This window comes from Akebia trifoliata, chromosome 3 (assembly GCF_017979445.1).
Source record: "Akebia trifoliata isolate Shusen 1 chromosome 3, ASM1797944v1, whole genome shotgun sequence".
Taxonomy (NCBI): Eukaryota; Viridiplantae; Streptophyta; class Magnoliopsida; order Ranunculales; family Lardizabalaceae; genus Akebia; species Akebia trifoliata.
The window spans coordinates 2,756,475-2,827,685 of record NC_141377.1 but is presented as its reverse complement, the minus strand read 5'-3'; the positions used below and the strand labels follow the sequence as shown (position 1 = coordinate 2,827,685).

Sequence of the window (71,211 nt, the reverse complement as noted above, 5' to 3'; positions counted from 1 at the left end):
GTTAGGTGCTCTCCCACAACCTCAAAGTTGTAATGTTGAATTATGTTGGTGATGATAGTGAAGATAGCAAACATTATGAAAATATAACAATAAATTTTTGTCTGAGATTTGATTTCACTGTTGTTGCCGATAAAATAGGTAGAGAGAAGTGCACCCATGCAGAAAGAATGAAACAGTTGAATGGCTCCGAAGCAAAGAGCCACACCGCAGCCCATTAGTAATAACTTGTCACTTAATTTCTACTTCTGAATCCAAATGTTTACGGTGGCTTTCCTTATAAATGGATTACCTTCCTTTTTTGATGTTTTGTTTCCTTTCTAGTTTTTCTTTAGATTGATCATATTTCTCTTGCAAATTATTGGTGTAGCTTGGATTCTGGTCATTGGTTTACTTGAAACTGTGTTTGAAAATATTTAATGAAAAATAATCAAAAGAATTTAGTTCTGGAAAGAGGAGCATCACAATGAAAAATATAATTCTTCTTTTTCTATTTGGTTTACTTATTCTTAGTTGTTAGCCACTTTCAACTATGGTTCAACTAATATATAACCCAAAATTGCCTCTTTTTTAGTCATACAATAAATGGTGCCCAATTAGACATCATTTGAGATAGGCCTGAATTTATCCTTGAACTCAACTCAATTGTTCTATAGGTTTTCATGAGCGTACACTTTCAAGTCATCAAAAGGTTAGTTGCCTTTCTTTGTATTTTTACCATTTTATAATTTTGTTTATTTATTTTTGATACTTGGCTAATGATGATTTCAAAATCTCTATGGACATTAACTTTGGCATTATAGACTTCTTTACTCATGTGAAATGATTTGGCATTTTCAAGAAGTTGTCAGCTTTAAGAAATTCATCCTTTATTCAAATCTGGGATAACTAATACAAGGCTAAACTTCTTATTAACAATGTTAAAAACAAATCATAGGTAGGAATGAAGAAATCTACATGTAAATTGAGAAAATCCTCCAAAATATTAAAAGACGAATGTTAAAACCAACCTAATCAATAAAACATAGAAATGAACCACTTCCTTACAATCATAACCTACATCCCATATATTTGACCAACTAAGAATGTGCAACTTTTAGTTTTCCGAAACTTTCATACTTTTAATCTTAAACTATATCATTGTAGAAAAGATTAAATTAGAACCAAGAAAATGTAAGAGTAGCTCCAATAGACGATAAACTACGAGAGTCAATTGAGATGGTTTGGGCACAATAAAAAAAGATCAATTACAGCCCCTTCCCTAATTAGATGGAACATACAAGTTGAAGATTCTATATCATGTGTGGAAGATCCAAAAGAAAATTGGATTGAGGTAGTGAAATTATATAAAAACTCATTTTAAAATAATTGAAGAGCATGGCTTTGGACAAAATAGAAAAAAAGAACAAGATTCGTTTAGTGACACAAAATCTTCAAGATAGGTTTTCGATGATGATGAACCTCGTCATTCATCATTCATCACATTGTCGTCATTCATCGTCATCATCGTTGTCGTCGTCATCATCATTGTTGTTGTCTTCATCATCATAAAATCCTTACCTTGGAACTTTAGGATCGACTCGATGAATATTGTTTCTCAATTTTCTTTTGTCTCGAGCCATGCCTAAAAGCTTTAGATGAGCTGATGGCATAAATTTTATATTGGTGGGCAACATTTCTTTCCCATTCCATTTATTGGGGATTGTGATCAATGGAATAGGTTCAGCTTTGTAGTATTAAAAAAATACAACTGATGCTGAGTTACTACTTATTTTTTGTCCAATCAAAATTAAATAAGTAAAAACTTTATAAAACTTCTAGAAAAATATGCTTAAATCAACTAAAATGACTTTCCCAAGGTGTAGTAGTTGCTTCTAAAAGTAAACTCGTCACTGAGGCATCATATTTTAGAAGTTTTAATCTCAAGTCGAAGGTTCTAAAATAATGATAGGAAGACTCAAAAGAATGTTGATGGAGATATTAAATAAAATTGTACAAGGACTCATTTTAAATAACAAAAAAGTTTAATTTTGGATATTTTTGATGTTTCATTTTCTTTACAGCTTTTCTTTAATTTATCATGTTTTTCCTTCAAAAGCTGAATTTTCCATAGCTTGGATCCTGGTTATTACTTTACTTGAAACAATGTTTGAAAATATTCATTGAAAAGTAATCAGAAGAATTTAGTTGTACAACCTTTATAGAAAAATAAAATTAATTAAAAGGAGGTGAGCATCGCAAGAATGCGATTATTTGTAGTTTCAGGATGCCTACAATTTTGGATGCACTATAAGAAGCAGGAGCTCTCTGTAAGCCAAGAAGTTCTAATCAGGGCTCTGGGTGCACAAAGATTTTTTTGTAAGATTGCTTTACAATGCATTGATTTAGTTTCATTTTTCGAAGGTACTTGTAATAAGCATGCCAACATATTGATTTGTTTGTAAGATTGCTTTACAATGCATTGAACTTTCTTTGTCAAACTTAAAATACTTTTATGGGGTTTGGGGACTCTTTACTTCAGAGATTTCATTCTGTTGGAGTCTAACAAGGGAGTAATATAAGCCCTTCTCTCCTTTGGAAAGTAGTTCACAATGGGACCCCTCCTCTGCTATCCTTCCATTGTCGATCACTGCTATGGAGTCTGATTTTTGAATTGTTGATAAACGATGAGCTACAACTACGCATGTCCTACCAAGCATCATCTTCTCCATAGCATCTTGAATAAGGCTTTCAGATCTACTGTCCAACGCGCTTGTCGCCTCATCCATTAACAATATTGCAGGGTTTTTCAAGATAGCTCGGGCGAGAGCTATTCTTTGTTTTTGTCCTCCCGACAGCTGCATGCCTCTTTCTCCGCAGTAAGTTGCGTATCCTTTTTTCAGGCAACTGTTTTTTTTTTTCAAAGTCACAAACCAACCCACAGAAAAGCATAAAAATGTTAACTTTGTACAAGTTTTGAAGAAAACAATTTGTAAAATCGACCCATGATCTTTTATATTTTGGTTTTTGCGGTGGTGTTTTTTTGGTCTGGATTCCATAAGTCGTTTAAGGGTATCTTTTTTACGGACTTTCTTGTCAGGGGGGATAGAGTCTGTAATCTTAGTGAGACTTAGCTATTGTTTGTGGTGTATTTGTCTTTTGTAAGGTTGGTCATCTCGACCACCATTTCTTTCCTTAATAAAATTATCTTTACTTATATTAAAAAAAAGATTTTATAGGAGATAATGGCTCTTAAATGGTAAAACCAATTGATGGAACAGATTGAGTGGTACCTTATGAATTCATGAGCATTGGCAAGAGTTGCAGCTTTAATTATCTCAACTTCTGTTGCATTCTCTTTCCCATAGGTGATGTTTTCGTGGATCGTACCAGCAAAGAGAGCAGGTTCTTGGCTGACCAATGCAATATGTGACCTCAAAGCTCTCAGATTATACATTTTGATGTCTACTCCATCTATCTCTACCAAACCTTTCAATGGGTCATAGAATCTCTCGATTAATCCGATAATGGTGGATTTTCCAGACCCACTTTGACCAACCAATGCAACAACTCTTCCGGGTTCAACCTTGAGGCTCATACCCATGAAGATTATTTGCTTAGGCCTTGATGGGTAAGCAAAATCCACCTCTTTCAGCTCTATTTCCCCGTTTATCTTCTCTGGCTTTATCCCTTTTGGATCATTAGGATCCGTTTTGCTCTTCCTTTCCAAAATTGTAAAAACTGATTTTATTGCATCGGTGCCCTTCGATAGGTCAGATGTCATGCTTCCTCCTTCTGCTATAACTCTTCCCGTCGTTACTAAAATGAAAAATGTTTGAAACAGGTGTTCATATGTGATCTCTCCATGGAATAAGAGTCTCCCTCCATACCACAAAATTAGTCCCGTATTAGCCGCGGTGAAGAATTGTGAAACAAAGAGTCCAAGACCTGCATACCAAGACTGCTTTCGGCTTTCCTTCTTTGGGTCTTCTAATGTTACCTCAAACAGACCCATCATCTTCTCCTCAAAAGAGAAAGCAGTGACGGTTCTATGGTTACCGACGGCCTCACTAGCTAATTTGCTACTGTTACTCTGTGCTTTCAAGACTTTCTTTGACATGCTTTTCATCAGAACTCCTCTCGCATAGAATGATCCGATGATGAGTGGTTGCAGAGCAATAATTAGAATCGCGAGCCTCCAAGCCAATGCGAAGCCCAATGTAACTGCTATAATGGATGCGGAGAATACCTGAGCCAACAACGACAATCTATCACAAACGAGAGATCTCACCATGTTGGCTTCTGTGGCGAGTCTCGAACACAAGGCCCCACTAGTGTTGTCTTCTTGATCGAACCACTCGACTTCAAATGTCAAGATCTTTGCTACCATTGCTTCTCTGACCCTTTTTGTTAAGTGCTCTCCCACAACCCCAAAGTTGTAATGTTGAATTATGTTGGTGATGAGAGTGAAGATGGCAAACATTATGAAAATATAACAATATATTTTTGTCTGAGATTTGATTTCACTGTTGTTGCCGATAAAATAGGTAGAGAGAAGTGCACCCATGCAGAAAGAATGAAACGGTTGAATGGCTCCGAAGCAAAGAGCCGCACTGCAACCCATTAATGTTGTCTTCCATTCAGGGCTTGTCATTTGCACCAAATGCCATAGAGATGGAGGACTTGAATGATCTTCTTCGTGTTGGTTTTCCTTGGCATCACCATCGGAAAATTGATGTGGGCTTGATTTATTTAATGGCTCAGTAGTGCTTTGGGGTTTTGAATCAGAGGTAAGAGAAATATCATTGTTGTTTTTTTTAGATGTCAAAGAAGGATCTTCATCTCTCATAACTGTTTGTTGCAGTTGTAACATTGCGGAGTATTGGCCGAGCTTATTTTGTATAAGTTGGTCATGAGAACCACATTCGACTACTTGTCCTGACTGAATAACAGCAATTAAGTTGGCGTTACGGAGCGTAGAGAGACGATGTGCCACAATTATGGTTGTTCGTCCTATAGAAGCTTGATCCAATGCATCTTGCACGGCTTTCTCCGACTTTGAATCCAATGCACTTGTAGCTTCATCAAGCAGAAGGATTCTCGGGTTTTTCAGCAATGCCCTCGCAATGGCAATCCTTTGTTTTTGTCCTCCAGACATCTGAATTCCAAATTGCCCGACCTGAGAAACATAGAAAAGTAAGCCTAAAAGTCCTCTTGTTGAAGATCTTTTTTTCAATTTTATTTTTTAATCTTTCATTTCATAAAATCCTATAATCACTACTTAAATTGTAAATTCGAATCAAATCTTGATCCAAATAATTCGGATCTTATGTGTACATCTCTCTAGATAAAATTCCCAAATTCATGTGTAAGTCTTACAATCAAGTACAATTTACAATTCAAATTCTAGGATTCTTTCGAGTCTTACTATTTGAATAAAACCATGGGACACATTTTCTTGTTAAAACAATGACTTCTTTGCACTTTTTTTTTTCTTTTATTCTTTTTAGTTTTCATAAACCTTAAAAATAGTACCCACAAAAACAAAATTGGTGGGTGTTATTAGTTTTTACTGATTACCTAACATTGCTTAACATAAATGACAAGAGATACATGTCCTTGCATGCAATTTGTAAGATTAAGAATTAAGACTGTTGGTGAGAAATGGAAACTTTCATGCATCTCTCTAAAATTAGAAACATGTTTTTGTGTTTTTTCCAGTCTATATAGTATGCAATGAACCATAAACATTGCGAATCTAAAAGGAAAAAAAAATCTATATCAAAATAACATATTTTCTTATTCCTCATAGTCTGAAGATAGTTTTTCTTTGTCAATTCTACAATTTCTTTCCTTCCCGTACTGCTTTTTGTGCATGTAGGAAGTTTTATACTATTCTGAATTCTCTCTAACAAGAACAAGAAGGGATTTTAGGGTTCTTTTTTTTCTTTTTCTTGGAATCTTCTTGGGTTCCATATTCCTTCTAGTACAAGTTTGTGTGTGTGTGTGTGTTTGTGTGTGTGTGTGTGTGTGTGTTTGTGTGGAATAGATAGAACAAAAACTAGTTGTTTTATAAGCTGAAGTTTGGGTTACATTAATGCATTGCATCACCTCTAAAAAGTTAAACATATTTGGGTCCAATGATTTATATTTTATATCCAATGATTTACAGTTTTATACAATTAGTTACTTACTTGTGTATCATAACCGTCAGATAATTGAACAATGAAATTGTGCGCATTTGCAGCCTTAGATGCACTAACAATCTCTTCCATTGAAGCCCCCTCTTTCCCAAACAATATATTCTCTTTAATTGAAGTCGCGAAGAGTATGGGCTCTTGGCTTACTAGACCCATTTGACTCCGCAACCATTTGAGTTGAAGTGTTTTTATATCAATCTCATCCAAGAGAACTTTTCCTCCAAGAGGATCGTAGAATCTTTCGATCAACGAGATAACTGTAGATTTACCCGATCCGCTGCCACCCACCAATCCTACGGTCTGACTTGGCATCACTTTAAAATTTAATTTCTTTAATACCATAGTTGTTGGTCTCGATGGATAAGCGAATTCAACATCCTTGAATTCTAATTCACCTCTAACATTTGTCATGGTTTTGCCTTGTTGATCATCAGAGTCTATGGTTGGGATCCGATTAATCATCTCAAATATCAGAGAGGCAGCACTGGTCGCTTCAGTGAAGTACTTCACATTGATCAAGGAACTCCCAAGAGCACTGTAGAAGTAGCAAATATTACAAGTTACTCATCATTCACAGAATTTCCTTGTTCTATTGTAAGTAATCGCTCAATTTCTTGAATACCCAAAAATTGCATTTAGTTACCAATTTCTCTTTAGGACTTAAAATGGGTTGGCTTTGGGCCAGATCTGAGTACATCCATATTCAGATCCTAATTTTTTATTCTGATCCGGATATGTATCCTTATCCGAATCTACTCTAATCCTATTAGCTAAAACATATCCGAATAATTTTGCTTTCACTAAATCCTGATCCGACCCGACAGAATTACTTTATTCGGATTGGTTGGGTTGGATAATTCTGGACTGTTTTCAACATCTTTTTTTGCTATATTTCTTTTTCTAATTTCTATACTAATTTTATTTTACCATTATAATTCTTTTATTTATAACATTCATGTTATATTAATTAGTAGAAAAAAGATATTTTAAAAAACATAAATATATATATATATATATATTTTTTCAAACAGAATATTTCATTAGGATCTAGTGCGGATATCGGGACGGATCCAACTCAGATCAAGAACATCAACCCATACTTGATCCATATTTTAATTTAGATCTACTCCAAGGGTCCAAATCTGCTAAATTTGGATCACTCAGATTTCGGATAAAATCAAACCCATTTTATGCCCTAATTTTTCTTCATTGTATCCTTCATTTTCATTTTCATTTTCATGAGGAAAGCTTTATATGATAAACCTTGCACACAAGCAAGGCAATGGGTCTCTCCTTGGAGATACAACCACCCATCAACCCAATTGAATGATCCAAGCCGTCTACTCTTTTGACTTTTTCTCCAAATGAGATTAGATGTGATGGTTAGGATCATTTAATTACCTGATGGATGCCACACCCCTACATGTGTGCAAAATTTAATTCTAATATCTATGTAGTAAAATTATTCTCCTTAATTTGTTATATAGTAATTTTTATTTCAAAAACTTACAGTCCGCCAACGATGATGCAGACCCCCGCAGTGAAAACATTGCCACCTCGGATCCCCTTCTCTGTAACTAAGATGCTCCCATACCAAGCCTGAAACGCCCAAACTGCAAAGCCAATACCTACACTTCCCATAGCCAATCCCTTCATCGACCCTAGTTTAATCCCAAGTTCCAGACTTTGTTCCAATGCAGCCGAGAAGCTTTCCTTTGTTCGATGCTCACCAACATAAGAAAGTACAGTCCTGATGGATGAAAATGCCTGCTCGGCTATCCCACCAGCAACACCATAAGCATCTTGTATCTCTCTTCCTATCCCAGCTGACAGCTTCCCATATATCAGCCCCGGAACGATCAACAACAAGAGTGTTGGGATTGTAACGACAGCCAGTCTCCAACAGAGATATAACGCAACCATTTGAGAAGATATGAATGTTGCTATGTTCATAAGGAAATTTGGAATCTGCATCGGCAAAAGTTTTAGTTAAATGTTGTAATATAGAAAGAGTGGAAGCATAACAAGTTGTAGAAGAATGGGTTCAAGAGGCACATATGGTCAGATAGATATCGCTCTTATTCAAAGCTTCCTTGTGTTGAGTGTATATTTTCCTCCATTCTCGGGTGTGTCATACCCGAACTTAAGCCCTGTGACCCTCTTTATTCATAGTTCTGCCACCCTCCAATAGATCAGTCTTTTGAAGTAGTGGGTTGGTTAACATGGTATCAAAGTGTTAGGTTCTCATAGGTCACAAGTTTGATTCTTATCACTCTTATGGGTTAGGGCGAGTGTTGAATGTATATTTTCCTCTCCTCTCGGGTGTTGCATACTACCCTAGTTCAAGTTAAACCCCGTGACCTTCTTATATTTCATACCTCTCCCCCTCTCCAACAGATTGGTCTTTTGGAGTAGCTGGTTGGTTAACACCTTGGTATGTCATGTAGCATGTTATGCCATCTCAAGGAGAAGAAGAAGAACCTTTTCGCTGAGAACCCCCTGAATGGTTAGAGCATCAGTCGAAATACTTGAAACCACTTGATATGTCATCGAGGTACCCTCCCGAGTATCAAGGGACGCAGCATCTTGCCTTAACACAGCTCTTAAATATTTCCTGCGCATACAAGAAGTTTGCCTCTCTGCGGTGCGAGCCCAACACAATCCTTCTGTTAAAGATCAAAAAAGAAATATTGAATTAGCTATGAGTGAGATGATAAGCCAGGTTAGTCTCTAAATTATCATCCATTGATGCATGTCTGTGCATTGGTTATGATATTTTGTTCACTAATAAGGAAAATGAGGCCCAACAATGCCTTTGTCAGCCACACAAAAATTGATGATGGTTTAGTTATATTCCATTTTTTGTGAATATTTGAGATACCCCTACGTTTTTAACTTGATGACATGCCCGAGTTGACCTCGGTCTTCTCTAATGGAGTAAAGAAAAATGTCCTAAATTATTTCATCTTCATCATGTATCGAAAAACAATTGATTTTTTTTCTTTCCCCAAACCAGTCATCTTCAACTCTTTGATTAAATATATTTTTTCCGTTCCATCTTCAACCTTCAAACCTTAATGAAAAATTGGGAGTTTTTTCTAGCGGTAAGGTGAATTGGAAACGATTGATTGAAAATGAAGTTGAATGGGTTAAAAATAATTACTGTAGAGATTGAAGAGCTTGAAGTTGGCAGATTTTGTGGAAAAATCAAGGGTTTTTGGGTATAGATTCAAGAAGAGTGCATTTAAGTCATTTTGTTAGTCTATTAAAGAAGAATGAGATCAAAAGGTGTTGATAGTGTTGGCTAAAAAGGGTATCTCAAATATTCACCAAAAAAAATAGTGGGGTGGTGTGGACTGGGTTTTGGTAATGTTATTAAGCCGATGTAATTGTTGGTCTGGACTGGGCTAGGTCCAATTCATATATAGGGCTATTCTAGGTGGCTAAGCCCGTCAGGTGGCCTGTCTGAATAGTTTTATTAAAATTATAATTATTCACTTATTCACTCTCTCTCTATTTTCCATATATATATATATATATATATGAAATTAATTTTACAAAAGAGTTGTGCCGGAGTGACCTCAAGCTGGAACCTCATATCACACTTAATAACGTCCGGTTCAAATCGAGAACCAAACCAAACCGATAGCTTTGGGTTGGTTTGATTCGGTTTGGAACAAGTTGCGGTTCTATTCTGGGTTACAAAAATGGAGAACCGATCGATCTGGTTCGGTTCTCGGATCAAACTTGTATAGAACTGAATCAAACCCTTGTACAATATATATATATATATATATTGTACAAGGGTTTGATTCAGTTCTATAATTATTATTATGAATTATTTTAGGAGTTAAGGCATAGATTACTTATCTTTTATTGATAAACCAATGACTTTTTATAGATAGATTAGTAATTTATTCTATGAAAATTTATGTTTATTAGGTATTTATTTTTTCATTAAAAATGTTACTTACAATTTATAGAATATATTGACAATCCATGGAACCAAACCAAACCAAACCGACTTTAGTTCGGTTTGGGTTGGTTCGGTTTGGTTCCAATTTGACCTCAAACCGAACCAAACTAAACCAAGTTGCACCCCTAGACAAGAATCATAGATGCTTTTCATCGAAATACAAGTGGAAAAGCATTTGTAGTTCCTATCCACTTTCACGTCATGAAGTCCGATATGAGGATCAAACTTGAGGTCACTTCAGCCTTATTCTTTTCAAAATATGGGTTAGAAGTTTCATCTTCACAAAAAAAAACAGCCCAATCTGAAACTTCTAAATCCATCAAAAGTGATTTATATAGATATAGATATGCAGCTCAGCCTAAACCCTGCCTCCCATCTCAGTTGTATGTTTCAACATTGGTTGAGGTTAAAAAAATCCATAAAAAGAAGTTTAGGCGTCACTCAACATAATATATTTATTCGTGGGTCAATCTTGGGCTTAAAATTTTAGGCCCAATCATCTTTAACCTAGATTTATCTTATTCAACCTTAATACCAAACTTTCGAGATAAGATTTTTGAAAAAAAAAAAAATAGAAAAGGAAGGATTTTTCAATAAAAAAAGATTTTCTTCAAGACGTTGAAGCCAGTCTCCACTCATTTGAAGTGCATTCTAGATGTAATGAGAGTGCGATTGATCACGGATTTTCTCTCAAATCGAGTGCCAATGGATTGAAGACGATGGATTTTGCTTTAGCACTCCACTAAATATATTGAACGCGTGAAAGAGAGATTCATTCTTGTAAAAATATTATTTACGAAATAATCTTATGTAAATTGGAATTATAATTTTAAAAATATAGAAGTCCACTTTTATAAATTTTTGTAAAACACCCATTTTTAAATCCATCGATCAGACAACCACAAAATACGTGTTCTATCTATTCGTGAAAAGTATGAATCCTAAATTGACAAGTTAGCATGAGCTTATAAATGCCGTTATGAATCCATTTTTCGATGAATCCAGGCTTTCATGGTCCATCATCAAGATTGAGAAGTTAACAAAGCCTGAATTGTGGGCTCATGTAATTGGGCCTCACCTAGAAATGCACCCAAGCCCACTCCAATTGCTAAGTAGACTAAAGTCAAAGAATCCTACAAAACAAAAGCAAACAAACCATATAAGTAGGCAGAAAGCCCAAAAGTGAAATAGAAGGTAAAATTACAGAAAAACTTGGAATTTGGAAAAATGAACTAAAAACCTTATTGATGTCGTCAAGGGTAAAGGTAGAGTCAATAGCATACTTGTTCATCATCTTACTTAAAGTCAACATGATGAGTGGTGTGGATGATCCATCAGCAATGCACCCGATTGTACCCAACACCATCAACAACTTATCATTCAAATCTGAATACCTAAAGATCATATTCAACGACCCCGATTTCTTTTTAGATTTCTCATTCTCTTCTTTAAGTTCTTTTGAGTTATAACTCATGACTCCCGACCAAGATTTCTCATTCTCTTCTTCTTTTTGTGAGTTAGAATCCATGATTCTCTCTCTCTCTCACTCTCTCTCTCTCTCTCTCTGGATCTACAAACCGAAGAGGTTTATTAGAGGATATCCGACATGAGATTAAATATAGGTCTCTACGTAGAAGAGTATCTTCGGTACAGCCGACAATTAGAGGAAAATTTTGCTGTCTTCCGAATAAGATCTAGTTTGATACGCCATATTCTTTCAAGTCGACTATTAAATGTTAGCCCCCACAACTTGGTGAACCTCATTACTACTCATCAACAATTATTTAACAACAACAAAGCATTGTATCAAATATTTGGGCCCACCTAAATGAATATTTTCCCTCCATTTCACTATATTAAAAATGGCCTCATTGAAGGTGAATTCATACCCACTTTCATTATCTCCATGTCAAAAGTGGTTTTTTTATTTATTTTTCTCTCTTTAGCTTCAACTCTAATATTTAATAAACTATAATATGTATTTAGTTGAATATGTTCTAATTATTTCAATTGACTTTCTTTTAATTTATTGCATATTAGAAGTTTTCATATATAGAAGAATGCTAATGTCCAAAACCTTGTAGGGACGTTAGCATTCTCCACCACACTTTTCTTTTTTAACAATTCCTCTATTCAATTTTTCTTTTAGTAAAAAAGATAATGGTATATTAATCTTTTTACGTAATAAATATTAAAGGTATTTAGTCTTTATATTTAAATGTCTTATTTTCAATAAATACTTTGACAATCAATGCAAATAAGTATTTATTATATACCGATCAAGAGTTAGTTGAGATAGTAAAGAGGAACTGGGTTTACTCCCTAGGTTGTGTCTTCGAATCTCTATATGTCATTCCACCAAAAAGGTGGCTACTTCACATGACAAGGTGGGATGGTGCGTACGGTCCAAGGATTAGTCTTATGGATAAGGTTGGTGTTGTTTGGGTCGAGCAAAGTCCGATGGACCAAATGCTGCCCCGCTATCATAGAGATTAAAAAAAAAAATTGTGGTGGAGATTGTTAACATCTCGATAAAGTTTTTGCCGTTAGTATTTCCTATATTGGGAGACTTGACCCAATGCACCTGAATTCAGCCTTTGATTAGTGATTGACAATTGTTGGATTAAAATTAAATCGATCTGTAGAGTCCTCGATCTAGAAGGTCCATCATAGAAAAACTTGAGTCCAATAAGTAAAAATCACCAACAATGCTGATTTTTCAAGTGTGAAGGCTCACTAAGAGGCTTTGAAAAAAAAAAAAAAATGTGCAACGTGGCATTTGATGTATCAAAACTTGCAATCCAGTGCTGAAGAGCAAATTTTTTATTCATCCTCTGATACCTATGTATCTCTGAGAATGATTCTTATAGATTATTGTGCGCCATGGAACATTTCCAATTGCGAAAAGCCAATTCATCCCTCAGCCGTCTCCTTAATGTTATCGTTTCTTTTAATAAATTCAAAATATGGAGAAAGTTTAATCCCTTTAATTTACACTCTTAGTTACAAACAATGGTTTGTATTATTGTGATCATCTATGTTCAAATATAATAATTAATATTAGTGTCAGTTAGTGATATATCTGTCTTTAATCTTTTGTTTTCCTCCCTAAAATTGAGTTTTAAGTTGTCTGAGTATCGTTCACTAACGATATGAGTTGACAAATTGTCTTAAAGACATGATTTGTTTTGATTCGAAGGCATTTTTTAAAATCTCAACTGAGATGACTTCGATGAATTGAATATCTTGTTCGAGATGACTTGGTCTCATTCATGAACAAGATTAAATGTCAAAATTAAACAAGTTTTAAAACCATATTTCATGGCCCATGCATGCATGACCTGTTATGATTTTTGACACATTTGCCATGAATAATAATGATTCTAGTGGATAAGTTTGGATGATTCAAAATGATAAAATTATTCATATATTAGTCCAAGCTTGTCCCATTAATACGTTAGCGCTCGTGCAAGTTAAAAATATATTTGCTTTATCCTATTGTCTTATATGTTATGAGAGTCCGAGCTTACGCGGCTGTAAACTTCCTTCCAATGTGTGACACGTCAACAAGGAAAAGGTGGGATATGTTCCCGATTCATTGTAAAAAATAATTTTTAAGTCCTTTTCAAACAAGATAAATCATTGGACTCGATACAAAATTATTTATAAAATATATATTTATAGATTTTTTTTTAACATAGTGGATTAGAAGATGCTTGTCACTCGATCATATTTCTATTTTAAAACAAATATTTAAATTATTAAAAATTAATTATATTTATCAAAACATGTTTGACTTGAATGAGTTTTTATTAACTCATCTGATATTTTTCAAAATATTAGACAAGTCATATTGGATGATGGACGAGTCATTGAGAAGAGCAATTCACATGACAAATATCACTCGTTATCTTGGTCTTGGACGATTTTTAAAATCATCTTTATACCCTTTCTTTTTATCATTAAGCTGGGGCCATGAAGGGCCTCTAATAATAGTAATGACAAAACTACGATGTATCCCCAAGGGTTGTGTATCCCGAGGCATATAGATCTACGATTCTCAAACTTGTCCACGTCAGGAAGTCAATTGAGTATGCCACCTACAGGTCATATTATCAGGACTGTTTTTTAAAACATGATATTTGGTATATATCCCCACCTATTGACTTGACTTGACTCATTCTAGTCATTTCATTTCAATAATTGACTTTGATAAATCGACACGCAAAAAAGTACGTATTGACATGGCAAGTGCACAGAATCATAGATCTTTTTCTTTGGGATACACAAGGAAAAAGATCTACGATTTTGTGCACTTGTCGCATCAACCGTGTCATCACCACGTACGTTTTAGTGCGTCCGATTATCAGTAATCTACATTTCAACATAAAAATATATCTTTGCATTTATTATGATTATTGGAAATAAAAGATAGAGAACCTTTTTTTCCATCTTATAGTTTGGATTCATATTCATTAATTAAATCCTTTCAATTCATGTAATATTTATCCAAACTTCTAATGATTCGCTTGCAATTTCATGATTCAAAATTTCATTTTCACTCAAGTGGTTACTGCTATTATAAATCATCATTTCTATGTATTGAGAAGGTTTTTTGGTAATTTAAATTAGGCACAATCTATTGACACCCATTTTTTTGCTTGTTACACCACTTACTGCTTTCATCCATTGTCTTTGCAAAAATTGTCTACTAGTTTCACCCACCGATTTTCATAAAGGTTTAGTAATAACATATAAAATGCTTTTCACATGGGATTTCATGCAAAGAATTGTTTGGTATGTAAATACTAATCTAAGAACGATAAATTCGATAGAACATACTAAAAAATATACTATCATTCGGTAGGTACATACTAAATAGATCTTTACCTGGGCATCCCATGTGAAAATATGCGTTCGGTATGTACCTACCGAAATAGTGTTGATGAGTTCAGTTTTGACTTACCGAATGTAATGAAAATTTTGAAGAATTTTTTTTTATGCAAACGATAAACATAAAATCGATTTTTAACATGGTTCATTTGCAAAACAATTAAAAATAATTCTAAGAATAAAGATGGTGCAAATAAATGATAAAAACTCACTTTCATCTATCAAAATACTTAATTATACCAAATAATGGTAATAAAAAATTAAAAAAAAAAATCAAATTTTATGAATAATGTCCCTACAAATGGATCAAAACATGATCATTTGATGAATCCCTAAAGAAAAAGCGGTTGATTATGTGAATTTGACTGAGCTTTGATAGTATTTTTCAATATGGATTTCAATAGGGTTTGATACACTTCAAATCAATAGGAGGAAAAATTTGTGTTTGCTCGGTGAGTGTTAGGTGGGTGTATGTTGTGGAACAGAATAAAACCCTAAATTTTAAATTATTAACTAAAAGGATTTTGAGGCAATGGTGAAAGTGAAAATGAGATTTGTTGTTTCGAAAGTTATGTGCTAAGCTGATGAACCAATGGCATGGTGTCATGTCTGTTAAATGAGCAAAAGTGAACGTTCATTGAGAGAAAATTTAGGAGCAATTTAAGTGGTTATTTTTAATAACTTTTTAGAACACATGGTGTCCCGTTGTTAGTTCATCAACGTAGCACATAACTTTCATAACAACAAATCTATGTTCGTGAAAATGGGTCGGTTCTTAATGTGCTTTGAACCATAGTATGATATTTTTTTTTATTCTGATTCTTATTGATTCTCTGGTTTTGATTCTCAACAATTGAACGCGAAAAAGTATTTTAAATTATTGTTATGAGAAATTTTTTCTTCCAAAAAGTATTGAGCATCAACTTAATTATTATTTGTTCCATTAAAGGTGTAATTTAATAATAAAAAAAATTTCAAAACTTAAAATTCATCAATTTAGAAGTAATTCGAAATTTTTGTGTGGAAGGCCTTGTCTCGTTATATGGTAAAGGAGATTACTATTTGAGGATGAGGACAAAATTGAATATGAATTCAAATTCAAAAAAGAAAATTTGACGCGTTTTAAATTAACCAGCTTTTGACTGTCGGATTCTACGTGATCAGTCAGTCCAAATTTATGACCGTTGGAAATGTGACCGTTTGAGTCTCTTGTTAGAAGCCTTTCAAAATCTATATATAACTCCCTTCGACTCTGGGTCTCATTCTACTCGGGGAAACTCGGGGGGAGGGGAGAGGGGAGAGGGAAGAGGAAAGGGGGGGAGAGGGGAGAGAGCAATGGAGACGATTTCGATTCCATTCTGTCTGATAAAGGAGTTTTGATTGAAGATTTTCCCGCTCAAAGGTTTCTGAGGTGTTTCAGAGAAGAGAAGAGAAGGCTATAAGTATTAAAGGGGGTTTTTTTACAGAGATTTTGTGAGTTCGATCGAGAACTATAGGAAGGATTTCTTGGATTTCGTCCAAGGTGGAGGAATTTGCAGAGATGAGTGTAAAAATTGAAGGTACAGTGAGATCCATTGAGGGAAGATTTTGTGAGTTCGATCAAGAACCACTGGAAGGATTTCTAGGGTTTCGTCCAAGGTGGAGGAATTTGCAAAGATGAGTGTAAAGATTGAAGGTATAGTGAGATCAATTGAGGGAATTTCTTCTCGAAGATTTATCAAGGCTTCTTCTGCAACTCGATTACTTCGTGTCTTTCAAACTCACTATCTCTTCTCATCGATCATTGAGGTTCTTCAATTTCAGTTCCACTGAATCTAATTAGTATTTATTAAAGCTTCTTTGATTTTTGTAAGGTGAAGAGTTTGGAGTAATTAGATTAGGTTTCTGGACTGAAATCTAATTATATTGGTCAAGTAGAGATGAGTGAGGTCAGAAGGAGAAAGAATGTTGGTGTTCATATTGTTCTGGATTGGTCGATCGAGGATATTAATAACCAAAATCTTCTATGAGATAAGGTTTGATTCTCACTCTTATTGAGAAATTCATGAAATTGATGGTTCTTATTGAGTTTGAAGTGGTCAACCTATAAATATTTTTTGGAACTTTTCCCAAGTTACTTCCTGTAATAATCCCAAGTAAATTCATCAATAATTTATTTATTTATACTTAATTTTCAGTTATACTTTCGATATCATCCAAGGTGGGGGAATTTGAGGAGATTATGAGTAAAGATTGAAGGATTTGTTCTGTAGGATATAGTGATGAGATCCATGGTGGGCTTATTGCTTCATTTCTTTTATAAGGGAAGTTCAATAACCCTAAAATGGTTTGTTTTGTTGGAACCAAAACCTCATAAACTAATCAAAACCCTAGATTGTAGACAAGTAGAAAGAGAGAGAGAGAGAGGCTGAGACGATGCTTAGCTAGATTAAGACCCTAAAATAGAAGCAAAACCATGAGTCAAATTTCCTTGCGTATTTATCGATTTTCTGCCCTCAGTGTATAAGAAATCATTTTTTTAAATAACAACAGGATATGGCTCTTGACAGACTTCAATGAAAAAACAAGATTTGTTTAGTCACCCCAAACCTTTGATGTAGGTCATTGTGATGATCATGAATGTCATCAATCATCATTTTTCATCATTGTCATCGTTGTCATCATCATCATCATAACTGTTGTCATGTCGGTTTATCAACATCATTCATCATTCTTTATCATCGTCATCATTGTCTTCATCTTCATAAATGTTGCCGTTGTCGTTGTCGTTGTCATCAACATCATAGAAGGAGCCCAAAGTGTTGGGATTGGCTAAATGAATCTTGTTCCTTACTAACAGTAAACTTGACATTGAAGCATTATATATAAGGTAAAAAGTAATTGTATAAGGTAAAAAGTTATTATCCTTTGATTTTTGAAATTCTTAGTGACAATATAATGTGATGACAATTTTAATTAACTTTTTTTGCGTGTGGAGTTTGCTTTTTAATTTGAATCCATTACTCAACTATTTTTTTTTTTTGTTGCTATATACAACTATTGTCATTGCAGATAGAAAGATGGTGGTTGGTGTTGAATTTCAAGAGGTGTTGTTGGAAGATGTTTAGGCAATTTTGACAACTACTTTTTTCTTTGAATTGTTTAGTTATTGTTTCTTCTAAAAATCCTTCATACTTTTAATCTCAGTCAACCCCATCATCTATGTTGTAGACAAGATCAATTAGAAATGAAATCATAGTCAAGATCAAATTAGAAAGGAATATATATATGCAAATCTCCTTATAGTGCATAATTTAGCCAATCATTTCTGCTATGTGGTTATTAGAATGCTTCTCAAGAAGTCTCGTTTGAATTCATATGCTTATTAGATGACAACAACATTTTAGTTCCCTATTTGTCCTAATAGTTCTATGAAAGTAAGTAGCTCTTTAGCATCTATATGTAGGTATGGGTTTCAGATTTGGTGAATCATGAAAATATTATTCATGGAATTCGACGGTATATATATTATGTAAATCAAAGCATTGTTGAATAATAATAATGAATTATTAATGGGATATATTATGAATTGGACAATGTATCACAGAAATATTTAATATTAATAATATGTGCCATAGATTGAATTTCACATCGAAAAGGAAAAGCTCATAATCAATAGGCATAGTGTTCAAGTACTTGTGATAAGGATAACTTAAAACAAAAAAGAATTTCATGTGACTTTCCTTATAAATCGACTATTTTTCTTTTGTGATGTTCCATTTTCTTTCTAGCTTTTTGTTAGATTCATGTTTCCCCTACAAACTATTAGATTATCTGAAGTAGAGGCGGAGCTAGTAAGGAGACATTGGGGGCAGTTGCTCCTACTCAACTTTTTTGGACATTTTAGATACCTTGAATTTATGCTTAAATTCGAGATACCCTTGCATTTTGAACTATTAATATGCATTTGACCTTGTTGCCCCCACTCCCTCATCTCCCTCCAAATTTTACCCCCACTAAAAGAAAAGCCTGGTTCTGCTCCTGATCTGAAGTTACTAACAACATGGATCTTGGTCAATACTATTTGAAACTGTGTTTGATAAATATCCCTGATTGTTAGACTAACTCCGTTGTTTCATTCATGATCATTATATATGATAAACTGCTTTAATAATATTTTGTGAAAGATTGCGAGAATGATGTTTAGGTAATTGAATGCTACTTTTCTCTTTAAATTTTAGACCTAAAAATATTGATGGGTAATTAGTTCTATTTTACACTCATACTTAAATGATATCCTAACTCAATTAATTTCTATCTTATTTGTCGTTCCTTGTTCCAATATGGATGTAAGTATTGCAATAATTTTCTTAATAGAACTGTTGTTGTAAAGTTCATTATGATTCCCCTATTCATATTCTTAATTTGAAGAAATTTTTTTGAGCATGGTTTCCTCATATAGCTTACTTGTCATCAATAATTTTGCTATTAAAGAGATCCCATTGGTTATTACTTCCTCCAATATGGATCTAAATGTTGCCATGAGTTCTCTATAAAAATTGTTGTAAAGTTTATTTTCCTTCTCTGTTCGTATACTTAATTTTGATAAATTTTCTTGGAGCACGGTTTCCTCTAAGCTTATATGTCACAAACAATTTTAGATGCCTTCAGGTTTGAGATGCACGTCTTAAGTGTTTTTATTTTTCTTCCATGCCCCCTTAGGGCATTTTTAAATGAGTAATGATTTTCTGACGCCCCATCTAACATGGCATGTGCCCCATGATGTGGCATGTACTAGAACCACAAATGTTTTCCTCGGGATTCACAACTTAACATATTTATGGGGATGTGTGGTTGTGTATCCGAGGAAAAAGATCTGTGATTCTAACCCATGCCATGTTAGGGGGCGTATGTCAAAAAATCACGATGAAAAGCATCTGTGGTTCTATATAGGGGTGCAACTTGGTTTGATTCAAACTGAGAACCGAATCAATTAAAACTTAACAATGCAATTTAAAATAGAAATTAACCTTTTCACATCAAAGTTTTCTTTATAATTACTTGCAAGAAAAAAAAAGATACGAATTGCCACTTCAACAATAATTGATCAAAAAGAACAAGTCAACTTCAACGTTGATTGTTTACCAAACTTGACATGCACTTTGCAATTTGATATCTTCCATCAAAGGAGAGGAAAATATCAAAACTTGACTTCTTTTCTAAAGTGTGATAATGGTATTAATTTATGACTTTTCAAATTTAGTTAGTGTGGAATAGGTAAAAGTTGGGGGTGCCAATAGAGAAGTTCTCTTTTGAAATTGTTCAACAAATCTTCTTGGATGGACAATTCACATCATATTTTAAATCTCATTCGGTATTGTTCAATAACAAGTCGAATTTACATGGTGTCTCAAAGTTCATGTCATCTTGCAAGATAGCATGGACTATATTTTGAAAATCTCAGACGAGTCGATAAAACTTGGCCAAGTCAATTGGGTTTTTGTAAATTTTGATTAAAATAATTAATATTTTTAGAATTTAAAATTTTATTATATAAATAAAACTTGATTTGATGACTAAAAAACATCTTCTAATCCATATTGTATTATATAAAAAGTATATATAATTATTTTTATTTAAATATATATGAATTAATAATTTAAAACGAGTTAAATGATTTATCTCGTTCGAAATGAGTTGACACGTCCGATACAACTTGGTCTTGTCCATGGATGAGACCAGGGTCAAACCGAGTTTTGAAACCATTATTCACATTAGGGTTGGCAATGATTCAAAATATACCCGATGTTTTTATCAGATCTGAAAAAATATGAAAAATCAGATTTTTGGATCGGATTTGGATTGAAATCTTAGATACTATACAATTTCAGTTTGGATTCGGATGTACTCCAATCCGTTCCAAAAAAATCTGATTTAAACATATTTTTATTTTTTTTATTCTTAATTTCATATGAATACCTATAAAAAATACATTTTAATATTTTTGGTTTCCTCTCTATTTGTAGTTGAAAAGTAGATTATTTTTAATATTTTTAACATTGATAATTTGAAAATAAGATGTGTTAGGATCTGATTTGATTGGTTTCGGATCAACGAAGATATGAAACGGATCGAATTCGGTTTGCAAATTCATTAATACAATCAAATAAGGTACATGTTTAAAATTTTTTGGATTAGTATTGAAGTGGGACTGATCCGGTACGGAAACCATCCGTGGCCAGACCTAATTCACATTGATCATCTCGCCCAGAGGTATCCGAGACCAGGATGACTCGCACGAGTCATCTCGGTCTGTACGAGTTATTAAACCTTGAATTCGACTCAAAACAGCAGAGGTGTTTGTGGGGGGTGGGAAGAAGATGGTGAAAGTAGCGACGTATTTCGCGATGACACTTGGCGCCTTCTTATTCTGGCAGTCCATGGATAAGCTCCATGTCTGGATTGCTCTCCATCAGGACGAGAAGGTTTTTTTCTCTCTCTCAGTTTGATTTCTTCTTAAACACCTAAACATTGAATGTTTTTCGTTTCGGTGATCGATTGATCTCTAAAGAGAGGAAATGTATTCGATTTATTCTGTTAAATTTCGTTTGTTACAGCTTTATGTTGATGCCGTAGTTTATAATTGGGGTTTTCAGATAGAAAATTGAACAAAAAACCCTAGAGGATAGATTTACATAGATAATCTATCTTTAACTAAGTTAAAAATTTGTTTTTTTTTGCTTTGAATTCAATTTGTTTGCGCTCTTACTCCTTAGACAGAGATCTAAGTTGAATTAGTAATGTTGTATAATTGTGATCCATGATTGGTGGGGGAGGAGATGATGGGTTCAGTTGGAGTTTTCATGGCTGAAATCTTAATAACAATCACAATGAGGAGCCAAAGATTGATATGGGTATGGTTCTCAACATGTAAAATTCTGAGAACCAAATTAAGTAATTGAGTAATAAAACATATTTTAATGGAGCCAATAAGTACTCGATTGTGGAACAGAAGTGGCTCAGAGTGACCATTGTTGCTTCACTTGTGTCTCTTTCTTGAATGATAAATGCTGTAGAATGAAGGGTTTTCGAGTTGCAAAAGAAAGACAGAGACATTGGAACTGTTTTGGACTTTGGTAATTTGGGAAGGATGAATGGCATAGAAATGGGTGGAACATTGGGTATATGTATATATATTTATGGGATAAAAATTGGTAGAGAGATGAAAAAAGTAGTAGGAATGGATGAAAATTGATGAAAGTTGATAGGATAATTGGATGGAAGAACTAATATGAAATTATATGAAGATCCGTACAAATCGGAAGGGTGATCGGGAATTACTCGACTGGGTAGGTTGGAATCATTTAACTATCTTAAAGGGGAATTACTTAACCTTCCTTGGAATCACTCAGCTCCAAGAATGCTATACTCTACACATAATGTTCTTGAACTAGAGAGAAAATTCTCAACTCAAATCTCAAATTTTATGATCATTCTTACTCAAGGTTACTTATTTATATGCCTCTCTCAACCCCCAACCACCTAATTAAATGCTAACATTCCAACCGAACCTGTGCCAACAGAATCGATCTCAACCGGGAACAGAGACGGGGAACCGGGGAAGACAGAGGAAGAACTAGCAATCGACCTTGGCACATCACGCCTTAACCATTCTTATTTCATATAGTAGCTCTTTGAGGAACTTCTATTTCATTCTTCCTCTGGTAAGTTATTGTGTTTTGGTCGTCTGGTTAATCCATTTGATCTTTCAAAGCCTTGCCTACCAGGTTGAGATAGTGGTATTCAGGTCTCATGTAGGGAACAAGAAATTCGAAGCCTATAGAACAAAACCCTGTTTTACATTTAAAATTCTCACTTACCTCACCTAACTATACTCAATGCTAAATTTGAAAATTATATAAGAAATAAATAAATAAATAAAATACCTTACTCAATTTGTTGGAGCTCACAAATTATTACCCAATATTGGGACTCTAAATACTTAAAAAACTAACTTGTTTGAATTTGGATGAATTCAACTTGGTGATGCCATGGAAATCATTGATTTGATTTCAAGGTAAATATGTCTTCTTTTTCTTTTATTTTCTTTCTTGAACCCATAAAAACAGCTCAACGAAGCCCTTCTTGGACCAGAAGAAACCATCCAAACTCATCTTAGTGCATATAAAATCTATTCAAACTGCTTCAAAACTCAAATTCTAAACTCACAACCCAATTCACAACCTTCAAACTCTCCCTCTAGCAAACCTAACCCTATTTCATGCACCTAAACTTGAATAAAGCACCCTATTGCAAAACTTTGCATTTCACATGCCCAATTGATCTCGTTGAAATCTTTTTCTATAAGCCCCTATAAAACCTTTTGACCCCAAATCCCCTTTTATAATTTTTCTCTCTCTTCTTCTTTACCATCTAATTAGCTTCCACCCCCCCCCCCCAACTCTTCCAAAAGTCGAACTGAATTAGAATTGATAAAACCTAGGTTGATGTGGTTTGAGGATAGGAAAGCATTAGTGGGCTAAATAATACTATGGTGTTGAGGTATTTTGTTGTTTTATCTATTTAAAAAAATAATTTTATTAATTATATGCACTAGCTGGGCATTATAAATGCATTAACTCTTAACTTGCTAGTTCCCGAGCTTGCCTTTTAAAATTTTGGCTTCATTTATTTGTTTCTATCCATTTTCGTTTCATAAGCCTACATTCGCTCCTTATTTCAGCAAGAAAGACTGGAAAAGGAAATGGAGATCAAAAGGGTCAGAGAAGAGCTACTTGCACAAGCAAAACAGAAAGAATCTCTGGAATAAGCTTTACGTTTTCATTTTATGTTGCTTTCTGTGAGAAATTTTGTCTTGCATTTCTATTTTCCATGAAGTTCACTGCTCTGATGTGGACAGATTTCTTTGAATACTAATTGCAATTTGAAATTGAATGCTTTAATAATCATGAGCAGAATATTATGCTATTATCTCTGAAATGCTGTGTCTATTACCGATTCCTAGAATATGTAGTATTTGATGTTGTTTTTATTGGGATGTTACATCTTTTATGCAATTTCACACTTTATACATGCTTCTACATGATTGAAACCAATCTCAAGGGTTATATGGATCTCATGGTATTCAAGTAAAGTAAATGTTAGAAAATTTATGTTCTCTATTTGATATGAGTTGGTTGTCCAAGTTATTGATCTTATTAAAAACAAACTTACTGATAAATAAAAAATGTAAAAAAAGTATTAGTTGATTGTCTACATAACAGCTGAAAATTGAGTCCCAACTGCATTTTATTTTACATAGATGACTATATAGATATAGATATCTATAGATAGATAGATATACATGATAATTTTCAAGCAATTAGTTTTGGTTATGCTGATTTGAGTTGGGAAACCCTAATGTCTGGTGTCATCCATATTTGAGAATTTCTTAGAATTGTTGCTTCCCTTTTATTCTTATGCTGCAAACTAAGATTAGTTGGAACAAGCTCATTGTCCATTGTGAACAACTTGAGGATGGAAATATTTTGATCAGTATGGAAATTCTACACTTTCATGGACATGATGAATGTATTTTGAACATCTTTGAAATTTTTGTTAAAACTTTAGAAAATGATAAAACAAGAATAAAAACACATTCAACAGTTATCAAATTATATTATATATGCACAACATTTAGTGTGGAAATGAAGATCCATGGTTTTTCATTAGAATGCAGGGTGTTTGAGAACTTGATTTCTAAAAATAACTTCAAGTAACATTAATGACGCAAAAGCAAAATATGAAGTACGTGACACTTTTCATATTCTCAAAAAACCATGGTATTCACCCTTGGTAGAATCCTATCTATATAATGGGGTATAATGAAACATGATGATATGGTACCAATTCTGCTTATCTCAGACACATTGTCTCATTGTTGATGGAGTTCACTCAAATTAGACACACAAACTGCCATAGGAGAACTAAAATATGATAAACACATGATTAATTGATAAATGCTATTAACTTTTTAAAATAAAATAAAATTGATAAATGCTATTAATTACAAAGTTCAAGTATGTTATTATATGTCTGATTACTTTCAAGTAATTAGGAAATTAATTATTAAACAAATGTGTATGCATTTGACGAATTAAGAATTCCTTATTTTATTTTATTTTATTTTTATTATATATATTTACTTGCATGATTTTCTGAATAAAATTATTAGAAGTAGTTAATTGAATATAGTTTATTTCTACTCGTGAATCAATATTATGTACAAAATTCATGTTACCAATCAATTTATAATACATGTAAAAATTATAATTTAAAAATACTTCTAATAAACTTTTTGTAGAAGGTAAAATAATACTTTTCAGCTGGAAATAAAATTGGACTTGTTTTTGTTTATAATAATAATTGCTAGCAAATCGAAATTGATTAAAACAATGAAATCTGGTCACAAAAGAAACGTAATGTCGAGATTCAAATAGTTGTAAGATATTTCCTTTCGTAAAAGGGATTCAAACATCAAGCCTTTAGTGAGTTACAAACAAGAGTTAGAAAAGATCAAATCTTTGATGATCCCATCATACATGATTGAATTGTGAAAACTTTGGCCTTGATTCAAATCATAAGAGTCAATCTATGGTTCCTCGTAACTCTACATACTACATAGAAAATTAGAGACATTAATTTGTCTTGTAATATCCATTCTACTCTTAGTTGTAAGGTAAGCATTAAGATTCTAACACCAACTAAACAGCAATACTAAAATTATTCCAGTGATGCATATAAGAGCATTTGAAGGAGTTTTTTATTTATTTTTAAGTCCACTGCATTACAAACGAGTGCTAAGCTAGACGATATTTGTGAATTACAATACAGAAAGCCTTTGTAGATCTTAAATCACTCAAAAATTGTGTGGGCTGCCAAGTCTCTAGTTTCTATTTTGATTCAGTTTAATGCTCTATATGGAGAAGTAACTTAAACTGCTGACATCGACTTTAGATTGGGATTCTCTAAAATCTCTGAATCTTGTCTTTAGAAAAGGTCAATAGTATTGTGCAGAGCCTTCCACTAGTGAGAAATTGGGTGTATGCTCACTATATTCTACTATGGCAGAAGGAGGAAGTTGGCCGATGCTGATCTCATGCACTGTCGTGAAAAGTGGGAATAACTCTTGCCATCCACGTTGTCTTAGAACCTCATAGACTTCTCTTGCAGTTGATACACCCTTCAATAGAGAAAGACATTAAAATCCAGATAGATCAAGACAGTGCAAGTGAGAAATAGTTATCAACTATTGTATGTAGTAGCTGCCCTTCATTAAAGTGATTGGTCAGTTTTAGATTCCAGCCCTATGTTACCTGATTTGTGGGTTCGCTTGGTTTGAATTCGGGTTTGCGGTTCACCAATCAAGAATGAACCCGGTTTGTAGGGGACTAGGGGTAGACACAGATGAGGGTATTTGAAGGTTGAAGTTATGAGTAGGATAAAAAGATGCTGAAGATGGTAGATTTTGAAAAGAAAAAATTCTGGATTTTTATTTACAGGTTGAAGATGAGGGTATTTGGTCAATTTTCATCAGTCTATTAATATAGACTAAGGTTAAAGGTGCACGCTATCAGTTTGAAACTTTAGGGGGATATCTCAAATATTATTTATATGTGGAGGAGGATGTATAAAATTAGGATGATTCGCTGCATTTCACGAACCAAGAGTGAATCGTACCGTGAACTGGCTCGATTCGAACCGGTTCACGGTTCAGTACTTTAGTAGCGAATTGGGTAACCCTGGTCCAGCCTTCTTTTATTTACATCTTGAGCATTCCTCTACCCCAGATAATTCTTTTCCTGTTCACTTTCAGTAGAGTGCATTGTATCTGCTTCAGGGATGTCATTTGTAACTTGTGCTGAAGCTATATCAAACCCAAGCAATCATAAAAAAAGGTTCGCTTATTGTGATGTTTAGTTTGGTTCTCTCTCATGCAACATTCGCTCTTCCTTGATGTTTATGATGAAGGAATCTATTGAAGTTTGTGGGTGCTTTGGAAAAGGAATATTATGACAAGATTTATGCAGCTCTCTTAGAATTATCTTGTTAAAACTTCTACATCTCCCACCTGATGAATATTTAATTAAGAGAGCTGCTATGGGCACCCCAACATTTACTTATTACACCCCAATTAAAGAAAAAAAGAGACAATGGTTGAAAATAAGTAAAAGTTGGGGTGCTGATAGAAACTCTCTCTCTCTCTCTCTCTCTCTCTCTTGTTTAGATTTTTATTTGTTAGATTTAGTATTTTGTATGAGCCTAATACTAATTGTAAACAACTGCTGAAGTTGTTTGAATGTGTTTTAATGCTTTGTAATGTTGAAACTTCTGTAATGTTTGAATGGTGTGTTTTGATCTTTAATTGATAATTTAAGAAATAGAGGTGTAATAAGTAAAAATTGGGGTGCCATTAGCAGCTCTCTTAATTAAACATGCATAATTCAATAAACTACTACTATGAACAAAATTATATTCATCTATTATTATTACTATCTCTACCTGTAGTTTCTGGCCTTGCAACAACTCTGCTTCAAGCTCATCAAAAGACCTACATGAAAGATTTTTTTAATTTTTTTATAAGTGATTAGATATCTAATCTCAAATTAATAATGTTCTCTTTACAATTGCAATATCCGTAAAACTACTGTTAAAAAAAAGAAGAGAACGAACCTTTTTCCACCATTTCTTGCAAAAGCATCGGCAACTTTCCTGTTTCTTCCTCCCACTGCAACAACCCACCTTTATTATATGTTGTTTAAAATATCATATTATATTTTAAAAACATTAGAAAAAAATTGTATCTGCTTTCATACAGCATGTTGTGATGAGATCAGCTACTCCACAGCTCTCAAAGAAGGTACTGTCCTTGACAGACGAGAACATCAGTTTTGAGAATGCTCTCATCTCTCTCAGACCAATTCGCATTATTGCTGCCTAAAAATTCATGAATGATACAATATTAGAGACTTAAGAGGAAGGTTCAAAGAAGGATCTTCTGGTGTTGAACTCTATAAATACTCTTACCTTGGTGTTATTCCCCATCTCTAAGCCATCTACAAGACCTGAAACAATGTTTAAGATCAGCATTTAAGAGGAATGTTGGAAAAAAAAAAAAACAGAGAAGATTGAGACTATAAGACTAAAAACCTGCTGCAATGGCCACTATATTTTTCAATGTCCCACATAGTTCAACTCCCTCCACATCCTGAACCTGCTCTTTTCATTGAACACCAATACGAGTCGGTAAATATGTTTAGAATTTGAATATTGATGTGCAATCTCTTTGCATAGCTTTGGCTTTAATTCATTTTATCTATTGTTTCTGATGTTTGTTACTATCCCTATTTACAAGTTAAATAAAATTAGAGATTTAGTGAATAGAATTTTGTGTTTGATTAGGATTCTTGAAGATTTGACTAGATGTGATAGATTTAATTTTATCTTTTAGGAAATAAGCTATAGATAAGGGTTTAGGGATTTAGGTTAGGGAAGAAGAGAAGGAATATTTGGGAGAAATCTTGTAAAAGGCTTTCCCCCCTCGAAGAGGCAAGATGTAAGGAGGTTTGACCCCCTCAAACTGGTCATATTGATAAAATAGTTAGTAATTTTATATTCATTTATTTATGTATTTTGATTTCTAGTTCGTTACAATGTTGTATATATTTTAATTGTGTTCTGCTGTGGATGCTCAAGATTCTGTAATTCGTTTTCAGTTATTCTTTTAATATGACTTTGTTGAATAGAGTTAAGGAAATTATGCAAGACTCACAGCTGACACTAGGAAATATGGAGTGCTAAACAGCCGAACCCATCTCTGTGCGATCTCTCGATCTTCTCTGTATCCCACCGTTGCTTCGCTGAACTTCTCCAATGCTATCTGCATGCCCGTTCCAATCTTTTTTTAGGACTACTTCATATAATAGTGATATTAATGTTTTAAAATATCGGAATGTATCAATCGATACATATCGGTTTCGGCCAAGATCGATATGAAACATTGCATGTGTCAGGTATATACCAAAATTTATCGGTTTGTATTGAATGTATCGGCCGATACCGTAACGGTATTTTCAGAAGCCAAAACATTCAATCGATACGATATTTTAAACCATGGTGATATTTTCATGAGTAAGCAATAGTAATGGTGTCATTGCCAACAACATGAATCCTATTTGGCAAACCCATCTCTATCTAGAACTACATCTTCTGTCAAAGCTTATGTGTTTATTATTACCTCATTAGCAATGTTTGCTCCCATGAGAACACAACAATTAATTCCTAATTGTTCAGAGATGAGAGAGGAAATCATACATGGGCCTTCCATCTTGACCTCCATACCCTTAATGAGAGAGAGAGCCTCAACATCACCCCTTATCTTACCAAAAAGTCTCTTGCATATACCCTCCATAAACTGATGTGGTGTCACAAAAACTAACATGTTTGCATCCTCAACTGCAAGAACCCAACATGAATCATAGATAAATTGGTTTCTATTATTAATGATCTAAAGGGAAGGATTCTCTCCATCACCATAAATTATACCAGCATGTTCAAGGTCTGGATCTGCGATGACGTTTTTCCCAAGCTTTATACCAGGAAGATACTTGACATTTTCCTATTAAGAAAGTAAGATTGGGTTCATAAAAACTTTACATACTTGAAAAAAAAGAAGAGCACAAAGAGATGGATGGATTGATATAATATACATTGGTCTCATTGATGACATCTGTGAGTTTTTCGCCTGTCGGTAAGATCTCCTCATAAACCCACATCTTCACTTCATCTGAATTTTCCATTAAACAAAACAAAGTGAAAAATATTTCTATATATTTTGATGTCTATATTTATCTTGTTTTTCTCTTAATTGATGAATTAAAAAGAAACAAAGAGAAAGTAAAATGTGGATGATTTAGATTTTAGACTACTAACCATGAAAGGTGCTTAATTTGAGAGTGTTTGATGCAATGAGCTTTGCGGCAACACTACCCCAATTTCCACTACCAACAATTGTTACTTTATATTTCTTGATCACTTCATGGGTGTTGTTACTGTTTGCAGAATTGGCCTCCATTACAGCTTCTTCACCTTCCATTGATGGTGCCATGTGAGTGAGAGAGAGAGATGGGTAGGTTTCCTATTGAAAGTAGTTTTAATGGTGGAAGGGCCTTAAAAGATGAAGATGTAAAAGTGGTAAGATATAAGGAAGGTGAGAGGGTACAAGTGGGCGGAGATGACGGAAACGTTTCGTAGAAAGCAATGTGGATGCTGTTAAATGTGGCGATCTACTCTATGACTCTCTCTCTCTCTCTTCTACACACATACACACGTATTCTCTCTCTCACACATACACGTATACACCGTCAAAGACATTTGGTTGCACCGGCCTTTTAGCATGTGTTTGGTTAAACCACCAAACCATGCACACATACTTACGAAAAAGTTTGAAAACTGTTGTCTTAGAACGGGTCGTTTGGACGTACTCCTTTGCTTTATGGTGAATATTTGAGATACCCCCTTTATATTTTCTAAACTGATGACATGGCTCCCTTGACCTCAGTCTTCTTTAATAGACTGGTAGGAAATTGTTCTACATGCTTTCTCTTGTACATTTAGTCAAATACCGTTGACTCTTTTTTTTCCAAAATAAGTAAATCTTCAACCTCTTTTGGGTAAATTTGTTTTACCAATATATATATATATGGGAAATGTTCAGCAATAAACATTTTGGCAAAACATTTTTCAAAACATGGGTCAGAGGTTTTGGAATGGGCTGATTTTTGGTGAGGATGATCTCTACGATGAGGAGATCATCCTCATCAAAAATCAGCCCATTCCAAAACTTCTAGCCCCATGTTTACAAGTGGAAAATTTGTGGACCGTCCATTTTTTGTAAACCATTTTTGATGGGGTTAGAAGTTTTGGAATGGGCTGATTTTTGGTGATGATGATCTCATCTTAGAGATCATCCTCACCAAAAATCAGCCTATTCCAAAACCTCTAACCCATGTTTTGAAAAATGTTTTGCCAAAATGTTTGTTGCTGAACGGGACCCTATATATATATATATATATATATATATATATATATATATATATATATATATATATATATATATATAAAACTGAAAAAATTACAATAGTGGTGGATTTTTATTTGTCGTTATAGGTAAAGTTTCGAATTTTTTTAATAAAAAATTTATCAATTGATGTAGGAATAAAAAATAAATGGATATGTCACTTAAATCTTCATCCCTTCTTTTGATTGCTTCGAATACTTGATCTACCCTTCTTGAAGAGCTTATCAAGGCTCGGCTTGCCACTAGGCCATTCCCTTGGGGTTATATGGACACATAATCAAGTAGGGCAAATCTTTGACAAGGATTACATGAGCACGGATAGGAGAGTCTTGATATAGGCATTCGGCAAAGAGCAAGCCTTGTGCAAAGTATGTTGGGATTTTATTTTTATAATATATATATATTTTTTTATTAAATAAATATTTTAAAGATGTGCAAATAGTTGGTTATTTATGGAGAGTCGTGTCTTTAATATCTATAAATGAACACATCTATTTTTTGTTCAATGAATAGAGGCATCTTTTGGGTTTCCTTGAATAGATACAACTTTTGACTATTCATAAATGGGCATACCTATTAACTATTCATTGACAGTCACATTTATTTGCTCAAGTGTCTTTATAGACAGACATTTAAGAATTCATTCAATCTCTATAAATAGGATTTACAAGTTGGTCCAATCACTCATTTTTTCAAGAATTCAACTCAAAAAATTTCAACAACTCAAAGTTTCTTAAGAGAAATTAAGTTGAAGATCACATACATTTTCATAAGAAAATTCTCAAGATTGTTGTTTATAAATTCTCCTATGGCTTTGTTGTATCTTGGAGGTTAGTTTATTTATAACTCATCAACAAACTCTTCTACGAGTTGGGGGATGAATAAAGTCTTAAAAAAAGTGATCTTTTCGTGCCCTCAAAATCCCAAAATCCTAATTTTCTTATTTTTCAAGACTTCATTTTCCCAAGGGAGTAATCCATAGTAACCCTCGAAGCACACAAAAGTGGTAGGTTAAGCTTTACTTGCCATCAGACCTTTCTCTCTCCTTATGAGTTTCTGGGCCTCTCCACTTGTTGTCAATTGGTTTTGAATTATCAATAAAAGATGCATTGCGGTATCCTCATTTGACTTAAATAAGCACCTTCACTTGTTCTTTAGTTTGCTACAAGTGCACAATGCTATTCATCTTTTACAATACTATTGATATCAAGAGAACCAGTGGAGACCATCAGTATAATTATAGATTATAGTTGAAAGGACATTAATATTCAAATAACATCGATGTCCACCGTTTACAATACTATTGAAATCAAGAGAACCAAGACTCTCGCTATAATAATAGATTCTAGTTGTAAGGACATTGATATTCAAATAACATCGATGTCTTTTGGTAGCTTCATGGAACCCTTGGTTTTGCCAAGAATTATTTCTCCGAAAATCGAAAATCATTGTTGATCATCCATTAGAGCAACATATATATATAGGAATCATACGTGGATTTGTCAAATTGAATTGTTGCCTCATATGTCTCTATGGACCTCTCCTTTTACCCAGATAACAGAAAAAAATCTATAAACTTGTTGCCGTGGTAACGGGTCCCCCAGACAATTCATCATTCTCTAGTTATCTTTGGAGGCACAAAGATGCTTCTCATATAGGCCACAACAAACATTATATCTGATTGAAACAAGTTGCATAATTGCATTCACTCATCCATTAGAAACACATGGAATAACTAATATCTTTCTCCCATGTTGCAAGATATAACATTATATGAAGAAAAGGGATAAATTCGACGTGACTCTTTTAAATATTATGTGAGAAAAAGGTTAAATTCGACAGACCTTGACATTGAATTTACCCCTTTTTTCACGTACTGTAAGAGATGTCCAACAAACACCTCACTCAAGGCAACATGCAACGATGAATTTGTCCCTCACAAATATGTAGGGAAATTGGAGAGTTCAAAAATTATAATTTCAAGAGAGATAAATAAAGATATTTAAAGTCGCTTTATTCTATCTTAGCTTCATTATAATCTAGATTTACAAGCACTTCTAATCCATGAACTTAGACCATTTTTCTTTGGTTGTTATGAGACTAAATTTTTTAAATAAATAAGAGCAAATGTTGAAAACTAAAAATATTCTACGTAGTCTGCTTTGGATTCTAATTTTTAAATCGAGCAAACGTTTTATTTAGGATATTAGTGGATTGGGCCACAAATGACCTGGTTCTATTTAGGCCTAAAAATTCTATTCTAAGCCCGACCCACAAATAGTCGAGCCAATATATGGGCTGGACGGTACTGATATATTTTTGTTTTATATATATATATAAATTATCGGAACGAATAGCTAAACTGGTCTAGCGCTCGCTCGAGCCCAGCCCTTAACATGGACGAGGCTTAGTAACACTACCCAAACTTGGTCCATGTTGGGCTGGGCCAATCCCCAAATCATTGACAATCTTTGTTTTATTAATTCATAAAACAGATGAATAATATGTGATAGTTGTTTTATATATCATAAGTTTACATTTGACCCAAAGACATGAATCTTATATGTGATAGCTGTCTTATATGTCATAAGTTGAACATTTGATCACAGCTCAATAAGAACACCAACCAACCCAATCCATGACCAAACCCGAGATTCACGTTTGAGTTTTAATGAATAAAGTTGAAGCTACATACCATATTGTATTCTCATGGACTCACATTAAGTGATTTCCCCATTAGTGAAAATCTCAGCGAGTTCACAAAAACTAAAAGGAATTTTGAAACAATCCAACTTTGAGATAAATTTTCAAACTTCTCTTGTGCTACAATTCTACAACCATACTACTGTAAAACATTATTAATGTAAATTCTAAATGAGAATATCAAATCTTAGTGGAAACTGTAAACATGAAAAAAAAAAAAAATGTAAATTCTTTTAGGGTCGTTCGACACTGACTTTGTGGGACACTGGGTCCAGTGTTGAATTGACGTGGCAGTGCACACAGAACTATAAATTTATTTCATTGAGATAGAAGGAAATAAAACCTACTGCTATGTTAGCACAGTGTTGAATTAATGCAGTGCCCAATGAAGTCAGTTCAACATTTTCCAAAGTTTAATTCAATCTATACTTTCCTATCAACCTTAAACTACTCAATAATGACATTCTAAACATGCAAATTTAGATTCAAAATAGAGAATAAAATCCCAAAAATGTGTTTTAAACACTGAAACGATAATACAGTTCTACCATTGTAAATACAACCATATATGGTTCTATCATAGTGTGCACGTTGTAATTTTTTTTTGTGTGTACAAATAATTATTATAGGGTATGTCCTTGATACATACCTATTGAATGATGTAGTTTAATTAAAATAGATGAGAATATAGGATGTTTTCTTAGTATTTTAGTTTAAATGGGAAAAGTGGGAGATGTGTATCTTATATGTGGAATATGAGTATAACTTGAACTAATACTTAATTTGTTGGAGATTAAGTTATAATGGGTAGTTAAATATTTTATTATTTAACTCTCTAGATTTGTATCAGAAAACTTTTCTGAGAAAGTATTATGAAAGTCCTATTTGGATTTAGAGACTAACTATCTTGAATTTTGTTATGGAGATCATCTCCCTCAAATAAGATCAAATCTATATTTTTTACTATTTTTTATTTTTTATTTTCTAAAAAATTAGGTACATAACAGTCATAAATTTTACTTGTGCCCAAGACCAGATGACTTGGACGAGTCAACTAGATTTTGAAATTTGATTGATAGCCAAGAATCCGGGTTTGTTATCAAATCAAAGTTGTGAAAGTTCACACAAATTTTGTACAAATCAAAGTCAACGATTTGCACGATTTGCACGTATGAAACTGTGTTTCCGAAGCCCCTGACGAACGCAACGTAGAATGCGAATAATCTTATGCGAAGTTTGTGGAAACAAACACCTCGTAAGGAGATTTTAATTTGATATTTTCATTACATCAAAACTTTGATGTCCCTCACCTTGAAAATACCAAGCAAGCTTGTGAGATGATGGTTTTATATTTGGTTATATAATTAAACAAACTATTATCTATTTATTTATTTATTTTAAATAAATCAAACATCAGTGCTTGAAAACCATACCATTATTGGGTCCACTTGGTTGTTCTACAAGATATATTTTAGAAGAATTGTATCAAGCTTTGTATTTTGAAAGAGTAGTAAATTTCCTCTTACATCAATAATGATGACGTGTTGGCCTAAAAAAGGTTCCAATCTCTTACATCTAAAACACCTCAGTTACGGCTAAATTACTAGCGTCTTTTTTGATATTTTTCTCTTGTTCACATGTTGAAAGCTAAAACATGAAGAACACAACTTCAAGCATCTCATTATAGAAGGAGTAACGCTGGGGTGACACAGGCACTGTGAATCTCACAATTCTAATGTGGCTCAGTAGTCACGTCACCTACTTAATGAGTCAGCAGTCACATCTTCTTTTATTAAAAAAAATAAAAAAAAATTTGGTGAAAAGTTCAAAGAAGTCTTCTCCTCTTCTTTTTATCTTTTGTAGAACCTTAAGACAAATAGCTTGGATGAAGTCAAGGCCTGAGTCACCCCAGCATTACTCTTATAAAAGACTTGCTCACTTTGAATGGTTCAACGGCTTGAGTTAGCACAACTAAAGGACCTTTTTGCAAGAACAAACTTCAACATATAGTTATAATTTGATGTTTGTGGACGAATAAATGCTTCTTAGCAATTAATGTATCTGATGGGTTAGACTGATATTGGTGTGTCTCTTTATGTTCTAAGATTTATATACAATTTTGAAGTTGCTTTTTAAAATGAATTATTGATCTCTTAAGTATTTTTAGAAGCTTTTAACTCATTTTCTTCCCTCTTTCTAACACCATGTGACATATTTTAGCAAAAACAAAACTCAAAAAAACAGTTTTGTTCTACATTTTTTTATTTAAAAATCATATTCATCATTATTGTCTTTCCTCTGCTCCCCTACTCAATAATACCCCTACTATTTTATTATTTTTCCTCTTCTACGAAGTGATGACTTTCCCATATATATAGATATTAAAAATCTCAAGTGAGTTTATGAAATTTGATCAAACAACAGAATTTGATATTTTTATTCTTCCATAAAAGAAAAAAGATTGGACTACGAAAGAAAAATATGGTTGAAATCTATTGATGTAGCTTGTAAAAGAATAATGATAATTGCTTTAGGAATCATGGTCGTACTGCTGAAGCTTGGAGGCTGATTTGGAGTTTGAAAATTCTATTAAAAATTAATGTTTTTAACTGAAAATTATTTCGTAAAGTTGTCCATGTTGATGGCCTTCGGAAGCGTAGAGGTTGCGTTTTAGCTTCTAAAGGTCCACTTTACAAATCTATGGAGGAGACGTTGAATCATTTATTTTTTGAATGCAATTTAAAAGCCTGTTCTGTTTTCTTAGGTCATGGTACGAACTCTCTTGTTGAATTTTTCGCCGTATTGTCTTGTTGTTAGAGCCCTAATAGGTGGCAGATTTCCTTGGGTGTATGAGCACATTGTGACAAAATGTTTTCTCCTTCTTCGCCAGATTGAATGAGACATTAGACAAGTCTTCAGATCATGGGTTTAAAACTCGATTGCGTCTTGTCTTGTCCATACTAGATACAGAGTCATCTTGGACGAGTTTTTCGATGTGTTTGAGACATTTCGTCCAAAAATTAAAAAAATGAACATGAGGTATTAAATCTCGTTATAAAAATTGACTTGTGTGTCCGTCTCGTTCATGCCTGATACCGAGACAACTCGGATGCGTTTTGAAATCATGTTTCATGATAAGGTCCCAATAAGCCGATTTTGGGACCGTAATTCCTCAAAGATTATCAACACATAAGTGTTAGTCCCTTTTAAATAATAGTGAATTATATTAAAGTATTGAATTAACGAAGCTAATCAAAATTCCATAATATTTGTAGGTGAAAAGAGCACATTTGGAAGCCAACAATATATATAACAATCTTTATTACAACATGCGAACAAAAATGAGCAACCAACCAAAGATGAACAACAAAAGCTGTCACGCCACTGCGGCATCACCCTAGTGCGCCGCAGCCTTCTCGAGGAGTCGTGTCTCGAGATTTGAGCTGTAATTTCTAAAAACTTCGGCCATTGTAACAGAAGGCTCTTCTCAAAACGAATAAAGCAAAAAGTCGAACTAATAGCTCGATTAAAAAAGCTATAAATTGATGGGTTGTTCCAAAGAAAAGGGTCTCTTTCAGTTCATTCTCCTTTCTGTAATTCTCTATAATTCTGTTGTTTTAGAGGAAAAATTTTTGAGTGTAGTGAGAGAATCAGGAGTGTTTCTCTCATCTTTTCTTCTTTAGTTCTAATTGTAGCTCTCTTGTGAAATCATCTCAGAGTGATCAAAGTGCAACATAGTTTCTTCAGCTTCCTCTCTATCATGTTCTCTTTATTTTATTATTATTGCAACTTGCTCATTGAAATGATGGCTAAAATCTTCTTAGAAAGATCAAGGATGCCGGAGTAAGTTCATCTTAATATTATTGTTCTAATTTTATATCTCTGCTTTGAATTGTAATATTGTGAAGTCTTTTATGATGAGATCATCCAATTTGTACATCTGATTTAAGTTTTGATGATTATGTTAAAATTCAACACCAGCCCGAATTAAGAAAAGCCCACATTTATTGCCCAAGCCCAATGGTTATTTAGAGCCCAATTTCTAGAATCTTCTTAGAGAAAATTCTAGATGTTTTTAGATAAAAGAAAAATAGAAGATTCTAGAATTATAGATATTTTGGTAGAAAACTCTAGACTAATAGATATTTTTAGAAAGTTCTAGATGACAAAATTGTAACCACTAAATTAAGAATGTGTTGGCACAATCCTAACCATTAGTTAAGGAGGTGCCACTAGTATAAATAGGGGTGAGTCATCTCATTTTGTAATCAAGTAGTAAGAAACAAATTGTGAGAAATAAGTTGTGAGTAAGAAGTCTTGAGAGGTTGTAAAAAGTGTGAGTGTTTGTAAAAGTGTATTTTTCTTAATAGAGTGTTATTTTCTTCTTCAATTTGTGAGTGATATATTTATTGAGGGTATAGTACAAGTAAATTGTTTACTTGTTTATATCCAATATTTGTGCATTTAGAGTCAAGTACTCAAGTTTTTTCCTCAAAAATTGGTATCAGAGCCAGGTTGCCAAGGATCGATTTTGGTGGAATTATCTTGAGTCGTGAGGAGTTTACTACTCTACAAGATCGTTAGTCAAGTTTGTTCCGTTCAGTCGAAGCTCTGTCAGCACGATGGGTGACCTTCAAGTAGTTGGAGGAATCAAGAAGCTCAACAACCAAAACTACAACACGTGGGCAACATGCATGGAGTCTTACCTACAAGGTCAAGACCTTTGGGAGATTATCGGTGGTAGTGAAGTTACACAGCCGACAACAGAAGATGCCAATGGCATCTTGAGAAAATGGAAGATTAAAGCAGGCAAGGCGATGTTTGCTTTAAAGACTACAATTGAAGAAGAAATGTTAGAGCACATTCGAGATGCCAAAATACCGAAAGAAGCATGGGATACCTTCGCTACACTCTTTTCAAAGAAGAACAATATAAAATTACAACTTCTCGAGAACGAGCTGCTATCAATGGTGCAACGTGATATGACGATCGCCCAATACTTTCATAAGGTGAAGTCAATATGCCGTGAAATTTCAGAGTTAGATCCGAATGCTGCTATTGGAGAAATCAGGATAAAAAGAATAATTATCCATGGTTTGCGACCCGAATACCGAGGCTTTGTTGCTGCAGTACAAGGATGGCCGACACAACCATCACTTGTTGAGTTCGAAAATTTGCTTGTTGGTCAAGAAGCTTTGGCTAAGCAAATGGGAGGAGTCTCGTTAAAGGATAAGGAAGAAACACTTTACACAAGCAAAAGTAAAGGTAGCTTCAAGCAGTACGTCAGAGGTGGATCTAAAACGAATGGTGACAAGATAAGAGGTCATCAAAAAGAGGGAGGCTCTCGTTCAGGGGGAGCTTCAAAGAATCACGGTAATAGTAGAAGGTTCGAAGACGATTGTTACAATTGCGGGAAGAAGGGCCACATGGCGAAAGACTGCTGGTCTAAGAAAAAGCATGCTGAAAGTAATGCTGCTACTTCCAGTTCTAAAGAGAAAATCGAAGATGAATAGGATGCTGAAGCATCGTTTGTAAAGGAAGACGAAGAAGTAGCTCTTACAGCTACATCTGAACGGATTGACTACGAGAATAACTGGATCGTAGACTCGGGGTACTCAAATCACATGACAGGTGATAGATAGAAGTTGCAAAACTTGTCTGAGTACAAGGAAAGTTGTGTGGTGGTGACGGCTGACAACTCAAGGTTACCGATAGCTCACATCGGTAAGACGATAGTCACATCTCGTTATAATTCTAACCAGGTGCCACTTCAAGATGTCTACCATATTCCAGGAATGAAGAAAAATTTGTTATCCGTGGCTCAACTAACATCATCAGGCTACTATGTCTTGTTCGGTCCCCAAGATGTGAAGGTATATCGTGACATCAAAATCTCAGAAAAGCCAATGATGGAGGGACGACGATTGGAGTCAGTTTACGTAATGTCAACAGAGTCTGCATATGTAGACAAGACAAGAAGGAACGAGACAGCAGATTTGTGGCACATGCGGTTGAGTCATGTTAGCTATTCCAAGTTAAGTGTGATGGTAAAGAAGTCGATGCTTAAGGGACTTCCTCAGCTTGACGTGAGAACAGACACGGTCTGTGCAGGATGCCAGTATGGCAAAGCACATCAATTGTCATACAAGAAATCGAAGTTTAAAGCAAAGGAACCATTAGAGTTAGTTCACTCTGAGGTGTTCGGGTCAGTCAAGCAACCATCAATCGACGGAATGCGGTACATGGTAACCTTCATTGATGACTTCTCTAGGTATGTGTGGGTTTTCTTTATGAAAGAAAAATCTGAAACCTTTTCAAAGTTTAAAGAGTTCAAAGAGATAGTTGAAGGAGAAGTAGGAAAGAAGATCCGTTGCTTGCGCACAGACAACGGAGGAGAATATAGTTCGGACGAGTTCTCTCTATACTTACGAGAATGCAAAATACGTTGTCAGTATACATGTGCCAATACACCACAACAGAATGGTGTAGTAGAAAGAAAGAATCGACATCTTGCAGAAACTTGTCGGAGTATGCTACATGCAAAGAATGTACCGGGAAGATTTTGGGCCGAAGCTATGAGAACAGCAGTCCATGTGATCAACAGACTTCCTCAACCAAGGTTAGAGTTTGTTTCACCCTTTGAGAAATTGTGGGACATAAAACCTACAGTTAGCTACTTTCGAGTATTTGGATGTGTATGCTATGTATTTGTTCCTGATCATTTACGTAGCAAGTTCGATAAGAAAGCAGTCAGATGTATCTTTGTTGGATACGATAATCAGAGAAAGGGGTGGAGATGCTGTGATCCTACAACTGGAAGGTGTTATACATCGCGAGATGTGGTATTCGACGAAGCATCTTCTTGGTGGTCCTCAGGAAAAGAGGTGTTGCCAGACTCAAGAGAATTCGAAGACAAATTACAACAAAAGATGGAGGAGCACACTGTCAACATTCAACCAAGTTCAGATGAGGCTGGAGATCTGCATGACAGTGATGATGATCAAGAGATGGCCCAGAATCCTTGGGAAACTGGTGTGTATCAACAAGAAGATCATCATGAAGAAACAGAAGTATCAACTCCACAATCACAACTAAGAAGGTCAAACAGAATTCGCAAACCAAATCCCAAATATGCCAATGCAGCCATAGCTGAAGAAGCAACTACTAAAGAACCCGTGACATTTGAAGAAGCATTACAAAAGTCTGAGTGGATCAAAGCAATGGAATAAGAAGTCACAGCGTTAAAGCAAAATCAGACCTGGGATCTGGTGCCAAAACCAAAAGATGTGAAACCCATATCCTGTAAATGGGTTTACAAGATAAAGTCCAAATGGATCAATTGAGAGGTATAAGGCTAGACTGGTGGCTCGAGGGTTTTCTCGACAATATGGGCTAGACTATGTTGAAACGTTTAGTCCGATAGCGAAACTTTCGCGTCAACTCAACATGGTGTAAAGAGTAAAAGTTGGTATTGAAGGGGAGTGTTAAAATTCAACACCAGCCCGAATTAAGAAAAGCCCACATTTATTGCCCAAGCCCAATGGCTATTTAGAGCCCAATTTCTAGAATCTTCTTAGAGAAAACTCTAGATGTTTTTAGATAAAAGAAAAATAGAAGATTCTAGAATTATAGATATTTTGGTAGAAAACTCTAGACTAATAGATATTTTTAGAAAGTTCTAGATGACAAAATTGTAACCACTAAATTAAGAATGTGTTGGCACAATCCTAACCATTAGTTAAGGAGGTGCCACTAGTATAAATAGGGGTGAGTCATCTCATTTTGTAATCAAGTAGTAATAAAAAAATTGTGACAAATAAGTTGTGAGTAAGAAGTCTTGAGAGGTTGTAAAAAGTGTGAGTGTTTGTAAAAGTGTGTTTTTCTTAATAGAGTGTTATTTTCTTCTTCAATTTGTGAGTGATATATTTATTGAGGGTATAGTACAAGTAAATTGTTTACTTGTTTATATCCAATATTTGTGCATTTAAAGTCAAGTACTCAAGTTTTTTCCTCAACAGATTATTACTTAGATAAGTTCAAGAATAATCATGCTCTGTGATGAATTGAGATATAAATCGGATAATCTCTTCTAAGTTCAAGATTCACATGGATATTCTGTGATTGCAATTAATTTTTAATCGATTTACTTTTCAATCTATGAGCAATGACTTGCTACATGGATCGGGTTAAAATTAGAATTATTCAGTAATAAGGATGACTTGCAATGGTTGATTTGAACTCTCTAAGCCCTTTTACATTGTTTTTCAATCTTTATTTTTTGTTTCAATTTCATTTACAAATTAACTGTCATTTTCTATTCAGTTTTTACAAATCTATTTTTAAAGAATCTGTTTTCAAACTCTATTTTGATTTTTAATTCGAATGAACATTTAAATCACGACTGTCCCTATGAAATGAATCCCAGTTACCCAAGTTTTATTCTAATATTTGTTCAATCTACATTTCATTTCAGATAAGGGAATAACGTGGCTGATACTTTAGTAGGTTATGCCTCATTGTCTTGTTCCTCTTAATCTTTTGATTATGTAATTAACCTTCCTTTTGTGGTCAGATGGGCTTTTGTTGGAGACTAAATGAATCTTCCTAATACCCTTGTTTTGTAATCTTCTTTTTTATTTTTTTGAAATTCTTGCTTGCTTAGTGAAAAAAGAAAAAAATAAATTAATAACCTTGAATCTACAAGGAGAAGAAGAAAATCATTCTCAGAAAAGTCGTGATGTAATGACTTGCGAGGTGGCATACTCAATCGACTCACTAACGTGACAAGTTCGGGAACTATAGATTTGTACACCTCGATGTACATGATTGCACTTCCCCATAAAAGAGTATATCTTGAAAGAGCTGTGTATCCCGAGGTGTACAAATCTATGGTTCCCAAACTTTCCACGTCAATGAGTCGATTGAGTAAGCCACCTGACGAGTCATTTTATCATGACTCTTCTTAGAGATGAAGTTTAATTGATAATTTGAATAATTCTAAAGACATTCCTCTCTATTAATGTTAAGATAGACTTTTAAACATCTACTTTAATCCCCATTCGGCCATTCGTACTACAACCATACTTATTCTGGTTGGAAAAAACTTTGAAATAGGTAGCCTGTTTCACAATTTTGAGGGAACCCTCTCCATTGGATTACATGTGATATTTTCAATGAGGCATTTCAAATTTTGACAGAATTATAAAGGCATGAAATAAATTCAAAATGCCACATGTCTTGTATCGAGGAGGGTTTTGACAAATTTTGAAAGAAACTGCTCACGTCAAAGTCAGATTCATTCTAGTTAGTAAAACTTATATTGGAAACATTAAACATGAAAAAAAATATAATTTTTTATTTTAATTCCATAAATATATACTTTCTTATTGGCCTTAAAATACTCAATATAACATATTAAACATATAAGTTCAGACTAAAAATAGGCTAAGATGAAAATAGAAAATAAAATTCAAAAAATGCATTTTAACCTCTGAAATAATAATGTCTTTCTACAATCGTAAAATGTGTCCAATAGCCTACTTTCATATATAGTTCTATCAAAGTGCTTGGCAATTAGGGGTGCACATGGTTCAATTTGGTTTGGGTTGGGGTAAAATTGAAATCAAATCAAACTTAATTGATTTTACAAATTCGGAATCGAATTGACTATTTCCTAGAACTGAACTAACTCAAACCAACCTTAATTCTGTTTGGTTTGTTTCGAATAACAAGTCTCCTAAACATAGATATCAAGAGACTAATTAATTTTAAAGGGATTTTGAAGTAATCAAATTTTAATAACCTTGAATTCACATGGGAAAGAAGAAAATAATTCTCTAAAAGGAAATTAAATTTAATTGATAATTTGAATAATTCTAAATACTTGGCCGTAGTTGTTAAGTTAAAATTTCAAATTGTAAATTTGTCTCCCACTTAGTACTTACCATTAGCTGCAAAAATTTTCGTCACTAAATGTTTAAAAATTGTCATTAAAAGTTTAAGTGACAACATTTTTATTGAGGCTATGCTGCGACTAAAAGTGCCGTGGCTAAATATTTTAATTGCAACTTTTAAAGATGTCAATAAAGATTATACCTTTAGTTACGACAAATAAATTATCACTAAAAGTATAATATTCAATCACAAAAGAAATTGCGATTAATTTAAAAAATTATCACCACTAAATATATAAAGTTGCCACTAAAATTTACTAAATTAATTGATAAAAATAGACTTTTAGTGATAACTTTAGGTAGTTGCTAAAAGTAGAGAGTTAGTCACAACTATAAATCGTAACTAAAGTATTAGATTTAGTGATAATTTATTTTTTGCAATTAAATGTGAACCGTTAGCCATAATCATCAATTACCACTAAAAATTTTTAGGAAGAGATTTAGTGGCGAAGTACTTTGTGACTAAAAGTGGACTATTAGTTACGAAAAAAAAAAAAAAAAATCGTCACAAAAAGTCCCTACAAAAATTTGGGACAACACATTTAGTGACATTAAATACTTTATATATATATTTGTTTTTCATAAATCTGCTTATATTTTAATTGATAATATGAAATCTTCATCACCAATAAGTATTGAAATCAAAAATCAAATTCAATTCATTTAAGTATAATATTCCAACATAAATTATTCAACTTGTTATAATAAAAAAGTCTTGATTGTAGAGATTTTTAGAAGTTCTACATCATATGTCTCTGACCTGCAAATAAAACAATTGATAAGTGATTACATTATAATAAATTAAATGAATAAATCATATATATAATTGGACCAAAAGTAAATCTCCTTAGAAAATAAAATTCGACAAAACCTCCTTTATATTTTGAACACGTGGAATTATTATGTATATAATAAGAAATCATTTATATTATAAAGAGAAGATCCCTATTAAAAAACATAAATCTCTATAAGACATCACAACAATCATTCATATTAATATATTTGAAATGAGCACTTTTTCACCTTCTAATAAAAAAATAATTACATCACGCTGTCATTACACAAGTTAATACATATTATACATATAACATCCAAGTCGTGGAAATAGGGTAACAATTGGGTTACTACAAACATCCATTGAGACGTAGGGCATCTTTTGCAGCTCCTCTCTTTAATATTGTGTATCTAAATAGGCAAATATGAATCTGTTTCAGAATAATGACCTTAGTTGGCAAAGAAAAAAATTGATTGGAAACTAAATATTCAAATTGATTGTTTCAAAATGTAATAATTTACCTTTTTATGAAAGTACGTATATTAGTACTCCAATTTCCATGCATTTATACTACAACCATACTTATCCAGGTTAGTAAAACTTATTAGAAACAGTAAACATGCAAAAACTAGTAAAATTTTTAAGAGTCGTGATAAATTTTTAGATTCAAAATAGAGTAAGAGAAAACTTGAATAAAAACCAAAAAACAAAGAAATGCGTTTTAACCTTAGAATCATATATGGTTGAATAGTAGTGCTCGTCATAACCTTTTGTGTAAAATTAATCATAAACATTCAAATTAACAATCCCAAAATTATACCTATTTGAAGCTAAAGAGCTTGTTTAACATTTTGATTCATCTTTACTTGCTCGTGCCAAGATGACTTGAACAAATCAACTAGATACCCGAGAATCTGGGTTTATGAAAATTCACAAATTTCTACTATTGGCAATCCAACTTTTACTTATTATTCCCCTATTTCTAAAATTATTTATCTCATCCTAATTAGAGATTAAGACATACTATTCAAACATTACAAAGGTTTGGTTCCAATTATAATTTCAACAATAAAAAAACATTAAAACACTCGTTCAAACAATTTCAGTAGTTTACAATTATGATTAGGCTAGTATAAAATGGTAAACCCAAAAAATAGAAATAGAAATTTAGGAAGAGAGAGAGAGAGAATTTGGGTGGAATATGTAAAACTTGGAGTGCCTATAGCAGCTCTCTTAATTTTGTATGCCTTTGCTTTCGTGTTTCCAACGCATGAAATTGCATTTCCGAAGCCCCTAACGAACGCCACGGTCGTTGTATTTGGAATGCGCAATCTTATGCGAAGTACGTGGAAACTAACACATCGTAAGGAGATTTTAATTTGATGTTTCCGTTGCATAAAAAATTTGATGTCCATCACCTTGAAAATACCAACCAAGCCTGTGAGATGATGGTTTTATATTTGATTATATAATTAATTTTTTTTTTTTCCATAAATCAAACAGCGGTGCTTGAAAACCATACCTTTATTGGGCCCACTTGGTTGTACCAAAAGATATATATTAGAAGAATTGTATCAAACTTTGTAAGTTAAGAGAGTAGTAAATTTACTCTTACATCAATAATGTTGACGTGTTAGCATAAAAAAGGTACCAATCTCTTATATCTAAAACACCACATTTACCGCTAAATCACCGTCGTCGCTTTTGATATTTTTCTTTTGTTTACATGTAGAAAGTTGAAACACGAAGAACACAACTTCATGAATCTCATTATAAAAGGACTTGCTCACTTGCATGGTTCAAATATCTTCCATTTCAATATCTTCATTTATATTACTTGTTTGTTTCTCACATTTCGTTTGGGGGCAAAAACTTCATAAGCCATATATGGAGATAGGGAAGTTTGCATTCGTAGCTCTCTCACTCGCTCTGGTTATCGGATTTGCCACTAGCTTTGATTTCAATGAGAAGGACTTGGAATCAGAAGAAAATCTTTGGGACTTATTCGAGAGGTGGCGAAGTTATCACTCTGTTTCTTTGGACCTTGTCCATAAACACAAGCGTTTCAATGTGTTTAAGGAGAATGTTAAGTACATTCATAACTTCAATCAGAAGGATGCCTCCTATAAGTTAAAATTGAACAAGTTTGGGGCCATGACAAACACTGAATTTCAAATGTCTTATGCGGGACCGAAAGTAAAACACTTTAGGATGGTTCGAGGGGGTAGATATGAAAATGGGAATTTCATGTATGAGAATGTGGATGGCCTCCCACCATCGGTTGATTGGAGGAAAGATGGTGCAGTCACCGGCATCAAAGATCAAGGCCATTGTGGTAAGTTTCATATTGAATAAGCATGTTAGCTTTACCATGACTTATAGATATGTGAGACATGTAACAATTTTTATGACATGACTATAAAAGTATATTAATTAACTATCCATTAACAATATTTATAGTTTTATTATATTTTTCTTATATGATTTAATTGATCATGTCAATGTTACAGGTAGTTGTTGGGCATTCTCAACAGTAGCTGCAGTTGAGGGCATAAACCAAATCAAAACGAACAAATTAGTTTCTTTGTCTGAGCAACAACTGGTTGATTGTGATAATACTGAAAATCATGGTTGTAATGGAGGATTTATGGAATCAGCATTTGAATTCATCAAGGAAAATGGAGGGATAACAACAGAACAAAAATATCCTTACCAAGCACAAGAAGGGACTTGTGAATCATACCAGGTAGGTTAGATTTTATTAAACTGATAGTGTTACAATAATTCTTTCTTTTTGGGTATTATTAATGGGTTCACTAGGTATGATAAATTCATAATGGCAAATTAAAGATCTTATTATTATTTTTTTAAATTACAATTTTGATAAGTAACTATTTTTAATTTTTTTTTTCAAAATGGGATGATTTCTAAATTAATGAATAGTTAACTCCCTTAATTTTAAAACCTACCCATAAGCAAATATTCATATGACCTAGAAATTACGAAGAATAAATTAAAATCCAAAAGGGTGTTGATCAGTATAAAAACAAAAAAAAAAACAAAAAAGAAGGTATTTTTGAAATTTCAATGTAAAATAAGTTTATTGCATTTTCCTTATGGAAATGGTACAAAAGTAAATTTACTCTCAATTATTGTCGAAAAAAAGGAAAAATTAGTTGCTAACCTTTTTTTTTAAATATATATTTCTAAATCCTTACTGGTTTTGGATAGTAAACCATCTTTCTCGACCTTTATGGTAAGATGCCTTGTATAATGGAGGAAATAACATTTGATTTTTTTTAAAAAAAATTACGGTATAAATACTCACTCTTCTTAAAAAAAATGCATTTTTTAATGAGTTCAATAACTTGGTGCTAGCGGGATTTGAACCCAAGTCTTGGTATTATCACCCAAAGACTTTACCAACTAAGCGAACTGGTTCGTAATGTGAGTATATTTTGATTTTGTAGGAAGATTCTTATGCTGTGACGATTGATGGTCACGAAAAGGTACCTGCCAACGACCAGAATGCTTTGATGAAAGCTGTTGCTAACCAACCTGTATCTGTCGTCGTAGATGCTTCTAGCTTCCAATTTTACTCTGAGGTATATCACTATCTTAATTAAATTAATGTCATTATCAAACTTATGAAAAACGACTCCAAGAAAAAGAACTTAGCTTTTCTTGCATAATTATTTCCTAGGTGTATTGGTTACGAGTTTAGTCATATCGATCAGGTTTTGTCTAAAATCCTTAAGATTTAGCCTGAGAATGATATAGTGAACTCATATATAAAATTTAAACCCAATCCAATATATCGGCTAGGAAAAATTCCATTGAGGATATTATTCTTTAAATTTAGTTATGTATGAATTGAATCAATCATGATCGCAGGGCGTATTCAATGAAGATTGCGGCAAAGACCTAGATCACGCAGTTACAATCGTGGGTTATGGAACAACTCAAGATGGGATCGATTATTGGATAGTGAAAAACTCATGGGGAACTGGATGGGGAGAACAGGGATACATAAGAATGCAGCGTGGCACAACGGACCCAGAGGGACAGTGTGGTATTGCCATGAAAGCTTCATACCCTATCAAGGCTTGAGTTAGCACAACTAAAGGACCTTTATGCAAGGACAAACTTTTACGTATAGTTATAATCCGATGTTTGTGAACGAATAAATGCTTCTTAGCAATTAATGTATCTGATGGGTTAGACCATATTGGTGTGTTTCCTTATGTTGTAAGATTTATATACAATTTTGAAGTTGCTTTCTAAAATGAATTATTGATCTCTTAAGTAGTTTTAGAAACTTTTAACCCATTTTCTACCCTCTTTCTAACACCATGTAACATATTTTAGCAAAACAAAACTCAAAAAAACAGTTTTGTTCTACATTTTTATTTAAAAATCATACTCATCTTTATTCTCTTTCCTCTTCTATCTCTTTTCAATAACACCCCTAGTATTTTATTTTCTTTCCTCTTTTACCCCTTAATTGCAAAGAGAATGACCTTGCAAGCAAACTTTATTTATAATATATTATAAATAGAATTACAATATAAGTTATCGGATTGAAATGCCCAACAGGCTTAACAGTCGAGCCTCGCCCTTAACATGAATCGGGCTTCATATGACTACCAAAACTCGGTTCATAATGGGCAAACTTGGTTCATGTTGGGGCTGTACCAAAAGCCCAAATCATTGACAGTCTTAGTTTTATCATCTGATCATCAAACGGATGAATATGAGATAGTTGTCTTATATGTATAGGTAATTAGACATTTAACCACGAAAGCACATTTTAATTTTGATGAATATTGTTGAATCTGCATAACCATCGTATAAGATTAGTAAAAAACAACATATTGTAATCAAATTACATGATTAATTTGATAGGGAAAAAGGGTAAACCTTATTATTATTATTATTATGAGATAATTCTCATAGTCTTGTACGAAGTGACTTTCCCATGCATATATTGAAAATCTCATCAGAGTTTATGAAAATTTGACCAAGCAACAGAATTTGCTATTTTTATTCTTGCAATCTATATATAAAACAAGTTTGGACTATCAATTACCTTGGAAAAAAGAAAAAGGTTGGACTAGCAAAAGAAAAATATTGTTGAAATCTATTCATGTAGCTTATAAAAAAATAATGATAATGTAATTAAGGTATATATTTATAAAAATTTAATGTAATCATGAAATTTTATAACATATCAAGATTTCTAAAATTTAGGAGATGATAAATTTTTGGACCGTTTTGTCCTTGCCTTTTCAATGTTTTCCTTTCATCCTATATGACCTTTTAGTGGTTGTTTAGTTTTTTTTAATGAAATGTTATTGAATGATATTTGAAAATAATTTTATAATTGAATTATATCGATGGTCCTAACTGGCTCAAAGTTGTGGAACTCATGAAAAAAAAATGTATTTTTGATTTTTTCACTCGAGATCCAACGAGGAGGGATTTTTCTAAAATTTTCAATAGTAAAGGGGTGTTGTAGATACATGATTTTCAAATCCAAAGTTCACCTCTACGGGGATTTGGACTCACTAGCATTCTTTTTATAAATGTGTGTGAATGGTTCCTCGAAAAATATTTTTTGAAAAAAAAAAATCGTTTTGGCATCTTGGTGACTCTCGTACGAATTAAGACACTGATCTACTTATGATCTAGTTAAGGATTTAGCTAGAAAGAGGAGAAGGTGTTAGGCACTCCTCTCTCTCCATCAAATGATGGTAACCTTAACAACGTGGTCATTTTAGAAAATTAAAAGAAATAAAGAAATCAATTAAATGAGGATTTTGTGACTTTGGATGCGAGAGACTTTTGATATTGGCTTAAATTGCGAGGGTCATCTCATTAAGAAAACGGACCCTTCCACATTTTTTTCTTGAAAGAACAAAATTTGAAAAATGTCGACTTCTCAATTGCGAGTCCACTCTCATCGAATGAAGAGGGCTCAATCACCTTTAACCTCAAAACAAGTTTTGTAGTGTGTGTACCAAATGTTTGATGGTTTAAAATAATTTTCTTTTAAAAGTAGTTACAAACCCTACACTTTCGACCGAACCGAAGTCCGATCTACCAAAGGTAGGGGAGGGCACTCATTATATCCTATGACCTTCTAAAACAAAAATTAAGGAAATGAGGGGGAGAGATAGGAAAGGGATATGAAGAGGGGGAATTAAAATAAAAATCTTAATCTAAACCCACCTTGAAGTATTTACTTTCTCTTTATTCTTTTTTTTTTTCTCTTCTTAATCCTCAAAGGGATCCTTTTGATCTTGTTCTTGAAATGTTGAGTCATTAAGGATGAAAGTAGAAATTATTCTTGTGTAGAGATTAATATGAATTGAGATTTTATAATGTGAAGTTGAGAGTTGAAAGGTTATTTAGAGAGATTGAGAGGGTTGAAAAAGATTGAAAGTTGAAAGGCTTGAGAGAGTGGATTCAAGTATAAGCTTTTTGAGAGGGAGATTGAGGATTTTTATATGTGCTGAGGGTTACATTTAGGGGTAGGATGGGGTAAAAAGTAGAAAGCTAAAGAATGACATGAGGTTTATGGGTGAGGTGTGCGAAATTTAATGTTAAGGGGGGGAGGTATATGTGGAAGGTGGTGGAAATGAGTCATTCTTGACCCAAGTGGGTTGAGTGTTAGGTAGAGTTAAGGGGTGTGAGTATTAGTTAAAAGAATGGTTGTGCAAGGGGATAGTTGTAAACATTTTAGGAGGGTGGAGGAGACGGTGACATGTGTCCAATGGTAGGAGGTGAATGGGTTAAGTGAGTTGATTTAAGAAATTGGGTTATGGGGGGTGTGAAGATGACATATGGAGTGTTTTGAAGAGAATGTGATGGGCTTGGGTTATGACATGGTGTGTGGGTTGTGTAACTTTTAAAATTAAGATGATGAGGTTGGATAGAATGATTTTGGGAGGTGGGTTGTGATGGTGACAAGTGTCGCTCATTGATGATCATTAATTGTATGAGTCTTGATTGGTTATGATCATGGACATGGGTATGGATTTGGGTTAGAGTAGGAACTTGGGTTAGAATTGGGTAATGTTTAGGTCCATTGAGCTTAGGAGTTGAGTTGGACTTGATTAGGTTATGGTTAAAATGATAATAGGTTGAGAAGATGATGGGATTTAGATAAGTCTTATTATGGGTCCATAGGACTATTGAGAGTCTTAGGGTCTTTGATTGGAACAAAAATGATCGAATAAGAAAATTTGAGCCCTAGGCTCATTGTAGACACCCCATTTTCCATTTGTCTAATTAAATAATTCGTCATGCGGTTATTATGGATTCCTAATGATGAGTATAAAATATGCAAAAAATTTGAAAGCTTATGAGAAGCCTTCTTCAAATTTCTTTCAATTTATATTGATTCTTTCCTCTTGATTTCGTCTCTCCTCTTCAACACACTTGACGTAGAAATTATACACGCCTAAGATCGCTACACTATAATTTAACAATTGCACACATTTAGGCTTATCACACATTTTGATAACTAGAAATCTCACAATGCTATGTGACTTCAAGACTTATAATAATCATATTGAGACACAAAGAAATCACACATCGAAATTCACACAAATTAACAAAATGACAAAAATACCCTTTATGGTTCCTATACCTCTAGAAATAAAAATTGACAGTAAATAAAAATTGGTGAACTCAACAATAAATAGTGGTGAGTTCGACAGTAAAAAATGTAACTTGACACTAAATAAAAAAATATCGAGTTTGACAGTAAAAATTTTAAACTTGACAGTACGAGGGACCATTAAGAAAGAAAAAAGTCCACTAAATGTCCTGTCATAATAATGAGCAAAACGTAGGGACTATTTAGAAAGAAACCCTTCCACAATGGTCCTTCGAGTAATTTTCCCTTCTTTCTTTCCAATATTACGAACAAGATTAAAGAATAAGATTAGTTATGTAGCAAAGGGAGATTTGTGTTAATTATCAAGATACTCATAAAGGGTTGGAATCATGTGTCTTTTTCACGAGTCATTCTTAGGAGTCAACGGATCCCAACCCTTTTCTTATACGTCATTACTTAGTAGATCACAAACTGGCATTTGACCACAAAGACATGAATCTCATATGTGATAGCTGTCTTATATGTCATAAGTTAGACATTTAACCCTGAAATATGGGGCAAAATAGAATATCAAAGAGGAAAAAAAATTGCTCACAGAGCCCACAGAAATCTAGGATCCACCGATTACATGTACCCACGTGTATTGCATGGCAATCCTAATTTACAAAAGTACCCTTGTTAGTTACAAAGCTACTCTTGCATGCTTGATGTGGCAAGTACTGAGGAGTCTGTGAGCACTGTTAGCAAAAAACGACTGTCAAATATGAGTGATTTTTTGCTCACAGCAGAATCGCCTCTTGGCATGGCATAAACGATGTAGGTAATAAGAGAGAGAAATTTACTCTCATCACCTTGCCAAAGACCATTTTTAACATTTGAAATTAAAATTTGTGGACAAAGGACGTGCGGGCAAGTGAGAGGGTTTTTCTCAAGCGGCTATTGTGTTGTGAGCAAAAAATTATTCGAATATCAACCAAGCCATTTCACGTGTGAGTTTTGATGAATAACGTTGAAACTAGATATCATATCCTATCCATATTAGATGATAATGAAGAATTGGAGATTAGTTAAGTCTGAAGAAGAAATTTATGAGGTAAAGAAATTCTAATTCTGATCGAGGATAATAGTAATTATTATTATTATTATTAATGTTACAATACCTAATAATGACATTTTAAAACATGCAAGTTTAGACTAACAAAAGCATTTTAACCTCTTGGTCTTAAAACACGATAGTCCAATTCATGTAGTCTCAAATGAGATAAATTATTGAATTTGGTATAAAATTATTAATAAATACATATATAATCGTTAAATTATAAGATTTTAAAAAAGTAGAGTGGATTAGTAAATGTTTAGTCACAATATCATATTTCTCTTTAGAAAATAGATACTTAAATTGTTACAAAATAATTATTTTAACAAAAAAATAAAAAAATTGATTAATTTGGACTAGTTTAACAACTATTTCAACAATATTTTTAAAATATTGGAAAAATCATAACGGAGCTTAAATAAATCGTGATGTGAAGAATGATACACATGGTAAATGTCACTTGTTCATAATGATACCGATCTCAAACCAGTTGATTTAGAATTATTTATTATAATAATTATAATTTTCATGAGAAAAAAAAGGTGGATTATAAATTAATAATAAATATATTTTAAATTATCAAAAAATTTAACAACCCAGTTGTTGCATCTTTATTTGGTTCGACCAAGTCAACTTGGAAGACTAGTGAGCTTTATTTTGATTGATAGCCGAGAATTCAGGTTTATCAAATCAAAATTTTGAAAATTCACAAACTTCTTACAAATTAAATTTGTATGGTTTTGTTATCGTGTTCCCAACGTTTTGGAATTTTTTTTTCCAAAAAAAAAAAACAACAAGACAGAACGCAATTAAGAATCCTCACATTTAGACTTCCGGTCATGAGGCTAACTCTTCGCATCAATCTTATGCGAAGCCTACGGATAAGAGATTTTAATTTGATGTTTTGTTTGCATCAAACAATTAGATGTTTGATGATAATGGTTCTATAATTAATCCAACCGAGTTTTTTGTTTTTCAATTTTTAAAAAAAAAAAAAATGGTACTGAAGGATTATTTGACCCACTATTGATTTTGGTGGACATATAGAAAAATGTTCAAATTTAATGGTGATTTAAAGTTATTAGATTTGATAATTTCTTATAATTAATTCATAGCCATTACTTAAAATGTTTTGATAACAATTATATATTATTAATCAAATTAAATTTTCTTTGTTTTTAATAGACCAAACAACAAACTACCTGAATACCATTGGATTAATATTTGGCCCACTTGATTGTGCTGCAATATAGATTTTAAAAGAGTTGTATCAAACATTTTATGTTGAGGAGAGTATTAAATTTCCTCTTACATAAATTATGATGACGTGTCCCTTCCAAAAAACAACAAACATCTTACATCTAAAACACCACATTGACCGCTAAATCACCATTCTCGTTTTTGATTTTTTTCCCTTGTTCACATGTTGAAAGTTGAAACATGAAGAAAAGGAATCCATGCATCACATTATAAAAGGGTTACCAAACTTGCATGGCCAAGTATAGTTTAAACATATCTTCCCTCTGAATATCTTCATTTATATCACTTGTTTGTTCCTCATATTTGGTTTGGGGGCACAAACTTCATAAAACATGGAGATAGGGAAGTTTTTATTGGTAGCTCTCTCGCTAGCTTTGATTATCGGATTCGCCACTAGCTTCGATTTCAATGAGAAGGACTTGGAATCGGAAGAAAATCTCTGGGACTTATTTGAGAGGTGGCGAAGCTATCATGCTGTTTCTTTGAACCTTGTCCATAAACACAAACGTTTCAATGTGTTCAAGGATAATGTGAAGTACATTCACAACTTCAACAAGAAGGGTGCCCCCTATAAGTTAAAATTGAATAAGTTTGGGGCCATGACAAACATTGAATTCCAGATGTCTTACGCAGGACCGAAAATAAAACACTTCAGGATGCTCCGAGGGGGTCAATACGAAAATGGGAGCTTCATGTATGAGAATGTGGAAGACCTTCCATCATCAATTGATTGGAGGAAGAATGGTGCCGTCACGGGCATCAAATATCAAGGTCAATGCGGTAAGTTTCATATTGAACATGTTAGTTTTTCCACCTATGATATACATATGTGAGACAAGTAACAATATTTATAACGTGGTATAAAAGGAAATTAACTATTGCTAATATTTATAATTTTTCTATCTTTAGTTTGCTTAAGATTTAGTTGATCGGGTTGATTTTACAGGAAGTTGTTGGGCATTTTCAACTGTAGCTGCAATTGAGGGCATAAATCAAATCAAAACAGACAATTTAGTTTCTTTGTCTGAGCAACAACTGATTGATTGTGATAATACCGAAAATCATGGTTGTAACGGAGGATTTATGGAAACAGCATTTGAATTCATCAAGCAGAATGGAGGGATAACAACAGAAGAAAAGTATCCTTACCAAGCACAACAAGGGACTTGTGAATCAAACGAGGTAGATTAAATTTTATTAAACTAATAGTGTGAGGATTATCCTTTCTTTGTGTGATATATATTATTGGGTTCGTTTGGTATGATGTATTTTGTTACATTATGAACAAATTATAGGTTTTTTTATATTATTATATATTATTGGATTTATAAGTATATTCTGATTTTGTAGGAAAATTCTTATGCGGTGACGATTGATGGACATGAAAAAGTACCTGCCAGCGACGAGAGTGCCTTGATGAAAGCTGTTGCTAACCAGCCTGTATCTGTTGTAGTTGATGCTTCTAGCTTTCAATTTTACTCACAGGTAGTACAGTAGTTAAATTAGGTTAAAGTTATGAAAAGTGAACCCCAAAGATTTATACTTAAGCTGAAATCATTAGTATTTGAATTAATAATGTTTTAAATGAATCAATCATGATTACAGGGCGTATTTACTGAAACTTGCGGCAAACAACTAGATCATGCAGTGACAATTGTGGGTTATGGAACAAGTCAAGATGGGATTGATTACTGGATTGTGAAGAATTCGTGGGGAACTGGATGGGGAGAAGAGGGGTACATAAGAATGCAACGTGGCATAACGGACACAGATGGACAGTGCGGTATCGCCATGGAAGCTTCATATCCAATCAAGGTTTGAGTTATCTCTACTAGAAGAACCTTTTGTAAGGACACGCTCTAAATATAGTTATAATTCGATGTTTATGGACGAATTAATGCTTCTTAGTAGTTAATGTATCCGATTCCTAAATATTGTATTGGTGTGTTTCTTTATGTTTTAAGTTTTATACATAATTTAGAAATTGCTTTCTAAATGAATTATTGTTCACTTAAGTGTTCTTAGAAGCTTTTAACTCATTTTCTACCCTCTCTAACACCATGTGACATGTTTCAACAAAACAACATTGTTTTGTTTTACACCAGGATTTTCTTGTTGTGAGGGCAAACTATGGTTAGTTGTATAGTTGAAGAACTTGAAGGTAAATGGTTTTAGGGAGAAATTCATAGGTTTTTGGTTAGAAGTTGAAGAAAATGATATTTAGGTCATTTCCAATTAGTATATGAGAAGGCCTAGTTAAAAGGCAATGGCATCAACAAAAGAGAGAGGGGGGGAGGGGAAAAATTGGAGGGAGGTGAGGGTGTAGGGGCAAATGGGAAGAAAGATGAGAGAGTGGGACAAATGGGGCATGTAATTAGTTAAAAATATATGGGTGTCTCAAAGTTCTATGGGGGCAATTGCCCCCACCAACTCCTTACTAACTTCGCCCATGGAGACCCAATTGATCACCAACAAACGTCTTTCAGGCTAACAAAGGAAAATCAATAACATTGTGAAAAATGAAAGTGGAAAGCGTTGAAGAGGTGAAATAGGTTAAAGCATCAATTGTACTATTGACTTCTCTGAAAACGTGTCTGATGTCTCAAACACAAACCTTCATCTTCTTTCGTTACCTATCTTTCATTATTTTTATTTAAATAATTTAAAATCTTAACAAGAGATTAAATTTGGTAAGAAGCATTTAGACATAACGAGAATATTTTTATAATAGGTAAATTTAATATTTGAATTAATCAAAATTAATTTCAATTGATCTTTCCTTCTTCATTGTTGTTTTTTAATCTATTAATCCTCGTTTAAATCTCACATAGTCAATTTATTTATTTTATTATTTGTTTTAATTTTTTCTTGATAATTTGGTTTCTTTTTTATCAATAAAAGATTATTTTTTTTATGTTACCTATTGGAAATGATATATTAGTAAAATCCTAATGATAATTATTCTAATTCATGATTGCAAAATTAAAGTCAACTTGATTGTGATTGGAAACAAATCAAATGATTTTGTTTTCATGTTTCCAATAAAAGAGAGAAAGGTTATAAGGAATTTAATTCCTTACTTGCATCAATGAAAATCGTGTTTGGAAAGCCCCTAACTAATGCAAATGTCGTCGTACCAATCTCATGCGCGGAAGCCAACACCTCATAAGGAGATTTTAATTTGATGTTTTATTTACATAATTTTTTTTGATGTACCTGCCTTTGGGCCCATCAATCCTATAAGGAGTTTGGTGGATTTGTAGACAAATGTACAAAATTAATGGCGGTTGAATGTTATTATTAGATTTAAAGGTTGGTGATGTCGAGAGTTGAATAAAATGCAAGAGAAACAGATTTTGGAGAGAATTGATTTGTGAGAAAAAAGTATTCTTTATTTCTTTCCTTTGTACCCTATATATATATACACACATTCACACACTATTTTGTTGAGTCAAAACAGAATAACCAACCTTCTAACCATCTAACTGTTCTGATCTAACCAACTAACTAAAAGACGTTATTACAAAACTGTTTATAAGTTAAACAAATTAACAGAAAACTTCCTGAAGCTTCTTAGCTATGCAATCTTCCAACTGTCCTCCAACTGTATTGCGTCCTCCGGCTGTGTTGCTTAGCTGCGTGATACCCCCCCTCAAGATGATTATATGTTCAATAAATTCATCTTGGAAATGAGATACTCAAAAGGTGCTTTGCCAAGCGGTTTTGTAAAAATATCAGCAATTTGATGCTCAATGTCAATATGCATAGTACGAATTAATCTTTGCAAAATTTTATCTCGAATGAAATGACAATCTATCTCAATGTGCTTGGTTCGTTCGTGAAATACAGGATTAGCTTGTATATGCAAAGCTGCTTCGCTGTGGCAAAAGAGAAGAGCTGGCTGATTATCAAACACCTTAAAATCTTTGAGTAAAGCAAATAACCATGTTAATTCACAAGAAGTGGAAGCCATGGATCTGTATTCAACTTTGGTAGAAGACCTTGAGACTGTATGTTGCTTCTTGGATTTCCAAGATATAAGGGACTCCCCCAAGAAAACACAAAAACCAGTGATCAACCTTTTTGAATCAGGACATCCCGCCCAATCACTATCACAAAAAGCTTTCAATTTAAAATTAGATTGAAATGGATAAAAAATCCCCTGACCAGGATTAGTCTTTAGATACCGAAGAACACGGTGGACAGCATCTAAATGTGGTTGCCTTGGAGCATCCATGAATTGACTCAATATCTGAATAACATAAGCTATATCTGGTCTTGTAATTGTTAAATAAATAAGACGACCAATTAATCTTCTGTATTGAGTTGGGTCAGAGAGTAGATTACTTCTTCTCTTGATAACTTCAAATTAGATTCCATGGGAAAAGAAGCCGGTTTGGAAGCAAGTAAACCACTGTCTTCTAATATTTCCAATGTGTATTTTCGTTGAGATACAGAAATGTCATTGGTATTTCTAACAATTTCTAAACCCAGAAAAAATTTTGCTTGACCCAAATCCTTGAGGTGAAATTGTGAATTCAAGAAAGATGATAAGTTGGTGACAACAACATCATTATTACTTGCAATAATAATATCATCTACATATACCAATAAAGCAATGTAGATATCTCCTTCACTCTTAATGAAAAGTGAGTAATCTAATTTTGATTGTTCAAAACCATAAGCAATAAGAGTAGTAGAAACATGTGAAAATCATTGTCTACTAGCTTGCTTTAGACCATATAGTGACTTGGTTAACCTACACACTTTGTTCTTCTCTTTGAAACCAAAACCAAATGGTAATGACATAAACACTTCTCATCAAGATTACCATGTAAAAATTCATTGTTAACATCTAATTGCTGTAAACACCAACATTTAGCAGCAGCAATAACAATCAACATACGAACAGTAGTCATTTTTGCTACTGGAGAAAACGTCTCATGGTAATCTAGTCCCTCACACTGTGTGAATCCCTTAACTACAAGCCTAACCTTGTATCTTTCAATCTCCCCATCAGTCCTATATTTGATCTTGTATACCCATTTGCAACATATAGGCTTTTTACCAGGAGGTAGATCAACTACTTTCCAAGTTTGATTTTGTTCAAGTGCATCAATCTCATTTTGCATAGCTTCTTTCCAATGAAGATAAGCAATGGCTTGATGATAGAATTAAGGCTCAAAATTGGCAGAAATAGATAAATTGAAATGCTTATGAGATGATGACAAACGGTTTTAATTCAAAACAGAAGATATAGGATATGAATTACCTAATGATGAAACAACATTGGCTGATGACAAGGCTGAACTGGAGTGAGATGAATTGATCAAACTACAATGAAAATCTTTCAAATAACTAGGAGGTCTTTTAGATTGTGTAGACTGTCGAGTAGGAAGGATATTATTAGAAGGAATATTATCTGATGAGCTTATATCAATATCGATGGTTGGAATATTTGGAGTCTCATGATGAGAAATAGGAATAGACTCAACAATTGATGGAATAACTGGTTCAAAAACAAATGAAGGTAAATCTGATGATTGTGTATCTGAACATGAATTTGGAAGAACTAAGTAACCATTAGAATTAGATTATGTTATATGACATTTGTAGGGAACTTTCTACGAGCATGACTAAGAGTAGATGCATAACATAGGCTACAAAAAACTCTTAAGTGTGAAAATTTTGCTGGCTTAGAAAACAAGATCTCATATGGAGATTTGTTTGAAAGAATTGATGTAGGAATGTGGTTAATCAAATATGTGGCAGTCAAAATGCATTCACCCCAAAATTGTAAAGGAAGATTAGCTTAGAAACGTAGAGCACGAGCCACAGTTAATAAATGTTGGTGCTTCCTTTCAACAATGGAGTTCTGTTGAGGTGTCTCAACACAACTACATTAATGAAAGATGCCCTTAGAAGCATAGAAAATTCAATTCCATTATTAGTCCGAATGTTTTTTTTAATCTTAGATTGAAATTGAGTTTCAACAAAGTTAAAGAAAAAATGAACAAGAGAACGAGTCTGTGATTTATTTTTCATCAAAAAAACCCAAGTATAACGACTATGAGTATCAACAATGGTAAGGAAATACCTAGAACCATTATCAGAATTTACAGAGAAAGGTCCCCATATATCATAGTGAATCAATTCAAACATTGAATTGTAAACAGATTTGCTAACAGGAAATGGCAACCTTCGTTGCTTAACTAAAGGACAGACTGTACAAACATTATTGAAGTTTAAAGAAATTCCAGGAAACAAGGAATGCAATAGACTAAGTCTAGAAGATGATAAATTCCCTAATCGATAGTGCCAGAAATCATCTGAGACAGTCTTTATTGAAGAAGAAGAAGAAGCAGTTAAAGCAGAAGGAATGTGTGAAGTGGTTGATGAAAGTTTCAAGTAATATAAACCATTATTAGCTTCACCCAGTCCAATCGTTTGCCATCGTGCCATATTTTGTATGAAACAAAAATCATCAAAAAATATAAGGCAACAACGAAGTTTTCTAATGATTTTACTAACAGATATAAGATTGAAGGAAAAAGTAGGTACACACAAGACATCTGTAAGAATTAGAGTTGCAAAAATTCTAGCAGTGGTAATGTGAGTTGCTAAGACAAATTTGCCATTTGGAAGGGCAACTTGTTTGGAAATAGAAGCTGTAATTGTAGTAAGAAGAGTAATGGAACTAACCATATGGTCAGTAGCACCAGAATCAATAATCCACGAATTATTGATAAGAAATTTTGATTGAGAAGCAATGTGAAATGCTTGAGTAGAGAAGAAAACAGAGTGAGATTGATTCGAATGAAGATATTCAAGACATTTACCTGTCACTTGAAAGAATAAGCGATCTTGATTATCAACAGAACTACAAACTTGATTGGCAGAAGGTTGAGGATCGGCAGTGTCATCAGCCTTGACAAATGCCATGAGTTGGTGATATTGCTCCCTTGAAATTGAAAGCTCAGGAAAATGAGCAACAGGTGGTGATGCGTCCACATGATTTGCAAAAGGAGAAACCCTTTTGTTCTTTGTAAATCTGTATCCAGGAGGATATCCATGGAACCGTGTGTCCAGTTAAACCACAATGGCTACAGATCTTATTTTCTTTCCTAGGAAATTGAGGCTTTCCAAAATGACTGATTGGTCGAGAAATCACAGATTTACTCACAAGAGCAGCAGAATTGTGAGTAAAATAACCAATGGATGAGGATGCTTCTCTCTGCCGTTCTTCTTGAAGAACTAGAGAAAATGCACGATTGATACTTGGAAGAGAATCAATTAGCAGTATTTGGCCACGAATATGAGAATAGGTATCATTTAAACCCATTAAGAACTGAAAAACATATTCATATTGAAAATACTCATGAATTGTTTTCATAAAACCACAAGTACGTAGAGGAATAGGCCTGTAGGTAAAGAGTTCATCCCAAAGCGCCTTGAGTTTAGTAAAATATGTACCAACAGAGAGATTCTCTTGAGATAATGTGGAAATCAATTTCTGAAGTTAGAAAATGTGAGGACCATTCTTTTGTGAGAATCTTTCCTTCAGATCAGTCCAAATCGCAGTAGCAGTATCAATGTATATTACACTTGAAGCAATTTCTTTCGAAATTGAATTTAGAAACCATGAGATAACCATGGTGTTGCAGCGAATCCATGCACGATAGGCAGAACTGGATTCATCAGTTGGTTTGAGCAAGGTGCCATCCAGAAAACCAAGCTTATTCTTAGCAGTCATCACCATAAGCATAGATCTGCTCCATGTAGCGTAATTGTCTCCATCTAAAGTCCGAAAGACAAGAACTAATCCTGGATTATCTCCATTGTGAAGATAATAAGGATTATTGGAATCTTCATTCAACGAAGCTAAAGAAGATGGAATGTGATGTGTTTCAGTGGCCATGAACAAATGTTGAAGAGTTTCAAGGATGAATGATGAAGAAAAGAAATGAGATCAGAATTGCTCTGATACCATGTCGAGAGTTGAATAAAATGCGAGAGAAATATATTTTGTAGAGAATTGATTTGTGAGAAAAAAAAGTATTCTTTATTTCTTTCCTTTGTACCCTATATATATATACACACATTCACACACTATTTTGTTGCGTCAAAACAGAATAACCAGCCTTCTAACCATCTAACTGTTCTGATCTAACCAACTAACTAAAAGACGTTATTACAAAACTGTTTACAAGTTAAACAAATTAACAGAAAACTTCCTGAAGCTTCCGAGCTATGCAATCTTCCAGCTATCTTCCAACTGTATTTCGTCCTCCAGCTATGTTGCTTAGCTGCGTGATATGTGAGACGGCCAAAGTACGTCTTACGAAGTGGAGGTCTTGAGTTCGCATTCACCCTTATAGATCACCCTAATGAATTTATCTCAAAAAATAACTTGTTTATATATGTGGGGGGAGGGAACATGGATGAACTAAGGGGCCGACCCTGCTCCCCCCTCCTCCCTCAACTTTTTAGTTAATTTATCTCATAACATGTTTCCGTTGACATTGGTGAATCTTTGAATTACTCATGCTTTTTCAAATTGATAACATGTCTCTTTTGTTGTTCATTACTAACTAAAAATAACTTAAATACCTTTATTTTCAATCTAGTTAAAAATCATTTATTTTTTATTTTGTATACAATCGATCATCTTCAAATTCTTCAAACTATATAGCAAATTAATTTTAACATATTTTACCTCATCTTCAATCCATCTTTTGAAACTCACCTCCCATACAGAAAATTCTAGAAGTTTTTATTAAAAATCTCATCATCTTCTACTTCAAAAATCATGTATTGTTCTTTAGGTTTGAAGATTTTTAGATTAATCTTAAGACTGAAGAATAAAGAGATTCAAAATGATTGATTTTAGGAAGAAAAAACAAGATTTTTATTTCAAGTTGACGATGAGAATATTCAAGTAATTTTACATTAATGTAATTGAGAAGACCAAACTTTAGGGGGCATGTAGGTGTTTTGATCGATATTTGAGACACTGTTTTAAAAGTGATGACATTGGTGAATTACCATTAATTTGGTGAGTTGAAAATGAGTTATATATGATTTCGACTACCTGGTCATTTTAAATCCAAAACATGAATCATCACGTTTTTGTTAAAAAAAAATTTTAGAACAATAACAAATCCAGCAGTTTTAAAGTGCTTATTTCACAGGTTTAAAGTGACTATTTCCAATTAGTCACTTTAAAAACCTTTGAATTTGTTGCTGTTCACGTTTTGGTAATTAAAATGAATAGTGGGCTAGAATCATAAATTCGTCAAAAGGTGATCATTTTTTCGTAATTATCCCTAAAATAATACCTGAATGCCATAGGAATATTGAGCCAACTTGATTGTGCCACAATATACTCTTTTGAAGAATTGTATCAAACTTTTTATATTAATTAGAGTAGTAAATTGTCTCTTTCATCAATTATGATGACGTGTCCATGTGAACCTCTGGCCTCTAAACTAAAACACGACAATAACCGCTAAAAGATCCCCTGTTTTGGTGATTTACAAATACTCATTTAGGTTTTTGGAAAAAATATAAATAAATCAAAATTTGTTATATAAATTGAGATCTATACCTGAAATATGGAGGATCTTAAAGGCAAAGATTTTTTTTTTTTTTTTGGGAAAAATGGAAGACCTTTGGAAAGAAAGAGAATCCAAGGCTATTTTGGTCATTTTAATTGCACTCACATAGAAGACCAGGTTCAAGGAGTATATGTCATTAGTTTGAAAAAATGCAGGGGTATCAAAAATATTCACCAAATCGTGGAGGACAGTCTTCTTTTTTTTTTTTGCCATTATAAAAAAGGGCTTGCTCGCTTGCATGGCTAAGTATAGTTCAAACATCTTCCCTTTCAATTATAATTCTCGAACTCATATTTTTTTTTTCCTTTTATATCACTTGTTTGTTCCTCATTTTTTGTTTGGGGGTACAAATTAACTTCATAAGCTAGCTAGCCATAGAGATAGGGAAGTTTGTATTGGTAGCTCTCTCACTAGCTCCAGTTATCGGATTCGTCACTAACTTCGATTTCAATGAGAATGACTTCGAATAAGAGGAAAGTCTTTGGGACTTATTCGAGAGGTGGCAAAGCCATCACTCCATTTCTTTAGACCTTGCCAAGAAATACAAGCGTTTCAATCTGTTCAAGGAGAATGTCAAGTACATTCACAACTTAAACAAGAAGGATACCCCCTATAAGTTGAAATTGAACAAGTTTGAGGCCATGACAAACAATGAATTTCCGATGTCTTACAGGGGATTGAAAGTAAAACACTTCAGGATGCTCCGAGGGGGTCGACATAAAATTGGGAGCTTCATGTATGAGAAGTTAGAAGACATCCTACCGTCTGTAGATTAGAGGAAGGAAGGTGCAGTCACCGGCATCAAAGATCAAGGTCAATGTGGTAAGTTTCATATTGAACAAGTATGGTTTAGGATGACATATATATGTGATACATGTAATCTATATTATCTATATTTATGTGGTTTATTTGCTTTAATTATCGTGCATAAGGCAGGGGAAAGGTTGAAATCAGGTGGATTGATGTAGGAATATATATATATATATATACACATTTATGAATCAGGGTCTCATTCCTATAGAATAGAAACTTTATCGATGTGGCACCTTTTGGTAAGTGTTTAAAACACATTGGACTCATCATCAAGCAATTTTTACATAGCACACAGCCCAATGTATTTAATCTCCAACTAATAAGTGTCACATAGACACCATATGTAGCTATAGGAAAGGGACATCCTTCTGGATCATGAGTTATTAGCAGTGCTGTAAAAAACATTGAAAAAATGAATGACGTCCAGATAGTGTTGTAAAAAAGCATTGTAACAAATAGTTTATATATGTATGCCTTGATAGAACTTATAGTTTCATGTAAGTTAAAGGGACCAAAAACAAATTCTTATAACTGACCTCCAATGATGTTGACTATGAGTTATGTCTATAAGTTCTTTTTGAAGCTTATAACTTACATTTTTATAACACAAGAAATCATGAATTAAATATGGTGTATGGTGTGAAGGTAATCATTCTATTGTTTTAAATCCCATGCCATTTTCAGTCCTTTTACAAGGAATTTATAGTTTTTGATTTAAAAGTTTGCTATTGTTAAATGAGTCGTAATCCAAAACAGTGACCCATTCCTATAACAACATTAAGGGCCTGATTGATTCAGCTGTCAGAATCTGCTGTCAGTTTCTGCTGTCAGAATCTGCTGTCAGTTTCTACTGTCAGAATCTGTTGTCAGAATCTGGTAATTACTGCTTGATATAGTTTCAAGAATCTGCTGTATTAGGGTAAAATGACCAAAATATCCTTAAGGTTAATAATGCACTCAGAATGCATTAAAAATTATCAGAATACCCCTATAAATATATAATTACACTAAATATATATAAATATAATAAAATTATATAAAAATTAAAATAATTATTATTTTAATTTTACAATGTCTATAGTTATAAAAAAAAATTATAAAAAAATTTATAATTCTATAGAAATTTCGACAACATCTCCTTTTAAAAATAGACATATGAAATTTTCTTGATAAACAAAATACCTGCATAATACGCAATCCAAAATTCAGATTGTACATAATACATTCACATTACATCGTATAAACATAACACATCCACATAACATCTAATTTAGATTTTGACATCATTTAAACAAAATAATCACAGTTAATATAATAAGTAAAACTGAAATAAATAAAAACATAAAAAATATACATCCAACAAATGCATACAAAAGATATTTTTCATTTTTCTTATTTGACTTCATTACTTTATCTTGAGAAATATTATCATTGATAATGTCAACTTCATCTATTCACACAAAAGACCCTGCATGTCTTTATAAAGTAAAATAACACATGAATTAATATCAATGTCATCAAATATAAATAAACACCCAACATCATAAAATAGCCATTTAATTTCAATTTCTAACAAAACAGCCCATGTGTATCATTTGGCATGTATCACAAGTAGGTAAAATCGCCTTACACTATCAACAACTAATGCATGACTTACCATGAGGCTAAGTGCAATGTTACACTGTTGTGAATGTAATGGGATTTACAACAAAAGTAATTGTGATGGAACATTAAAACAGTTATAAAAAAAAAATGAGAGGTAGTAATACTGAGTCAGTTATAAGAAAAAAAGAAAAATAAAAAGAATATTCGCAATTTTGGTGAAATAAGACCATGTTGAAAGTAATATAACATTTCAAAACTAAATAACCAATTAAGTAGGAAGTGGAAAAACTACATCCAAAATCCAAAATGCATAGAAATGTGTCAATGAAATCCCACTCTAGCTCTACCATAACCCATCGAAGAAAATTCAATCATTGTGTAATTAAAATCTTCTAATTGAAAAAAAAAATCCAACCTTACCAATCAACATGCCTTTTCTATTTTTTCCATTCTCTAAGAGTTTCCTTTTACTAAGCACTAGCGAACATTATCAAACGTCTCTACAAGAATCTAAAACAAACAAATTTTCAAAGGTAGAAACGATATAAGTCCCACACTCTAGTGTCCACATAAAACCCATATTGTTCAATTAAGAAGAACAATGATGCATTGAACTAATAGTAGAAACCTACGCTTTTACATCATAATTTGATATAATAAGGGCTCCGGAAAAAAATCTATGAAAACTTACAATATAAATACAAGATTTCTGGTAAAAAACTCCATTAAAAATAATAATAATAAGAAGTCTCTAACCCATCCATGCTCAACAGTAGAAAACTTCAAAAAATATATAGAAATTTCGGCAACATAATTTTAGTTAAATAAAAATCTATCAAGAAATTATAAAAACAAATCCAAGGTTGGATCGGATTACCAAAACACAACAATGATATTAGAATCTCATATTCATCTTGACAATAAAAAAATATTGAACTAGATACTTAAATCTATTTGAATTTTCTAGTTTCTTGGATGAATCTATTTATCTCTTGAATCCATTTGAATTTTCTCAAATCTTCTTTTACCCAAGAAAATATTCTTTTCCCAAATGCCATAAAAATCAATCATAAACCCTGGAAATTTGTTTCAATGCAAAGCAATCGGAAATTTTATAAATGAAGAACTGATAAAATTAAAAAATGTCTAACTCTCTAAAATTACAAAACGAGAATACCTGAAACCCCTTCAAAATTTACCACAAAAAATAATACTATTTATTGCATATAAAAGAGACAATAATATTCCTAGAAAATGAAAGAGAAATTATAAATTATAAATAACCCTAACAAAAATCTACCAAGAAATTAGAAATTAGAAATAACTCTAACAGAAAAATTTCGTCTGTTAATCCAACGCAATTTCATTAAGAATCAATAATGATAATTGAAATTGATGAGAGAGAGCTCACAAATCGAGTTACAAGCTGCTGTGGGAAAGAATCGAAAGACATCGATCGAAAAAGGGGCAAACAGAGAGATTACATTTGATCAGACTTCGAATCCTCATCGTCAATGGCTTCGATAGCAAATGAGGTTGTCAATGGAGTCGATCGACGTCGCTATCTTGATTGGAGTTAGGTTCAACGATAAATGACGTCGATGGGTTTCGAAAGCTTGCTGTTTACCATCGTCGTTGAAGGGTTATAATTTAACGAAGAGAACATCGTCGTTGTCGATGGGTTTCGATTGGAAATATCGTCGTCGTCGTTGAGTAAGGTCATCATTGCTGTCGAAATCGATGAGAGAAAGAGAGAGTGTGTGATAAGAATCGAAAATAGTCGAAGTTTTATCGCGGACTGAGCGTGTAAATTTGATAAATGACGAAGGGTAATTTCGTCATTTCACTCCAATGCTTTTAAAACGCAGTTGTGCGAAGCTGGTCACATGCGCTTTTCAAATCACCGTTTTTTTTTTTTTTTTCAAATTTTCGTTTACAACTTCAAAACGCTGCGTTTAGAAGCGATATCAAGCACGCAAACTTTCGTAAAACTCAACTTTTTAACGCAAACGCCGGTAAAACTGCGTTTAGAAGCGCAATCAATTAGACCCTAGGTGTCTACATGGCATATTTTTATTGGAGTTCAAACACATCAAGCTGCATGCCATGTAGACACCTTACCTTTAGTATAGAAATGGTACACGTTTTGGTCCTAACTCTTGTTATCTTGATCTTCTTTTATTAAGTTTTTTGTTCTTGGTTTGATTCGATTTTATACAAACCTTAAATCGAGAATCAAACCAAATTGACCGATTCTCCATTTTCTTAATCTAGAACCAAATCATTACTTGTTTCAAACTGAACCAAATCAGCCCAAAACTACTGATTTGGTTCGATTCTTAGTTGGAACTGGACCAATAAGTTGCCCGCCTAGTTTCTAAAGACATGATTTATAAATGAGCTTTAGAGATGTGTCTCTAAAACACTTATATTTTTTAGAATTGAAGTACGTAGATCATCATCTATGCATGTGCTGGAGTGACCTCAAGATTGTATCTCATATCGTACATCCATTAAAGTGTGTAGGAGCCATAGATAGTTTTTAACTCATATCTCGATGAAAGCATGATTTCCAAACACTTTCACATCAGGATGTACCATATGAGGTACAATCTTGAGGTCACTTCAGCATTCTTCTTTAAGATTTGAGCACTTCAATTTTATTTTGTTATCTAATCAAGTGTTTGAATGCGCTCCAAACAGACAACAATGGGCTGTGCAGATGGACCCATAATAGACGTGAATCTCGTATGTTGCAATTGTCTTTATAGTATATCATTAGTTCACATTTGACCACGCAATCTACGGGTCAATAAAAGTAAAACATCAATCACACCCATCTTTATGTTTTAATTTAAACTATCATTGAGCCCCACCCAACTATTGTATTCATATTAGATAAATTTTTATCAGAAATAGATATTTTACTTCAACAATGTCCAATTTGAATCTGATTATGTATAATAATTATTTAGTATATAATAAATTAAATTTGAATGAGATTTTAAATATATATAGAATATAAACGTCTAACAACTCATAGAAACATTAACATTCTCGTATGTTAGAATTCGGATATAATTCAAATTATTAAATAAGAGAGATGATATTGCCACACCAAATTTACAGTGCCACACCAACTCTTATGTAAATCACAATTGCACACCATTGGTGTGGCGTTAGTAAAAGTTAGGGTTGCAATAGTAACTCTCCTAAATAATCCAAAATAGATTAAAATAAAAATTCTTATAAAAAAAAATGAAAAAGTATAATCCAAAAGTAAATTTTAACTTGTGGTTGTAAAATGTATCCAATGATCTACAATCATATTTCCAAATTGATATAATAATAATAAATTTAATTTACAGACTCAAAGTTATACTCATTTGAAGCTAAAGCCCTTCTTGGCATGTTGTAAATCATTTGCAAATGCAAATCTTTTTCTGAAATCAATTTTACTTGTGCTTAGTTACACAATGCAAAGGATTTGTTTTGTAAAAAATTGCATGAACCACCTAAATTCATAAGAAATTTCAACAAATGATTTGCGACACAAAAATTATCACAAATTATTTGCAAAGTCACAATGATAAAATTTATTGCAAAGATCAGCCAATAACAAAAAAACATTAGCAAAAGATTTTTCAACGGTAATCAAGAAATAGTAAATCATTCATCGCAAATCATTTGCAAGTCAAATCATTTTCAAATTCAAATGATTTGTAATGTACCAAGCTAAAGTAAAACGATTAGGATGAGTCAACTCAGTTAGACAGGTACCCATGAGGCAAGTTGGAATTCATACGTTTAATTCAAGAATAATAATTTTCTAAATAGAAAGTCTTCACTAGGTCAATACTCAATTGACATGACATGGACACAGAAACATAAATCTTTTTCCTCAGGATGCACAATTGTATATCTTTTATGGGTATGTACGGTTGTGTATCCCGAAAAAAAAGAATTATGGTTCCATGTTCATGCCACGTCAGCCTAGTATTGACCGAGTGAAGACTTTCTAGTTGGAAAATCAGCACTCTTAATGCAAATAGTTTTTGTTTATTTTTCTTTTCCCATAATTATCGTCCCTTTATAAGTAGAGGTCAATCTGTCAATAAGTCAAAACAACTTTGCATTATTGGCACGTAGAAGATACAAACCTCCTATCAATCTCAGCGTCACAACTGCTAAAAGAAAAAAAAATTGAGAGATTTTTTACTCACAAATTTTTTGGTCAACCCAAACGAGGGTAATTTTGTAAATTGGGCTCCAAACAGAAAACAATGGGCTGCGCAGATGGACCCATCATAGACGTGAATCTCGTATGTTGCAATTGTCTTTATAATATGTCATTAGTTCACATTTGACCACGTAATCTACGGGTCAATAAAAGTAAAACATCCACCAAACCCGTCTTTACGTTTTAATTTAGACTATCATTGAACCCAACTATTGTAATCATATTAGATGATCCAGAAATCCAGATCGGTATTTAAGCAAAATTAGGCCCTCTTAATGGATTATTTATTCTCGGCTCGAATTTAAATAAATTTTTATTATAAATAGATATTTTTCTCCAATAATATTTATTATTACTAGAGTA

General features: G+C 33.2%; 7 protein-coding genes and 1 long non-coding RNA gene across 11 annotated transcripts; 5 read left to right on the top strand and 3 right to left on the bottom strand.

Annotated features, from left to right (window-relative positions):
• Positions 1–2,129: 2,129 nt before the first annotated feature.
• On the bottom strand, positions 2,130–6,653 carry LOC147405527 (putative multidrug resistance protein). Its single transcript, XM_086433281.1, has 3 exons — positions 6,171–6,653; positions 3,270–5,155; positions 2,130–2,883 (listed from the first exon to the last, which is right to left on the bottom strand). The coding sequence occupies exons 1-3, from the start codon at positions 6,636–6,638 to the stop codon at positions 2,490–2,492; spliced, it is 2,748 nt and encodes a 915-aa protein (XP_086289407.1). The 5' UTR covers positions 6,639–6,653; the 3' UTR covers positions 2,130–2,489.
• Positions 2,957–9,575, top strand: LOC147405526 (uncharacterized). Of its 3 annotated transcripts, XR_015175979.1 has the most exons (6): positions 2,957–3,607; positions 3,821–4,766; positions 4,841–5,172; positions 6,191–6,474; positions 6,611–6,770; positions 7,689–9,575. It is a non-coding gene; the product is annotated as an uncharacterized LOC147405526 (long non-coding RNA). The 3 variants fall into 3 exon arrangements; XR_015175977.1 differs by lacking the exon at positions 6,191–6,474 and having other exon boundaries at positions 2,962–3,607; positions 7,689–9,574; XR_015175978.1 differs by lacking the exon at positions 6,191–6,474 and having other exon boundaries at positions 2,963–3,607; positions 7,708–9,573.
• Positions 9,576–21,290: 11,715 nt separating this feature from the next.
• LOC147405525 (uncharacterized) lies at positions 21,291–24,127 on the top strand. The gene is made up of 2 exons (XM_086433279.1): positions 21,291–21,509; positions 23,768–24,127. Exons 1-2 carry the CDS (start codon positions 21,405–21,407, stop codon positions 23,852–23,854), a joined length of 192 nt encoding a protein of 63 aa, XP_086289405.1. The 5' UTR covers positions 21,291–21,404; the 3' UTR covers positions 23,855–24,127.
• A 1,699-nt stretch (positions 24,128–25,826) lies between these two features.
• On the bottom strand, positions 25,827–30,383 carry GPDHP (NAD-dependent glycerol-3-phosphate dehydrogenase family protein). Its single transcript, XM_086433278.1, has 11 exons — positions 30,016–30,383; positions 29,793–29,869; positions 29,629–29,701; positions 29,321–29,538; positions 28,856–28,963; positions 28,234–28,297; positions 28,111–28,148; positions 27,900–28,020; positions 27,757–27,811; positions 27,586–27,634; positions 25,827–26,266 (listed from the first exon to the last, which is right to left on the bottom strand). The coding sequence occupies exons 1-11, from the start codon at positions 30,188–30,190 to the stop codon at positions 26,084–26,086; spliced, it is 1,161 nt and encodes a 386-aa protein (XP_086289404.1). The 5' UTR covers positions 30,191–30,383; the 3' UTR covers positions 25,827–26,083.
• Positions 30,384–38,487: 8,104 nt separating this feature from the next.
• On the top strand, positions 38,488–39,378 carry LOC147405523 (uncharacterized). The gene has a single exon (XM_086433774.1). It carries the CDS (start codon positions 38,488–38,490, stop codon positions 39,376–39,378), a length of 891 nt encoding a protein of 296 aa, XP_086289900.1.
• Positions 39,379–46,418: 7,040 nt separating this feature from the next.
• Positions 46,419–48,847, top strand: LOC147405522 (vignain-like). 2 transcript variants are annotated; one of them, XM_086432712.1, is made up of 4 exons: positions 46,419–46,928; positions 47,104–47,339; positions 48,064–48,198; positions 48,488–48,847. In XM_086432712.1, the coding sequence occupies exons 1-4, from the start codon at positions 46,481–46,483 to the stop codon at positions 48,701–48,703; spliced, it is 1,035 nt and encodes a 344-aa protein (XP_086288838.1). In that variant the 5' UTR covers positions 46,419–46,480; the 3' UTR covers positions 48,704–48,847. The 2 variants fall into 2 exon arrangements, with proteins under 2 accessions (XP_086288838.1, XP_086288837.1); XM_086432711.1 differs by having other exon boundaries at positions 47,104–47,343; positions 48,068–48,198.
• Positions 48,848–54,802: 5,955 nt separating this feature from the next.
• Positions 54,803–56,529, top strand: LOC147405521 (vignain-like). The gene is made up of 4 exons (XM_086433277.1): positions 54,803–55,353; positions 55,520–55,755; positions 55,924–56,058; positions 56,179–56,529. The coding sequence occupies exons 1-4, from the start codon at positions 54,906–54,908 to the stop codon at positions 56,392–56,394; spliced, it is 1,035 nt and encodes a 344-aa protein (XP_086289403.1). The 5' UTR covers positions 54,803–54,905; the 3' UTR covers positions 56,395–56,529.
• Positions 56,530–58,121: 1,592 nt separating this feature from the next.
• Positions 58,122–62,491, bottom strand: LOC147405520 (uncharacterized). The gene is made up of 9 exons (XM_086433696.1): positions 62,177–62,491; positions 61,757–61,921; positions 60,671–61,614; positions 60,394–60,470; positions 59,846–60,124; positions 59,405–59,734; positions 58,921–59,171; positions 58,421–58,825; positions 58,122–58,208 (listed from the first exon to the last, which is right to left on the bottom strand). The coding sequence occupies exons 1-9, from the start codon at positions 62,489–62,491 to the stop codon at positions 58,122–58,124; spliced, it is 2,853 nt and encodes a 950-aa protein (XP_086289822.1).
• Between the last annotated feature and the right edge of the window lie 8,720 nt (positions 62,492–71,211).

Excerpts from the sequence above, each read along its gene's own strand:
- LOC147405527 (XM_086433281.1), bottom strand. The coding sequence starts at position 6,638 with ATGATTAATCGGATCCCAACCATAGACTCTGATGATCAACAAGGCAAA. Across the intron at positions 5,156-6,170 it reads CTGACGGTTATGATACACAA|GTCGGGCAATTTGGAATTCA; the intron begins GTAAGTAACTAA and ends TATGTTTCTCAG. Across the intron at positions 2,884-3,269 it reads AATGCTCATGAATTCATAAG|TTGCCTGAAAAAAGGATACG; the intron begins GTACCACTCAAT and ends AAAAAAAAACAG.
- LOC147405525 (XM_086433279.1), top strand. The coding sequence starts at position 21,405 with ATGGTGAAAGTAGCGACGTATTTCGCGATGACACTTGGCGCCTTCTTA. Across the intron at positions 21,510-23,767 it reads CTCTCCATCAGGACGAGAAG|CAAGAAAGACTGGAAAAGGA; the intron begins GTTTTTTTCTCT and ends TCCTTATTTCAG.
- GPDHP (XM_086433278.1), bottom strand. The coding sequence starts at position 30,190 with ATGGCACCATCAATGGAAGGTGAAGAAGCTGTAATGGAGGCCAATTCT. Across the intron at positions 28,149-28,233 it reads TATAGTGGCCATTGCAGCAG|GTCTTGTAGATGGCTTAGAG; the intron begins GTTTTTAGTCTT and ends ACATTGTTTCAG. Across the intron at positions 28,021-28,110 it reads AGATGGGGAATAACACCAAG|GCAGCAATAATGCGAATTGG; the intron begins GTAAGAGTATTT and ends ATGAATTTTTAG.
- LOC147405523 (XM_086433774.1), top strand. The coding sequence starts at position 38,488 with ATGGGTGACCTTCAAGTAGTTGGAGGAATCAAGAAGCTCAACAACCAA.
- LOC147405522 (XM_086432712.1), top strand. The coding sequence starts at position 46,481 with ATGGAGATAGGGAAGTTTGCATTCGTAGCTCTCTCACTCGCTCTGGTT. Across the intron at positions 46,929-47,103 it reads CAAAGATCAAGGCCATTGTG|GTAGTTGTTGGGCATTCTCA; the intron begins GTAAGTTTCATA and ends TCAATGTTACAG. Across the intron at positions 47,340-48,063 it reads GGACTTGTGAATCATACCAG|GAAGATTCTTATGCTGTGAC; the intron begins GTAGGTTAGATT and ends TTGATTTTGTAG.
- LOC147405521 (XM_086433277.1), top strand. The coding sequence starts at position 54,906 with ATGGAGATAGGGAAGTTTTTATTGGTAGCTCTCTCGCTAGCTTTGATT. Across the intron at positions 55,354-55,519 it reads CAAATATCAAGGTCAATGCG|GAAGTTGTTGGGCATTTTCA; the intron begins GTAAGTTTCATA and ends TTGATTTTACAG. Across the intron at positions 55,756-55,923 it reads GGACTTGTGAATCAAACGAG|GAAAATTCTTATGCGGTGAC; the intron begins GTAGATTAAATT and ends CTGATTTTGTAG.
- LOC147405520 (XM_086433696.1), bottom strand. The coding sequence starts at position 62,491 with ATGGCCACTGAAACACATCACATTCCATCTTCTTTAGCTTCGTTGAAT. Across the intron at positions 60,471-60,670 it reads AATTCTGATAATGGTTCTAG|TTGTGTTGAGACACCTCAAC; the intron begins GTATTTCCTTAC and ends TCATTAATGTAG. Across the intron at positions 58,209-58,420 it reads TGCATATACAAGCTAATCCT|CTAAGCAACACAGCCGGAGG; the intron begins GTATTTCACGAA and ends GGTATCACGCAG.